The 72,089-nt window shown below is 33.5% G+C and overlaps 7 long non-coding RNA genes across 7 annotated transcripts; 4 read left to right on the top strand and 3 right to left on the bottom strand.

Annotated features, from left to right (window-relative positions):
* The first annotated feature begins 22,297 nt into the window (after window positions 1–22,297).
* LOC125059342 lies at window positions 22,298–23,454 on the top strand. Its single transcript, XR_007118645.1, has 2 exons — window positions 22,298–22,576; window positions 23,221–23,454. It is a non-coding gene; the product is annotated as an uncharacterized LOC125059342 (long non-coding RNA).
* A 5,432-nt stretch (window positions 23,455–28,886) lies between these two features.
* LOC125059216 lies at window positions 28,887–30,666 on the bottom strand. The gene is made up of 2 exons (XR_007118617.1): window positions 30,381–30,666; window positions 28,887–29,122 (listed from the first exon to the last, which is right to left on the bottom strand). It is a non-coding gene; the product is annotated as an uncharacterized LOC125059216 (long non-coding RNA).
* Window positions 30,667–38,915: 8,249 nt separating this feature from the next.
* On the top strand, window positions 38,916–40,177 carry LOC125059410. Its single transcript, XR_007118659.1, has 2 exons — window positions 38,916–39,737; window positions 39,937–40,177. It is a non-coding gene; the product is annotated as an uncharacterized LOC125059410 (long non-coding RNA).
* Window positions 40,178–49,266: 9,089 nt separating this feature from the next.
* On the top strand, window positions 49,267–50,350 carry LOC125059392. Its single transcript, XR_007118652.1, has 2 exons — window positions 49,267–49,810; window positions 50,111–50,350. It is a non-coding gene; the product is annotated as an uncharacterized LOC125059392 (long non-coding RNA).
* Window positions 50,351–51,518: 1,168 nt separating this feature from the next.
* Window positions 51,519–52,521, bottom strand: LOC125059393. The gene is made up of 2 exons (XR_007118653.1): window positions 52,004–52,521; window positions 51,519–51,768 (listed from the first exon to the last, which is right to left on the bottom strand). It is a non-coding gene; the product is annotated as an uncharacterized LOC125059393 (long non-coding RNA).
* Window positions 52,522–53,646: 1,125 nt separating this feature from the next.
* Window positions 53,647–54,642, bottom strand: LOC125059391. The gene is made up of 2 exons (XR_007118651.1): window positions 54,426–54,642; window positions 53,647–53,898 (listed from the first exon to the last, which is right to left on the bottom strand). It is a non-coding gene; the product is annotated as an uncharacterized LOC125059391 (long non-coding RNA).
* A 7,254-nt stretch (window positions 54,643–61,896) lies between these two features.
* Window positions 61,897–62,953, top strand: LOC125059262. Its single transcript, XR_007118627.1, has 2 exons — window positions 61,897–62,016; window positions 62,662–62,953. It is a non-coding gene; the product is annotated as an uncharacterized LOC125059262 (long non-coding RNA).
* The last annotated feature ends 9,136 nt before the right edge of the window (window positions 62,954–72,089 follow it).

The raw sequence follows: 72,089 nt of genomic DNA, 5'->3' as shown, positions 1-72,089 counted from the left end.
TTCCCACGAGAATGTAAGTGCGTGCTCCTATTTCACCATGCCTTCTGCTGATAGAGGACAAGTCTTTGTTTTTAATTTATGTTATTATTATTAATTACTTAATATGTCATGTGGAACATGGTGTAATGGTTGCAGCTCCCTACAAACATTGTGTAAAAAAAAACATGGCGATTAAAAAGAGTGGTGGAGAGTTTATTGCCAGTTCTTCTCTTCCGTTCTACACCCTTGATTTGAGAACTGGCACTAAATGTAAAATTAGAAGCAATAATATGTATTTCTTTACTGACGAGTCATAAGTATACAATGTGTTACCTATACGACTTAAATGATTTTTGAATTTGAATTTTGCATAAAAAGCTTAGAATATATCTGTATCGAATAGTGAAAGAAATCAGCTTGAAGTAAATGAAAAATAAATTTACGAGAAAGTACTATTTTAAGTCCTACCAAATGCAGTCAACTTGTAACTGAGACGTAATCTCGATCCAGCCAAACAGAATTTGTAAAACTTCAGCCTCTAAGCGTATTGAAACCACACTCGTGTTAACGGATTTAGCTTGCGAATGCTTTTCCAATTCGATCTTGTATCTGCACCAACATCGAATGAGGTTACTTAATGTTTATTTCATATGTAATGTATGTAAGAATATTTTTTTTTGTTTATGATGCTCTCTTTCGCTTACATATATTTAGTATATATATGATATACTTAAATAATTATGTAGACAATGGCATCCAATATTTGTATCCAGAATAAGTTGTCTGGTCCGAAAACTGTAAAACTTAGACGTTCTATCATGTGATAAAATAACGTTGAAAAGATGTCATGTCATTAGCAAACTAGTGAATTTATTGATTTACGTATTGTATGGACTCAATCTCACTTTTAGCACTCTCACGTGCCATCCCAATCCAGCTATAAGCTTTACTTCTTCTTCCCAAATCCTTAGTTCTTCATCTAATGCGCTGGCCACCCCTGTAATTATAGTCAAACCAAACAGATAAAATCTATCAGTTATATAAAGGTAAAAACCCCATTATGATACGTAACACAAACACAATATGTTGTTTGATTAATGTGACCATAATGTCCCTAACTTACTTATATTTTAAAATGGTGGGTGTACAATTTCACACGTGGATCGTATACCTCGTTAGCTATTGTTAGAAGGTATCAATAGCCAATGTATATGAGACAATGGTCGTTTTTGTGAGTCAGGATACCATTAATCAGGCCAAGGGCTGACCCGTGCTAATTGACGCGAGCTGATGGGCCAATAACGACGCCAGATGCATACTAGAGTATCGATCGGTGCTTTATTGGTTTATACTTACTAGGAGAATTGAACTTGTTACAATAATTTTGATTCTCGTTTTGCGTCTTTGTTAATGACGATGACAATCAAACGTTTGAAACGCTATTACACTAATTTACATTTGAGAAAAAATAACATATTTCTCTTTTAAATATAACAAAGTTAAATGGGATTAAAACTTTAGTAATTAATAGAAGTATTCGAAAAGGTCCGTTCACTTATATTAAATTAACTGTAAAATCGACACATTACGATATTTTTATGATTGGTATTATTTAACTATAAAATGACTAGAAATAAATCAACAAGGATTGTGTCTTTATAAAATTTGGCTACTTGATTAATAAAAGTTAGAACACATAAAATAAAATAAATATATATATAAGTAATATGAATAATTATAAATATTAACGTAACTTAACTACGAGCTGTAATAGATATGGTAGAGAATGTGCGCAGTATAAAAAAATATTGAGATACCCAAGATACGGTTTTGTCGGTAAGAAAAATTAATACCTATATTTTTTTTCTTCAAAGTATATAAATTTATTAGTGTCTAGTATTTGAATGAATGAATTAATATTTTTACACTAAACTGGTTTTTAATAGAACTTAGATGAGTGTTCCACATCGTTATCAAACAATTTAAATTATACAAACAAAAGAGTGAGAGAAGAGAAAGAGAGCACTATAGAGAAGACGGTGTAATTAGCCTGATGAGTTTTTATTTTGTTCATTGTGTTAGTCAGTATTAATCAGGAAAGGTCTATAATGCACGGGCTCTTAGATCACATCTTATAACAAGACAAGACTTGACCGCTTTAAATTTTTTAAAAGTGTTAAGTAAACTTCACTCCACGGTTTATCTTTGTTCGAGGCATAACAAGCGGAAAAGCTTCAAGATTACCGGGAACTTAGCAAAATCGTGGGAAAACTAGAAGCTATTATTTAAGTATGAGAAAAAATATAAGAAAGGGTAGTTGGGTATTAGTGAAAGGTTTTTCTTTATCGGGAAAGTGTTTTATGCGGTATTTTCTTACAGTTTAAGCCGAAAGAGTTTGGAAACTTTTATGTATTTATGATTATGATTGCCCGGGCTTATCAATGCTTTTGCGAAAAAAAAAATTACAAAATAAATAATTTTGTGGTTCTACAACACATAACCCATCCTGCAAAAATATTAACGAAACCCTAACTATTGTACCATTTACATCATCATCATTATAAAATTGAATTACAATGATGCTAAATAACCTGCATCATGAGCTCACCTCACACACCCCCTTACTTACACACCATCACACAACACAAACGAAATATGTGTTACTTAGTTAAATGTATTTAATATTTTTTATAATTTGTTTCCTTTCTAAGTTTCTTTAACTTGTATGTATATACGTGTTACATCTCTGGCTTTATCTATAATATAATGTTTATATTTATTTTAAGCTGTTGGAGTACGAAATATATAATCGCTAGTCTCAATTGTGTTTCTTTGTGGTAGTTGCTAATTTTTTTTAGCACAATTACAAATCTGCACTAGCACTAATACACTAACTCGATAAAAGCCTCCACATTCATAATATATACATTACTAGCTGACCCGGTAAACGTTTGTTTTGCCATGTATATTATTTCTAGGAGACATTTTTTTAGTTCAATAAAAATAACTATCTACTATAATTAAAATAGGGGTTGATCGTAGAGGGGTGAAAATTAGGGGTTGTATGTATTTTTGTATGCTGACATATAAAAAAATAAAAACAAAAAAAAGTGTTTATCAAAGACAGACCTCCTTTTTTCAAATAAACTCAAAACTAACATATCTCATTTATCTTTCGTAATTGGTATGTTCTATTAAAAAATAATAATACAAATATGTCATATAATTATTGTATACCATTGTAATTTACTAGTAATATCCTCGCCATATTTAACGCGTATCTGGAACACATAAATAAATCGGATAGTTTGTTCGCGGCAGTATATTCCGGAGGGTATATTATATGGTCAGTTTTTGCTAGGGGTCGTGTCTTGTCCGCAATTTATTTTATTTTACGAGAGCAACCCACGATAAGTGTCGGACCACGTGACTAAACTCACTGATATTTTAACACCTAGTAGTTGACTGTAAAATTTAATTCGCTATCATAGAATCTAAAATCCCTCAAACACCAGACTTATTCAGTTTTATCTAATAAGTAAAATTTCATAATCGTAAACGTACAAGAAAAAACAGAACGTACCGGACGATTAAACTGCAATATTAAAGTTTCTCTAGGATTATGAAATAATACGCCATATATTGACGCATGTATTACATTATTTTAATTAAAAAAATATCATTAAAGTATTCCAATCCTTCATTGCACTTGGAATAAATCTACAAATTGAAATTTTATAATTATTTCATGATCATTAAGCTACTACCTACTATACTACGACTATTTATAATAAAAAAAGAAATCGTTTTGAAATATTTATTTAACAGTTATGGTATTCTATTATGCTAGATATTAAATGTAAATTGACAATTGTCAATGTATATAGTATTTATAGAGATTATTAATTGTACTAATTGGGTTCTTACTCTATGACAAATATTTAAAGCGGCATTTATGTGAGGTATATTAAATATTGTAAAGGTGACTTCGTCAATTGAGTGATGATTTGAAGTACTTTTTAATTAATGTTGGTAAATAGTTATGGTACTCGTATATTTGATATATGTCACTTATTTTTTTCGATGTTATTTTCGTTGCCTTTACAAGTTAAACTTTATTTCATTTTAAAATTCATTAATAAATAATAATATTATTATTGTTAAACTTATAAAAGATTCTGTTCCGGCGTATCAATCGAGCTGTTTTGTTATTATTACTGTCGGCCCTCGGTCCTTGTTGAGGTATGCCCTTTGGCTAATAAGTTTAGCTAAGACAGTCACATCAAATCAGAATAAGAAAATGGAAAAAATATATCAATTATAGCGGATTTAAAATGTAGTACGACTTAATTATTTATTTTCTATAATTTACTCTACATAACAGTTTACAAACTTACACAAATATTCAGAGATCTAAATTGTATAAGAACTTTGGCGCCAAATGTGATGTAAACTAAGTCACTAAGGCTGAATTTAGTGTCACGCCGACCGCACGCGCACCGTCGGCGCTGATGGTCGAGATATATGAACTTCTAGAAAGCGTTTTTGAATGACGCGTAGCTATCAGCGCGCACGGTGGTCAGCGCCGATGGCTATGCGGCCGTACGCGTCGCGCGTCGGCGCCGAGTAGCTGTCAGCGCTGACGATCGCTAGAGCGCCTCTGCCTTTAAAATTCAGCCTATGACTTTAAAAATCAACTAACCGTAATTAAAATGTTGGTTTTAGTAATATAGTTAGCTAACATAGCTTTTCACTAACGTAGATTATAAAAAAATACACAGAACGCTTACAAATTATTGTGTGTAACATTACTACCCTTTACGTTACAATTACTTCTTCAAGCAATAACAAGGAAACCTAAATATTTTTAGCGTAGTCACTGTTTGTGGTGTACAAATAAAATAGACTGGATCTCAAATAGCTCATTTGGAAATAACCGTTTCTATCTTTATACTATTTCTCAAGGGCTCGATACCTAAGAGAGTATTTGTGGGTATCGTGTGGGCGATTATGGCAAATGGAAAAAGTTGACGTCTTTTATAATAGCGTCGTAACAAAGTTTTTGCGTGTGTTGGCCTTATCTTTTAAATAATGCTTCATTGGAGTTTTGTTATGTTACCCACAATAGGAAGTGACAACATTTTGATAAATTCTTTGTATTGGACTTTTACCATATTTTTAGTTAGGTTTTATTAGGTTACAAGACTGTTTATAATATTTAAATTTATGTTATGTTACTGCATATTGTGTAAAAAAATCATTCTGTGTCTGCCCAATAGAAGGTCGTTTCGAAAATATCCTTTGCTCATTTGGTCATGCTTAGGGTATGTGATTTGTAGCAAAATTGTAATTAATAAGACATAGTATCGTCACTAAACATGATCAACCTTGGCAGTATCAGGCGCTTATTTTATAAAAAAAAATCATTGGCACTACAACCTCTTTAGGTCTTGGCCTCAGATTTCTGAATCTGTTTCATGATCATATTTAAATCTAATAGGCAAGTAGGTGATCAGCCTCCAGTGCCTGACACACGCCGTCGACTTTTTGGGTCTAAGACATGTCGGTTTCCTCACGATGTTTTCCTTCACCGTTCGAGCAAATGTTAAATGCGCACATAGAAAGAAAGTCCATTGGTGCACAGCTGGGGATCGAACCTACGACCTCAGGTATGAGAGTCGCACGCTGAAGCCACTAGGCCAACACTGCTCTGCTTATTTTAATACTTATTTATTTAAATTGTGTACAAAATATAACAAATACGTACAGGAAGTTTTCTAATAATAGAACAATATTTTTCCGTCACTCAACCCGTGTACATTTTGATATCACCCGGGACTAAGAGGGTTGATTACGTATTCATAAGCTTCGTCATTAACAAAATATAGCACCTGTTGTCACTTTCATGTCCTTCGTGATATTATTAGAATTTAAACAGGCAACCATCGCACTGACAGGCGTCTAAAGTAAGGTTCAGAAATTACTTAGTGCTAAGTGTGACTATTGTACGGCAAAAATTGGATTTTGACATATTGTAACTATTCAATATCATAGCTCACGCTACCTCTCGTTTCTAAACCCCACTCCTAAAGTCTGAGTTTGCAAATACACTTTTACTATAGATTCCCCGTGTTAACTTAAGACCCGTGCACTATTTATTTTGTACGTGATTCTTGGCGTTGCGGAGTTATTTTGAAACTATAATTATATGGTTTAAAAAAAAACAATTCCGTCATACATACTCCTTGCTTAACTTCCGTTCACAGAAGCTTTCAACAATGAATAATTTCTCCGATGTTCGCAATATTTTTCACTCTTTATTAGCGTGATTTTAAATATATGGCTCGATAAGCTTTTTAAAAACAGTCCAGTTTTTGAGTAAGGCGGGTTCCAACAATTAAACTTTTCTTTTAAATAAGCTTTATTACAAACAAGGGATCTCCAATAGAAAATTTGAATTAACGTTCTTAAAATAAATTAATAATAAAATGTAATTTTATCGTTAGTGCGGATCTTACCTAACACCTAGGTACCCTAATATGTACTTATGTTTGATATTGGTACATCCAAAAGTCAATGTCAACAATTTGGTTGGCTTCACGCACAAACAATTTTGCAGTTACGGATCGGAGAAGCCTGTATGCATTTGGTCGCATTATAATGTTACAGCGGTTTTGCCGTATGCATTGAGTCGCTATACTGCGAGTTTAGCTCGCGCTAGAAACCTATGACCATACTTCAAATCCACATATGTAGATTTGGAAAACATTTGTGCATCTGCTAAACGTACGATAACGCTAAGATAGTTTCTGATCTCATATTATAATATAAATAAAATATGTGTTGTAACAATTTTTCTTAAGATATTAACCATCCACCGCAAACGAGAGTACGGGAAGCCCAAAAAGGGCAGTCATCGCAGCACACGGTCACCCATTTCAGTGCGTGTGTTACCGTCCTTTTAGGGAGAAAGATGCTCTCTTTTTAAACTACTGGAGGTCGTATCTCCCAGAAAAGACCTCCACCGGTAGTCTATTCCCCAGTTCGCTAGCAAAACAAATTGTCTTGTGAAGCGGACTATGGGAGAGTTCAAGAAGCCATCATGGTGATTGAGGACAATGTTGTTTATCAAAAAACCGTCAAGTTCTGTCGCACCAGACGAAACTTAATCGAAAATATAGCTGGGATTTCACTACATAAAAAATAAGTATCTTGAGATAACGTATCAGGAAGGAAATAATGTTAAACATAAGGTTAAGAGTCATCTTTTTGGAATTTACTGTTACATACAAAAAGTTGTTAAAACAAATAGGTAGTAGTGTTTAATCATACGGGTTACTACCATTTACGTAACCTATTTAATACCTCCGACGACTATATAGTCGCGGAATTATCTAAAAAACATTTATAAAAAGAAAGAAAAAGATAACGTCAGTCCGGTAAATCAAATAGCTGAGTTTCATAATAATTTATGGTACAAAACTTTTACCCCATACGAAAGCAACATTTGTGTCAAATAAAAATGTAAGCATTATAAAAGTGATTCCTGTTCAAATACGCGTATTTTCCTGTTTTGTAATAACACATCCCCGCCATATCTTGTTTACTATTGAACTTTTCCCCTACGAGGCGGTAATCACACGGAAATGGCAATACCAAATGGAAATTGCTGATTTTTTCATAATATAATAACCCTTACAGGTGGCGTAATGCGACACGACGAAACCACACAAATAGGGACTTTACGTAAACCATAATGACACTTTAGACTTTTTTGTATTGTAAAATTTTATGCTCTAACATGGAAAACGACTATAGTACAACGTTTATGATACTATCAATTTCTAACAGCTGTACCCAGCGTCTTCTATTAAATATTTAATGTTAGTTTAATAATAAACTTAAAGGATGACGCAACTCAGCCACAAATTTTAATTCCCGATCAGTTAACGACTTGTTTTAAGAATCGTTGGATTGATGTATGTCTTAAATTGAATACACTAAGTTTTTATGACTCTCTTCGTGCCTTGTTAGGTACTATAGTTCCAATAAGAACTACGTTAAGTTCGGGGATCCCCGACGAAATAATAATGGTTAATAGGAACGCAAGGCAAGACATGAAAAATACAATTAAATTTGCCCAACACTATTTTATATACAAGAAGATGTTTTAACAGCAATTTTACTTTCATATATGTTTATGTAACATAGAAAACAACGAGGGTAATCTAATGAGCATATAAAAACTTTGGAGTATTTGGAGTACAGGTGTGTTGCTAAGCATAGAATATAACAACATCCAAGTAATTTTTGACGTATCAAGTATCATTTAGAAACTTGAAATTTTACGTTGATATATTTTAATTTTTAAATTACAACAATAAAAAAAAGGTGGTAAATGTAGCTGTAACTTTTATAGTTAAAACATAAAACTTCATAATGTCATGATATTTATAGGTTGTTTAGGGAAATTCTAAGCACAAAAAAACGATTCTTATTTGAACGCTATTGCATATAGTTTGTTATTTTCGTCTGACATCTTTTGCTGCACCAGCAATTATGTTGTATTACTTATTTTATTCATTTTGCGATATTGAGGCATCTTCATGATAAAGCACGTGCAAGCAATCCCAATTTGTCAACAATACATCGGATTTCTTGGAAAGTTTGGTACGTATGATGCAGACAGTCGAATTTATTACGGGCTAGGACAATAAAGCGATAGTAGAACGTAAACAGCTCCGGAGTTTTAACTAACTAACTTAAAAAGTAATTTTTATTATTTAACTGTCGGTATTGAGCGTGGGTGTAATGCTATTGGGTGGGTGGGTGTATGTAGTAGAGTGTATCATTGTATGGAAGACAAGCTAAACCAACCAAAGCCGTTTGATATTGACGCTTTAGGGAGTTTGTTGTTAAATCGAGGGACTTTATTAGGAGTTTACACAGTAGTACCCAACCTTGATATTTTGTCTTAGATCATGTCTAGCCCGTCTTAAGATAGGTGAGGATTGGACTTCAGCCCCATATGCGAGAAGAGAGCTTTAAGGTGAGGTGGCCAAGATTTTAGGATCGAAATAAATTGAAATGGAAAAAAATGCTTCGGGACAATATTTAAGGTACTTGTACAAGACGCGGCGTTTGTGACAGCATTGTCTATTATTTTAGCGTTTTTTAAACATACCTCTTACGCTTACAAAATAGGAAATACATTTTATATTAAACCACAATATCAAATTCCAAGTTCCCCACGTTATCATTAATTTATATCCGAGTTTCATCACAAACTAATGTACTTTAATAAACGAGAAACTAGAACTTAAAGCATTTCTCCTTTACTTAATAAGTTAAAATTGAAACTTGCAATTCAACGTGCAAATATGGCAAACCACTTATTCAGTCACACATCTTGAAATATGCTTTAGTACTTACTGCATAAAAATATATTGTAGAAATATTTTTTTGTTTTTCTATTAATTGTGTTATGTGTAAAAAACCCACAACCTTTTAAGATTACTGTATCTGTTCGTTTATCAATCAATCTATAATTCATAATCAATCTATAATTTAAAATGTAGAGCCTTTCCCTCGCAATATATTTATAAAAATATTATGTATGTATATAAAAATAGTGTTAAGTTTACTAGAATAGAACATACGCATTCGGAACAAACGCAGGCTGCAATTTCCCCGTACTTAGACTATCTAAAGTTAGTCATTCTTTTGTGGGAAAAGGGATACTCTTCTTTAATAAAATCCCAGAGACTCTTTTATCTCTGCCTTTTAATAAATTTAAGAAATATATTAAAGAAAAGCTGTGTAAAAAGGCTTACTATAAAGTTAACGATTATCTAATTGAGGTCCTGGGACTAGCGCTAGACAGGCTACCTCTAATTAATTTGCAATATTTATTTTAAAATAAGTGTTGTTTGATGATTTGCTATTTTAAAAGAGTACCGAGAGTTTTTTTCTCTCGGCCTCTGTCCTCTGTCTTCTTTGTCGATGAGTAGGGATGCCTACAAATTCAAATTTAATGACGTGGAATAAGTGATACCTGTATCTTATGTTCCATAATAATCATATTTTATTTTAACATTTGTTATGGCTAATAGACACGTGGATCAGCCTTCTGTCCCTGTCACACGCCGTCGGCTTTTTTGGATTAAAATATTTTCCTTCACTAAACAAACGAGTGACCTACGACCTCAGGTAACTCACGTAAGTCGAACGCTGAAGCCACTAGGTCAACACTGCGCGTGTATCATGGTGATAAACTTATATCTAAAGTCTCTGTACTTAATGAGTGTCTAGTTGAAATATAATTGTTTAATAAGTTCAATATTGCATAGCACACACGCCTTATTCTAGTACTCGTATGTGTGAGTCGTCGTGCCTGAAATATTGAGCTATATAACATCAATTAATTGGTCTTAGAATAAAGAAATCTACTTACCGTTTATAATATTAGTAGGCTGGTAAACGTATTTCATATTATTATAGTTTGTTTTCTGAATGAATTCTATTGAAATCGTGAAGGTATTCAGACCAATCTTTTCATCGTATATTGAAAGAAAGCTTGCCTTGAGGTCTGGGAGGCCCTTTCATGTGAAAACGCGAACTATTTAACAGAAAGTGTGTGAAGTTCACTTTGCTTTACTCGTATGTATTAGGTAGATATTAGTATGGCTTTCGGTTAAAAGTTATCGTAATATTTTCAAGATGTTGCTAAGTGGACTAGTGGACCAAGCGTGTTCTAGCGAACATAAAGGCAATAGGTTTGAAATCTAGGTGGAAAAATTTCAATAGAAACTCTAAATTTGGAAATAGTGTTTAAACAGTAAAGTAAAGCGGTCAGATTTGCTGCTGTGCCTGGTCTCGCGTATTACTTTCGGACTCAGAAACGGACTCTATCCCATATATGGAAGTCATGGATTGCACTATTATTGTTTCTCTCAATAGCCACCAAGACTAATATGAAGAACTTCATAGTAAAACTTAATGAAAAGACGCTCCACTGAACAAAATGGCTAGACACGGCAAAATTTTTCGAACCGCCGATTCAATTATAGAAAGGGAATCCTGTTTCACACTCTTAGGTTCCTTTTCCATATTTTGTTATTATTATTTACGTAAACTTATTAATTACATATATAATAAGCATTAAATTTATGAACCCCGTTCACACCTATCGAGGCCACACATTGGGTCTTGTTTGTGTAACTTATTTGTTTCTTTAACGTGTCTTGTTGGTGTGGCAATAAATAAATAACAAAGGATTTGTTCCACATAACATAGATTCAAGCTACAATTGAATAGGTCACAATTATTGAATTGAATTTTGACGCATCATCAAAATTCAATAACGTAACATACAAATACATATATTATTTATTTTTCCGAAGTTAGAACTCCACAATTGCTAAACTTTTAATTTCCGATTGTATTTTTAGTGTAAATTTCACTAATGACAAAAGAAGGTAATTTTACGATTTACTATAAGTAACTATTTGAAACATAATAAACAATTTCTGAAGGAGTGAATTTAGTTCAGTTCTATTAAATTGACAAATAACAGATGTCAAATGTCATGTATTAAATACCATAAATTTAACCTCCAATGCGTGACTAAAACTCAACATGTTTTTGTAGAACAATATGTATGCTTGTGATATCCCATCGTCTCATATTCTTCATAGATATAAACCAAATCCATTCAAAGAAAGCAATATCACAGCATACAAAGCAAAAAGAAATTGGATAAAATACAAATGAGTTTCGCAAGAGCTTTACTTGATATAACTTTACTGATTAAAGCGTATAAAAACTCAGTCATTGCCCCGGTTATCTTGTTAGTGATACAATGCTCGCAACTAACAAGAGGAAATTTTTCACTCCACCACAGAGGATACTGTGGTTAGGGTTGCCATTTGCCACTTATATCTCAGTTCTTTTGGCAATAATGTATCAATAAAGATTTTTAAATAAAAAATGTTTTTTGATTTTTAAATAAAAGATTTTTTACATATCAGCATTTCGAGGGCTTTTCATCAGTTGTAAAAAAAAGAAACACCGCAATAGACATAGACATAGACACAGACATAGAATTTATTACATACGAAAACACACACACATAAACACACAAAATAACAATACTCAAAGAAAAAATAAAATAAGACATAATTATTATCAAAAACAATAAAAATTAAAAATTCCCTTTTGCCATTCGGTTCGCTTCAAGTGTGCAATGTGTGTGTACTGTGGTTGTAATTGGCCCAATAGAAGTTTTTTTTAATTGTTGCGTAAATCTAAGACAATGGAATGAATTAATTTAACAATAATTTTGAAAAAGGTGCTGTAAAAAGTATGTGTTTCGCATTTCCAAATAATATATTGTATGCGTTATGTAACTCAATAATGTCCTAAAAGAGGTGGAAACAAAAGTGCACAAAGTAAAACGTTCAAAAAATATTTTTATTCATGCGAAACAGTAATTATAAAAACAAACAACGGATCGTGACAACCCTAAATACGGTATATATAGGTCAGGAGGTAGGTTTTAACTTTATTGTATGAATTATCACACGTATGGAATGTATAAAGTCCATTAAGCTGATGGTAATTTCAGAGAGCACTCTATAATAAATCGATTAGAACTAAGATAAGTATCTTTGAATTTTCATTACTTTTCATAATAATTATTTGAAGGAAATTTTATTTCGAATTAATTTTAACGAATTCTTAAAAGCAACTTCTAAAATATATCTTGTGAAAGTCTTGTCTAAGTTTAAAGATATTACTAATAACCTTTTTAAATTATTTCTGTAACGAAATGCGTAACGAAATTTCGTTATAATATGTCACTAAACGGCAATTACTCCGAGTCTCTAGTTCTTCAGTTTTTTATATTAATTAAAACAGTATACAAAAATTTAAACAAATCTAAGAGATAATTTAAGATAGTAACGCTCGCTTTTCGAAAACCATGATGCAAGTGCAAAACTATTGCCATAAAAAAACATGATTCATTTCATTTTCCCGTCTTATGTTTTTCTCTTTGCTTCACTCTATTTATAAGATGGAAAACATGAAGTATTGCGTTATTTACGAGTACGATCTCCACCGTTGCACCAGTGCTGCAGAAACGGCTCGAAAGATTAATTATGTGTATAGCGGCGGTGTCGTAAAAGAAAACATAGTGCGTGTTTGGTTCCAACGTTTTCGTTCTGGTAATTTCGATCTACAGAACAAGCCCCGTGGATTGCCGGAGACCAAAGTTGATAACGAAGATTTGAAGGCTATTGTGAAAGCTAAACTATAGCAAACTACGTCTGAATGAGCTGCAGGCTGCGGTGTTAGTGGTAAAACTGTATTAATACACTTGAAGCAAATTGGGAAGGTGAAAAAGCTTAAAAGGCAGGTGGCTGAAAACCTCACTAATTGAAGCAAATCGACAAACGCGCGTCGACTGCTGCGTTACATTTCTCAACCGGCACAATAATAAAGGGATTTTAAATCGAATGAATTGTGGATCCTGTACGATAATCGGAAGCGCTAATCGCAATAGCTGAACCCAGCCGAACCTGCCAAGTCGTGTCCCAAGCGGAAATTTACTCCGAAAAAGTTACTTGTGAGCATTTTGTAAACTAGTGCCGGGGTCGATCACTATAAGTTAATTAAATCTGGCCAGACTATTACGGTAGATGTCTATTATCAGCAACTGCAAATGATGATGGAAAAGTTAGCTGCTAAACAACCAAGGCTGGTCTATCGCTCTAGGCCACTGCTGCTTCACGACAACGCTAGAGCACACACTGCACAACAGACTGCTACCAAATTTGAGGAGCTTCTATTGGAATGTCTAAGACATCCATCGAACTCCCCGAACCTTGCTCCAACAGATTAAAATTTTTTCAAAATTTGGATAACTTCTTGCAAGGTAAAAAATTCAACTCTGATGGGGCAGTCGAAACCTCCTTCAACGATTTTATTGATTCCCGTCCGAATGTTTTATTTAGTAAAGGGATCAATGAACTATCCATAAGATGGCAATAGTACATACTTTGATTAATTAAATATATTCTATTTGAAAAAAATCTACTTTTTGTTCCTCCCATACAAAACGCCTATTTCATATGTAAGGATCTAATATTAAGAAAATGGAGGGTACTTGCGTTCATTTGACAATTTACTCATCACAAAGCAATTCATAAATATTTTTTATGAAATAAATAATAACCAATAAGTTTTACAAAAGGCCATTTGGGGTTTGGTAATGATGCAATATTTTGAGCGCAATTTTCAAATTACGCTCTGCATCAATTGGCATATTACGCTTAAATAGATGATCTTCTTTTTACATGCTTAATTATATAATCGAGTCGAGATTTACATAGACTATAGGTCTCGAATACAGAAACTGAGATACGTGCACAAACTCGGATTTCTTAATCCTATACAGCTACGCTCACAGTCATACTCAGAGTGTTCAAGAGTTAACGGTTACTTAAGCCATTCAATGAATAATTAAGTCTACTTTGACGAAGCGAATCAGGACGGATAGGAATACATAAGAAAAATTGCGATAATTCCGTAAATTTATACAAGAATCGGATTTCTTAATCCTCTACAGCCTTAGCTACGCTGACAGTCATACTCAGAGTGTTCAAGAGTTAACGGTTACTTAAGCCATTAAATGAATAATTAAGTCTACTTTGACGAAGCGAATCAGGATAGTAATACAAAAGAAAAATGATAATTCCGTAAATTTATACAAGAAAAGTCCTCAAAACCACAAATATAAATTTTCAGCTAATTTAAAGTGATCGTGGAGGTCAACGTCCTAAGACCCTTGAATGGCTTGAAAAATATTGTTAAAACTTCATTAATTCACGAGAAATGTAAACAAACCCAAGTTCGAAGGTTGAAAATATATTTTTGGTAAAATTTACTTTCAATACTAATAAAGCTTACGTTTTTGAGCTCTTTATTTCTAAAGGTGTAAAATAAATTGTATTTTAATAGAAGGTAATAATTTAAGAGGTAAATATGAAAATAAAGTTTAATATTCTTTATATAATAACTTTATTCATTACAATTTGATATAAAAGAAGAGTTTTATTACCTAGTAAAATAAGTATACGGGAAAACATTTCTCATTAAGGCTCGATTTTAGATCCCCAATATACATTTATGATGTATTCAGCGTTGATGTACAACACTAAGCTTACAATAAAATCATGGAGAGAGAGATTTATTATATATAATAAAATCCTTTGTGATGTACAATACGTTATATCCTACAACAATTTACATAATATGTATTTTTTTATTTTAATTTAAAAAGCCTTTATTCAAACAAAAAAATTTACATAATTTTATACTTAAACTATTATCACTAGTGAGTCGGTGACACCGACAACCCATCTGTTTGCCCAACTTTGGCAATTGCCTCCTCCATTTCTTTCCACTCTGCTCTGTTCTGAGCTTTCCTAGTCCATATTTTCCCAGTCACGGATTTTATTTCGTCTTCCCACCTTCGAAACTGTCTACCTGGTTTTCTTTTCTTATTTCTTGGGTACCAATATATGATCTTTTTGTTTCACTTTTCTCTACCTCTTATTATATGCCCAGCCCTATAAATATGTATAAAGACCTCTTATTTTTCCTTCATAATGCGTGAAGTAAAAATTCTTTAATTTAAATTCAAGTTGGCTTTCAGAGACGATAATCTTGAAAGAGTGTAATTTGCGCTTGCGGTCCCTTTGAAGCTACAATTGAAAACCAATATAATTTATTGATGTGTTTTTTTTGTTTCTTTGATCTTTTTACAGATGTACAATTTATGCAAATCTTTTACTGAATTAAGAATGAGCGGGTACTAGTGATGGAGATAAAATTCGACATTTAATCTATGACAGGAGTTTTTATTAAGGCTCATTACTTAATTACTTAATGTGTCTATTTCTTGTGTATTGGTGTATTACGTTAATTTAATACAATAACGGTACCTTGCACAGTTGATAACGTTGAAACGTTTCAGTTTTGACTTTTAAGTTAAATACGTTTTTTTTTAAATTGTATACTAAACAGTAATCACGGTAACTTCTGTGTTTTCATTGTAATTCACCGAATAACGCTTAAGGATTCACAACAAAACTATGAATTGAGTCCAAGGGGGAGGCGCTGGCGGTTAGTTTGGACATAGCGAAAGCCTTCGATCGGGTGTGGCACAGAGCACTGCCCTCGTAGCTTTCAGCCTATGGGCTCCCCGAGAAATTATGCAACTGGATTTCCAGCTTTTTCGCTGATTGAAGCATCAAGGTCGTCTTCGACGGAGCATGCTCCGACCTGAAACTGGCCGGGCAGGTATTTCTCGGGCTGTTGTCGATGACTACCGGAACAAACTTGTATCTGAAGTCGAAACTCTTCTACGTGGAGTCTCGGACTGGGGTAGACTAAATCCAGTCCAATTTAACCCCAAGAAGACACAAGTATGCGCGTTTTCCGCTAAAAAAACTCCCTTTGTCGCTACTCCACTCTTTGAAGACACTCTCCTTAAAGCCTCAGCTAGCATCGGAATACTGGGCGTTGACATATTGAATAACGTTCAGTTTCGCGGTCATCTGGAAGGAAAGGCTAAATTAGCCTCCAAAAAGCTTGGTGTGCTCAGCAAAGCGAGATGGTACTTCACTTCGGGCCACCGCTTGCAATTCTATAAAGCGCAAATTCGGTCCCTGATGGAATACTGTTCTCAACTCTGGGCGGGAGCTCCCCAGTACTAGCTCCTTCCACTTGACCGTATTCAACGAAGAGCGGTTCGAATCGTCGACGACCAGTCACTTTCCGTGCGGCTTGATCCCTTGGCGTTTCGTCCCGACCGCACATCTCTATGTGGGATCGCTCTGCATCTTCTACCGCATTCACCATGAAGAGTGTTCAGAGGAGTTGTGGCAACGCACTTGCGAACCTTCTGGCAGTGTGAGTGTCCATGGACGGCGATATCACCTAACATCAGGTGAGCCTCCTGTCTGTTTGCCTCCTATTACATAAAAAAACTATTTGCCTGTGTGGCATATAATTGCGCATTCAGGCATATGCAATTAAAGCGATTGATAACTAATTGTTTAAAAACAAATATGTATTTATAAAAGGAAATCCCGTAACGAGTTATGCATCAGTACACCATTTATGTTCAGTAACTGATTATAATGTCCAGTGATTGATGTGACCAATGTATCAATTCAAATTTCGAATAAAATATATTTTATGAAAATTTACTGTAATTATTATTTGAAGTAATTAAAATTATTTGAAAACAGAACAAATAATTCATGATTGAGTAAACGTAAATAATTTGTTTGTCTTTAATTATAATTGTTAAAGCGATTTAAAAATATAATACTTTTACATGGATTACGCAAGTATTGAACACAAATTTACATTATACGATATTTATTTACACTAGCTGTGGTCTGCGAGTGACTGAATAAAGTTTAAATGTAAGAATCCGATTTTATTGTTATTTTTATTTACGCCATCTATTATTATCGTTGGTATTTATTGACTTATTGTGTATAACAATTAGATTTTTTCTCAATATGTAATTTTTTCAAAGTTAAAGTGTACTCCTCCATCAAAGGCCGGCAACGCACCCACTAAAATTGGGTGTCCATGAGCTGCGATGACTGCCCTTGTTGGGCGTTTCGTAGACTCGTTTGCCCCATATTATATAAAAAATAAGTACAATATTATTAAGGACTGATAGATAAGCGCCAAGGCCACATGATGACCGACTCTCTTCCTATAGACAACTGTCACCCACGGTAGGGTGGCACGCGGGATTGAAAGAGTATTTTGCTCTCTTTGAAATTGAGAAAGACTCTTAGTCGTGTAGTTAGATACACAAGCAGCTGATTTCACATGAAATAATAAAAAAACGTGCGTGCGTACAAAGTACACAAAAAGTGAAACTTCTTTGGCAAACTAATTTTTATGTCTTGTTCATACAATTCTAAAACTTTAGATTTCCGAGACCTAGAGGGAGGGAAAAGGGAAGATAATATGTAGGAATTTAATTGACATTAAAATATTAAAAGTGTCGAAAATTAATACAAATTATAAATTTAATTTTTTTAAATTTATTTCTTCGATAATAAAAACACGTGGAATTTTAATTTTAAAAATAGAATTTCTATAAGGTAATTCGCCCTTCTCTCTCAATCGGTCTCAATCGCTCTCTTTCTTTTCTTCGACAAAAACGCTGCACATCTTCGTGACGCTAATATTATTATTATTGCGTTTCATCCGTAAAAAAATTACCCTCATGCTCCTAAAGAAGTTTCACTTAAAAATAAAAGTAGCTAATTTGTTGTAAGAATTGTAATTGTACAGCACATGAAAACAAACATACAGTAAGTAGTAACCGCTAAAGCGAAACACGAAGATATCCTCAACCTGAAACTGACCATAACCAAAGCGTAACGCACAAAATTATAAGCGAAATACAGTATCAGTGAAATATTTAGTTGGCAATTCGCTAATGAAGTGGCTACTATGGTGAACCGATAGCGCTTGAATGTGGTCGCTATTTGGCATTGAATATTGATTTAACTTTTGTGTTTCGTGGTTAATGTAGTCATTAGAATTCAAGGAGCTTATTAGGGAATGCGTTTTGTGCACTGATGAAACAAAGACTTTAGACTTTTTACAATGTATAAATACGTAGATATGATAAATGTTGAAACGGGAAATGTTTATATTCTGAAAAAGTTTGGAAAATCCAAAAGTGCACGCCTCATAGCGGTCATTCACATTTAAAAAAATAAATTCTAAAACAAAAACTCAAGCTTTTTAAAACAAATTAACAAAAAAAATAAAAAAAAATGAAAAAAAACAATAATATAATAAAAAATATATAGTGGCACCATAACTCTAAGGTGAGGAAAAAAAAATTATACTAAAATAAATGTATAAATAGATACCAAATACACAGTCGTATTTTAGTTTTTTACAAATTATAATTAAACGACAGTACTTAGAACGCTAATATTAACTAGGAATCAGCCCAGGGTATAACTTTATATAATAAGAAAAAAAGTATTCTGGTACGATAAATTTTTCGACCAATTTCTCTGCCACATATATGGATCCATAAACACAGACTGACGGACGTTTAAGAATGATTGATTTTAATGTTATTATTTACTATGTTAAACAAAATAATTGTTCATAAAAAATACCATATGTGCTTGATAGATTATTTAACTCGATTTTAGTACACTCATATTATCCTGTAAGTGTTATATTAGTGAAAAAATAGTCATTCAAGTTTCTTAAGACTGGGTTTTTTGACATGTCGAGAGTAGAGCACTGCGAGGCGTGCAAAAGTAAGAATCAGGATTAAGTAAAACTGTCAGACTTTGGGTCTAATACTCGTAACTCCAAGTTCTATTAACTTTAAGCCATTTTACATTCGAGTTATTAAATTACTACGTATATATTTAGGCCTCAGTTTTTATTGGAACGAAGTTCCTTATCGCGCGTTGTGAAAGGGGGCTAGACGGAAAAAATTCTTACGAAAAGTTGTCACGACACTTTTTTGCTATTTGCTATTGTAATACACCGATTCTCGTCCGATCACCGAAGTTAAGCAACGTCGGGCGAGGTCAGTACTTGGATGGGTGACCGCCTGGGAACACCTCGTGATGTTGGCTTTTTTTTTGTCGTAAGATTGGTGTCGAGAAAATCTATCATAATTTTATGATACCAATTAACATATAAATTAATCGAAAGGAATTTCGTTCCATCTGGGTGTCCCTTGACACCTCTAAAGTTTTTTTTATTTTATAGAGTTTACTGCCACAGTTTCCTAAAGGCGTCCGCAGAGTAATAAATTACTTGTGCAGGAACGCGTGTTTAGTGCATGTAAAGTTTTAAAGTATTCGCTTTGAAATGTCGGTAAAATTTCTGTGGTAAAGATAGTATCTTATTTGTTACCATGGTAAATTTGATTTGCAGTGGAAAAATGGTAACTAACGTATGTTTAGTCAACGTGTTAAAACTTCGTTGATATTTAAATTGATGTCTCGAAAAATTGCTGAATTTTGAATCTGTTATGCTGCTTAGATTTTTGGCGTTAGGTTATCTGAGTTGAGAAGGGATTTACTAAAGCGAGCCAAGTTAATTTGAATTTATGCTGTCATTTTATGTTCTGAAGACGTACTTTATCATTGTTCACGTAATTTTGTATGATTTAGGAGGCACTTAAACGGTTTTAGTGTGTGCGTCGTGAAATATTTTAAGCTTGTTTTGTAATATCGCTTTTTATAAGCAAACTTACCTGTTGACACTAAGCTTACAAACCGGTCTAATGATTCGTCGGAAATCGTTAGCTCTTCCCTTTGAAAAAGATATTTCATTTCGAAACGAAACGCGCCCCGAAATAAGGTTTCTGATATATAAAATATAAACATATAATGATTATTGAGCCGGCTAATAGTGAACCAAACCAAGCTAGTACGTGCACTCGAAAGCACTGATCCGTATAACAATGGCACTTCAATTAACATCGACTACCCTCGAACATTAGGCATGAATTTAGAAACGGTACGCTTGAATTATTACTTAAATGAACTGTATGAAGATTTAAGTTCAGGTTAGTTCTCTTATTGATTAAACTATATCCTCAAATATTCATTAAATCCTTTGCTAGCTTATGTAATACACGCGAAAAATTTCTATCACTGTCTAAGGTGAGAATGAATGCGACAATTTGTATTTAGGGATAGCGTAGCAGCTGCATGGAGGTAAGAAGTTATAAAATATTGTAAGATCTAATACAAATACAAAAAAGGGTTGGGTCAAACGGGTCTTGGCGGTAATATATAAAGTTGTTGACCTCACTCTACTCTTTTACTTAAATTTTATTGTAGAGTTAAGTTCGGTGGCAATTCTTGGAGTGATGTCCAAATAAATTAAAAACTTTGTTCGAAGCTAAGTGTCAACATACTTTAATGTTTTATTTTTGGAAATGGAATTTCGCTGTTGCCCTGGTGGGCTTTGTCAGCTCAGCTCCGGTTGGCGAGCGTAGCACGGCCGGGCTTTTCTTGCGACTAGCGCAAGGGCGACTTCTGCGAGACGCGGCACGCGCCTGAAATGCAGTATCTGGTTCAGAACAAGAGCGTATAGCTAACACAAAATTAGGGGGTAGGGGGTTGCAACTACTGGACTAATTTATTGTGCTTAAAACTCAGTGACACATAAGTAATGTATTGATTTTGGCATTTACATTCCTGGGACGATAATGTTACCTTATTATTTATTAATGGTTATACAGCCCCTTGTGGGCCTTAGCCTCGTCAATTACACTTCGCCATCGCAATCTATCTATCCCTATTGTTTCGAGGTCCTTGACAACTCCATTCCACCAACGCAGCCTCGGTCTACCGGGTTTTCTCTTGCCACCGGGTTATAATTTATAGATAAATATAAAACAAAAAATATTAATTACAACTAAAACTGACATTGTAGAATTTATAGAATACAAGTGGAAGACATTTGATATGAATCGCTCTTAATTATATATGTTAACTAAGGTTAAATTTAGCCTTAATTAGGTAAATAATAAATTAACCAGTAAAAATATACAACTAGTCACAACAAATATCCAAAAATAAAAATAAATTGTGTAATTCTTTGTCTAATAAATAAGTAGTAAGGTATGAAGAATTTCTCGTAATATACAGTCGGTTTGCGTCCATTGTTAAAAAAAGATATATTTCCAATCGAGGCATACTTGGGACACCAGACGTTTGTATGGTGGATAAAATAGGGTCTAATAGGGTTCATTGAGTTCTATCGTGTTTTAATTTTTAACTTTATTAGATACGTCTGCTTTTATTAAGTCATTTTTTAAACTGTTTCTAGTAGATACATAAAAAAATTAATGAGTTTGTTCATATTTCTTCACGAAGCTTATATACAAAAGAACACATAATATATTGTTAAATATCTTGTATAAAGAGGCGTAGTGATAAAGATACGGAAGGGAATGCTTCGGTTCTTTGGCCGCGTAAACCAAATGAATGAGAAGCGGTTAGCAAGTAAGATATATAAGGCAAACCGTGAATGGTGAAATCGGGTTGTCTGACACACCTGCACCACATCCAGGAAGTTCTAAACAAGGGACAAGTTAAAATTTCCCATGACCGGCGAGGATGTGGTGAATGTCATGAAAGTAGTTACGTTAGAGAAGTATGTATAGCAAGTGGAGATCCGTGGTCTTTGACCTTTCGGGAAAAAGGCTATATATAAATAAATATATCATGGTTTTAAAGTCTCGTAAAGAACGCATTCGCCTTAGGTAATTACGAGTTACGTACCGTATACGAAACAAAACGTGTGTCAATGTAACAGATAAAATGTTCAGTACCTAAGTGACTCATCTTATTTACTCAACACTGGAAGTCCCTACATACGCTATATAAATATCCGAGTTCATAACAATATATTTTATTGGTCATAAATAAAGCCAGTATGAAATACTTAGCAATTATCTTTATTGCTGTGTTGTTTGTGTCAGTTGCCGTATCTGAATCAGGTTAGTTTAATAATGATAATTATTTAAAATAAAAGAAATGTTTGTAGGTTTTTAAATCGTGTTAAGTGTATTTATCTCAAAATGTATTTTCATATTTGATTTAAGAAAACAGTTATCACCCTTGTGTTAACGATGTATAATATTATCTCTGGACAAAATATAATTATTCTATCCAGAGATAATTAATACAATTCCTGCCTAGTTAAGGGAATTCACCGAGTATAGGACCACTGTACCTACGTGATCTGAAATATTATTTAATAAATTAATATAAAAAATAAATACACAAATTAAAAAAGCCATACCTTTATCGGCTTTAGATCTGCATTTGATATAATTATATTTTTTGGCCAGTTCATTACCATGAGCAGTGTTGGCTAAGTGGTTTCAGCGTGCGACTCTCATCCCTGAGGTCGTAGGATCGATTGTGAGGAAATCGGCATGCCTTAATTCCAAAAAAGACGACATGCCGTCGTCAGGCACTTAAGGATGATCACCTACTGAAAAAAATATTTTTCTTTATCTGACACTCAATGCTGCCAAAAATCTCGTTCAATTTTTGGGTCTATGGGATTTACTCAAATTTACGGGCCAAGTTTATCTTTTTCTCTAACGATATATTTGATCTATTATATTTTTTTCAGATTGGCCACCAACAGATTCAATACCGGGACATCTACGCTTTAAAAGATCTTTCTGCAAAACGAATAAACAATGCCATGACTTATGCACAAAAGTACTTGCGTATAAAAAGGGAACCTGTCATCTCATTTGCTTTTGTTCATAATGTTTGTAGGTTCGTAGAGAAATAAAAAAAAGTGCGAAAGTTTTATTAGTTTTAACTGTATATTTAATTATAATAAAAAGTAACACTTTTATTTGTATTTTTTAAATGTTCTTAGACCGCTAATAATTGTTTCATTATTTCTATTTGCTTTATATCACGAAATATTGGCATCGCATAAATAAAAAGGAAAAAATGCGTAAATTATCTTTATTATTTGTTCCACAGATACTCTTACTGATATCAATACGAATGTTTCATTATTTCTTGACTTCTGACTGATAGTGGAATTTATCTTAAAGTACATTTTACATTGGTGTAAATTTAAAAATAATTCATTCTTAATGGATACCATAATTCACCACTATCTTCCATATATAACATTTTGTTTCCAATAAATAGTAGACCTTTTTTTAAATAACAAGTGAAGGACATCCATTATTTACGACAATTCTTTAAACTATTTTATTTCCATGAATGCAATTTTTGTCCAAGTTTGGACAAACTAAACCAGTTTCAATGTGGATTGGGTGGTTATAAAACGCAATACTGAGAATAATCCCTCAGGGGCCAACTCCTGTTTCTTACCGCTAACAAATTCAGGTAGTTAACAATATCCAGTTGCTATTCAAAACTAGAATTACCAGTTGTTACCAGAAGAAACCAGTTGCTCTAAAAGAAAAATAATAAAAAATAATTATTTACCATAATAATTATTAATCAATGTTTGTTATGAAGAATACATGTATGTATATGAAAAAATAATTAAAGATTTATAATTTTTTATATGTAGTAATTAACTATATAGTTGAAAAATTAAAAATAGTGCGTGGAGTCCTTCCGAGCGGAAGAAGTGAAACGTAATGTGGAAATGAAAATAGGAAATATAATATTTTCGTGAAATCATATTGTTTCTTTAAGACGCATTAGTGCTTTCATACCCCATCCATGGTAGCGTTAAACGTTTAACACAAACTTGGAAGTGGTATTAGAAGTTTCACTTCAAAAAGATAGCATCTACTTCTAATGATCGAAGACGGTCGAAATTCGGTCTAATTGATATCATTGTCATATAAGACGCGTCATATGTATTATGTAGTGTCAGTAATTATATTAACGTTATATTATGTTGTGGCAGCTGGCGCATGCTTTGACGAATTCGAGATTATAAAGGTTTTGACTAGTAATGAGAAATATTATTATTGTTAGTAATAAGTTAACAAATCTAACCTACCCATAATATTATTTTCTTACAAATTCCAGTGAGTTTGTTGAAATAATTTTTTTTTTCGAACATTATTGTAATGATGAACTCATTATGAAAGTTAAAATCAGATTTTATTTAAACTATTTGTAAAAAGTTTTCTATGTAATATTAGATAAAATAATTTCAAGTTCTGTCCCTAAAAGCCGGAGTATTGGCAGAAGCAAATTTCCTATTTGGTACTCAAGCTCTTTGAAACATATAATAAAAGATAAATTAAAAGCTCACAAGCGTTGGAAAACTTATAGGAATCCAAGAGTTTATGATGAATTTTCGTTGTTACGCGCTAGGCAAAAACTTGTATCTAAGAAGTGCTTTGATATGTATGAGAAGAGTATCCAAAATAATTTGAGTAAGGATCCCAAAGCGCTGTGGTCATATTTGAGAAACAAACGCCAATGTAGCCCAGGCTACCCTAACACAATGATTCTCGGAGATGAAGTCTACTATACAGAAGCAGACGCTTGTGAAGGGTTCAACAGGTTTTTTGAAAGTGTTTTTCAACACCCAGATGATAGTTACAATCTTCAACACCTACCTGAATCCGATTATACATGCCACCAAGTAGTACTGACCGAGGATGAAGTCTGTAGGGAGTTGAAATCTTTAAATATTAATAAAGGTTCAGGGAGTGATGGAATACCTTCAATTTTTCTCCAAAAATGCTATAGACAACTCTCTAAACCCTTGACAAATATATTTAATCAGTCGCTTAATGTATTCTGTAGTTTCCCATCCAAATGGAAAGAAGCCCACATTGTTCCGATCCACAAAAAAGGGTCTAGAAATAAAATAGAACATTATCGACCAATTTCAATTCTAAATTCGTTTGGTAAATTATTTGAAAAATTAGTTAACAAAACGTTGAGTCCTCTTATCCTAAGACAATTACCACATCAGCAACATGGTTTTACAAAAAATCGTTCAACTGTCAGCAACCTCACCGTTTTCACCGAGTACATATTAAAGGGAATGGACGAAGGAGAACAAATTGATGCGATCTATACGGATTTTGAAAAAGCTTTCGATCGAGTTGATCATGTCATTCTCCTACATAAGCTATTAGCGCTAGGAATCCGTGGGGATCTATACAGATGGATCAAATCCTATGTAACTAATAGAAGGCAGGCGGTAGTAATGGGTGGACATAGGAGCACATTTATAAATGTGACATCCGGTGTACCTCAGGGCTCTATACTGGGTCCGCTGTTGTTTAATGCTTATCTTTATGATATACAGAATTGTTTCAAGTATTCAGAATATCTTATGTTTGCAGATGACAAAAAAATATTTCTAAAAATTAAATCTATAGAGAACTGTGTTCAACTTCAACAGGATCTTAGTAGATTGGAAATTTACTACAAAAGAAATAAACTATCCTTAAATATTGGAAAATGTAGTAAAATTACTTTTACTCGCAAACATAAGAAAATACAATTTTGTTATAAGATAAGAGATACAACAATTAAACAGGTGAATTTGGTTAGAGACTTGGGGATACTACTAGATGATAAGATGTCTTTCTCAGAACATATTGATAATATAACAGAAAAAGCATATAAACAACTTGGATTCGTCAAACGAGTATGCAAATCTTTCAAGAATATAAAATGTATAAAATGCCTGTACTTTGCTTTTGTTAGGAGTACACTGGAATATGCATGCACTGTTTGGTCCCCAACCTACAAGAAATACATTGAAGCAATAGAAAACATTCAAATAAAGTTTCTTAAGTTTTTAAGTTTTAAGGATTTCCGAAAGTTCAGTAGCTATATAGATTCCTGCAAGTACTTTGGTATTGAATCATTAGAATGTCGACGTAAACAATATGACCTTATATTTTTACACGCTATTTGCAACGGTTTAATTGACTGTCCTGACTTATTGCCGCTTTTACTTTTTCACGCCCCTTCTTCACACAATACAAGGCAAACGCAACTATTTAAAATTCCTCGGTTTAATTCAAACTATTTGCGTAACTCAGTCATGCATCGTATACCTTCAGATTATAATAGGAATTACCAGCAAATAGAAATATTTAATGTATCTAAAAAATGCTTAAGAAATGATATAAAAAATCTAGTATCTTTTATTAGATAGAATGGCTTTGTTATTCCTTCTTTATAATAAATATGTTGTAATGAACTGTGAATCGTAGAATTTAGAATTTACATACATACATACATATATTCTTTGTAATTTTTTTTGTATTTTTTGTATTTGTATAGGTGTAACTGTGTTTTGTGTATGTTTAAATGTGTATTCCATTTTTGGCTCTTGTGTATAGTGTAATTTTTTGAATATTGTATACCTAGTACTTGTAAGTAGCTGTAGGAATACCATTAAGCAAATAAATAAATAAATAAATAAATAAAGCTTGTAATTATGTAATAAATTTTCCATTCTCCTAACCTGGCGAATTTGGTGCCGCCTATGAATGCCGTGTTACAGATTAACTTTAAGTTAATTTATGATTTTTCTGAAAGTAATAAAATTAATACAAAGTAAATATATATATGTATATATATATTTTTTTGATTGGACAATTCACACCAATTGACCTAGTCCCATGCTAAGCTGGTGAAGCTTGTGTTATGGGTACTAGGCAAAGGATAATAAAGGACATACATATTATAGATAGATAGACATATAAATACATATTTAAACACCCAAGACCTAAGCACAACACCAAATGCTCATCACATCGATGTTTGTCTCAGCCGGGGATCGAACCTAACCGAACCACTAGACCAATGGGCCGTAAATATTATGTTCAATACTTTATAAAGAAATTAACACAAAAAGAAATAAGCAATATACAATGTCAATCATTTTTCATTACTCACATTGTTTTACTGCTACTGTTGACACGGTTTTCGTATTTTTTTAAAATAGTTATTCTAATATTCGAGACGGAGACAAATACATCAGATAATAAAAGCATGGAGATCGGTCCAGCCGTTTTCGAGTAGTGTTCGACAAAAACCGGACTTTGTTTTATATATTAAAACTTATCTAGGTACTCTCATGATATTATGGAAGATATTGCCGAACCTGAAAAGAAAAAACTTTACATTATATTACTAATAAATTCGTTAAATACTTTAAAAATGCAGCGTTGGGCGACGATGGCCGACTCATCTCTGAGGCCAATTGACTTTTAATGTCCGAATTTAATACACGCTCGTACGCAAGGAAAATATCGTCAGGAAAATCATACTTTAGTCCCAGAAACGACGGCGTGAGCCAGAAGGCTAATCACCTACTTGTCTATTAGAAAACCAGACGATAACGTTACAAAAATCTGAGGCCCAGACCCAGAATGTGATGTAGCGCCATTGGTATTTTTTAACTTTAATATTATTAAATACTAGCTGGCCTGGCGAACATCGTACCGCCTAACAGTCGATTCTTTATTTTTTTTAAATACTTATTCTGCTATTCGGGACACCGGTCTAGCTAGTAAGATAAAAAAAAGAAAGTTGATAATACAACAAATACATTATGTCAAAAAATAAAAATTTACCTTCCCGGAACCCCTCTACTAACACTTGAACTTTATTATATGGTATTAAAGTTCAAATTGCCTTTAAATATTATTACGAATATTTTGTATGAGAATATAGAAAAGTGTTGTTTTTAGACTTTTTCACACATTTTTTTTTAATTTTTCTCTCCGTAAGAAACATCCTCGTACTTCAAGGAATATTATAAAAAAAGAATCAGACAAATCGGTCAAGCCGTTTTCATGTTATGCCGTGACAACGGAAAACGGGTTTCATTTTTATACATATAGACATCACAAACTAATCTGATATGATAATGTGTTGTATAGTGGAATTTTATTCTTTCCTACTCGCATCTTTATAACATCGTTTTTCATTAATTATTATGCTTTAATGAATGAGAATAGACCGCCAAAACTTTTTCTCTAAGCTCATCCAACAAAAGCGCGGGTATTCTTGTCAGATTGTTTGAAATAGTACAAGTAAAACAAAACAAAGGGCCACCTGCTATGAATGTGAAGAAAGCAACAATACAGCTCATAATCGCTCTTAATGATAGATCGTGTGAAGGCAGCCGTGCCTTTGTCTGGGATGAAAAAATACCTTTCATTGTAATGATGATATCGAGCGGAAGATGATGAAACTATTTTGCAACTGTAGAGCAATGCTTTAACCGTAAACATGTATGTAGTTGCCATTGAAACATACTTCAATTCTCAATTAGGATGTAAATTATAAAAAAGCGTGTAATAGGCCTAAAAATTTATTATACAATAATTAACATAAGACTTATGATTTAAAATCTAAATTAATGAGTTAGCGTCTGCAGATGCACAATAGTTGCGCGTTGCAGCTGCCCGTGCGCCATCCCAGACTCCTGCACACAGATTGACACAACGCGGCCGTGCAGATTCGTTGACGAGCGCCGTTCAACATCTCCATTGGTTCCATGGCATCTGCTGCCAGTTCTGGTATCTCTACATCCTGGCTTTCTATAGAGCAAAAATATATATGAAACATCCTTAAATTATACAGATTGATTGATGATGAAGATGTTGTTTTTTTATAAATAACTAGCTGACCCGGCTAACTTCGTTCCGCCTTAATAATAATATCGTTGTTACTTTAGTTAAACTTATTTTAGGATTTCATTAAGGTGATAACTTTTTTTGCAAATAGAGAAATGTTTTATTGCTTGCCATTGCAAAAGGAGAATGGCAGTTTTACACATTAGGCCTCTTCTCTCTATCGCCAATATTGCGATACTGCATGTTAAAGCACTTTCTGCTTTACAACATTTTTTGATGAGGTAACACATGTTTTCGATCAAGATCAAAGCCTGGTTATGCATCTCCTCATTTACCTCAAGTTCGGAATTTCTTGAAGTGACACGAATTCGACGTAAAATGATGCGTAGTTTTGTCAACAATTAATGTCACCACATGCCGTGTGCATTCGTAAAATTAATTAATTTATTTATTGTTATTCGATAACTTATCCGATATTTTATTACTTATTCTGCTATTCGGAGTGGAGAAAAATCCATCAAAAAAGACATAACTAACATCGGTCCAGCCGATCTCGAGTTATAAGTGTTGTAACAAACACGACTTTCTTTTATATATATAGATATAGGAATAAAATAATTAATGTATTTATTACTAGCTGGCCTGGCGAACATCGTACCGCAGTCGATTCTTTATTTTTTTTAAATACTTATTCTGCTATTCGGGACACCGGTCTAGCTAGTTTTTTTTTTTTTTTTTTGTATCTGCTTCATCTGGTCTAGCAAGTAAGATAAAAAAAGAAAGTTGATAAGACAGCAAATACATTATGTCAAAAAATAAAAATTTACCTTCCCGGAACCTCTCCACTAACATTTGAACTTTATGGTATGGTATTAAAGTTCAAATTGACTTTTAAGTAGGTATTATTACGAATATTTTGTATGGGAATATAGAAAAGTGTTGTTTTTAGACTTTTTCACTCATTTTTTTTTAATTTTTCTCTCTGTAAGAACCATCCTCGTACTTCAAGGAATATTATAAAAAAAAATCAGACAAATCGGTCAAACCGTTTTCATGTTATGTCGTGACAACGGAAAACGGGTTTCATTTTTATATATATAGATTATATTCGGACTTTTAAAACTCTATAAAATGCCGCGTTGACAGTATTAGACAGATTGTTTTATAATATTGTCAATAATAAAGTATTTTACTTTATAAAATACAATGTAAATTTACTTACCAATAGGGGAAGCCTGTGTGATGCAGACGAGAGCGGCAAAGATTGCAACGAGTAAAAGCTTCATGTTTATTTATGAGTTTATTTTAATCAGTCTAGACAACTTGTAAAGAATATGATTGTTAGCTTACAAGCGTCGTATTTATATGTAATTTAAGTAGGTTTACTGAAATCTAATCAACGATGTCCTACTTGTATTCTTCAATCCATTCGTTAATCGGTATTATCTTCAGGGAAGAACCTAATAAGGTTGCAGTAACAGTTTTTGTTTCTTATCTTTGTTGATATTCTGTAGACTATACCGTTATTTATATGAACCACCGGATAAATTTAAATGGTAATCTCGATCAGAATTTTCAGTTCATGTCTTGTGGTCAAATCGTTGGGGATGTCATCGAATGATTAGGTCTTATTCAATCAAGTATGTTTTGGTTTTATAGACTAGACAGGCAGATTGCTTGCTATACGCTAAAGTAAGAAAACTTTTAGCGATGAATGCTATATAAAATTATATATTTTCTGAGTAGTGGATCAAAGTGATGGTCTAGTGACTTGGGCGTGGGAGGCTCATCCCGTAGGCTGTGCTTTCGTATCCCGGTGGCCCTAACCTAACACATGCTCGTACTGAGAAAATAAACATCGTATGGAATCCGGAATAAATCACATACAGACATGAAAGAGTTGGTTGCCCATAAAATAAAAATAATAAATATGTCCAAGAGCCATGTAATTACTATTAGTGTTCCGAAACATAACAAAATAAATGAAAAAATGCCCATTATTGTAAATATAGATTTCTTAGCAAACATGCAAATAAAAGTGGCACAAAATTAAGTATTTGTGACATAGATTTTATTTTATCTTCGAAACCAAATGAGTCAGTTTCGGGGATTTACAAGTACCTTATCGAATTAATGTTTACAAAATGTATTTTTGCTACAATCTTATCATATCATCTGTAATAAAAGAGTTAATTATAGCTTATGTAAAGAATTTAATATTGTAAACAAATACGGTACAAAGTAAACAAAAAAAAATTAAAATTAAGCTTGCGTTTCTAATCTAAGAGTCAAAGTATGTTTGTGTATTAGCGAAGACAATTAACGTATTTTATTTTATAAGTTAGATTAGAGCAAGAGCAGTGTTGGCCTAGTGGCGTCTGCGTGCGACTCTCATACCTGAGGTCGTAGGTTCGATCCCCGACTGTCCACCAATGAACTGTCTCTGTGCATTTAACATTCACTCAAACGGTGAAGGAAAACATCGTATGGAAACCGGCTTGCCTTAGGCCCAAATAGTCGAAGGAGTCGAATTGCCTATTAGATTGACAAATTGTCATGAAAGATATATAGAAATTTGAGGCCCAGATCTAAAACGGTTGTGACTTGTGACGCCACTGGTCGTTGTTGTTATTTTGTAAGTTTATAAATATGAACTAGCCATGTATGTCAAGTAATCCATTCTCTTTTTCAAAATAAAACAGCATGTATTTATCATTAACAAACAAACAAAACAGAACCCGAAACTATGAGGTAGGAGCCTTTGTGTCCCGTCTGTGCATGTTTTATGTACAATTTGCACTTTCTGGTATGGAGAAGGAAAAAATTATAATTAAGTGTGTGTGTGTAAAGTGTGTGAGTGTGTGTAAAGTGTGTGAGTGTGTGTTACACCTTCTTGCCTGTATAAAATATAGTAGTAGTCCGAGTCCAAGAGAGTCTCTCGGATTATTTAGAGATAAACTTTTATATCCTTCTATATTTCAACTGAAATTCAGGATTTTGTAATGCCCTTTTCCAAAGCAATAATAAAGTATACCAATAACATATTATGAAGTCAATGTAGAGACAAAAGAAAGTATGTCGTATAACAGGGATTTTACCTGCAGATAATTGTTGATTAAATATGATCGATTAATTGCACATTACAAGTAGGACATCATTGATTAGATATCATTTAACTGTCTATCAAATTTACATATAAATAGGATACATGTGAGCGAGTAAACTCATTCTAAAAGTGATTAAGTTAAAACTAAATTAACTCAATAATAAACATGAAGGTTTTAGTTCTTGCTCTATTTTTCGCCCTCGTGTGCATCACACTGGCTTCACCTATAGGTATGTTTTTTTTAAATTTCTTGAAACGTCTAAGGGTGAGATTCAAAAAACTTGACTATGATTACAGTATGTCCAACCATCATACATTTTAGACGTATAGGAGTAAAAATCTGCGCTCAAACTCATATCATACTCTTGTGAGTCTTACACGAATATATAATTTTTAAAGTTAATCTCTTTCAGCTGAAGATTTAGACAATCCACAAGTTTCTACTGATGCCATGGAACCAATGGAGATGTTAAACGGCGCTCGTCAACGCATCTGCACCGCTGCGTTGTGTCAATCTGTGTGCAGAAGTCTGGGATGGCGGACGGGCAGCTGCAACGCGCAGCTATTGTGCATATGTAGACGTTAACCGTTGTATTTCTTAATTTAACTTTACGCTAATTTTAAGGTATCAATAAATTATTAGGCCTATTTCTTTATTTTATTTACATTGATGTACCAAGCACTGATTATATATATTTTTTCGAAATATTGCACCTTGTACAATAAAAATATATTGATCAACCACAATCATTTTCAATAATTTTCACAAAGTGTTAGGAGAAATATATATAAAATTATATTTCCATAATAACTACTAAAATTCCACTTCGCTTCGCCAATGTCCCTCTTTAATATATTGGTAGGTAATTAACACTGAATGATGAGGTTTTTCTAGCTTCGCTACATCCTCGGATGTGCACCTATGGACTTTCTGTCTATGTCCGCATATAACACTCGCTCGTAAGGTGAAGGATATCATCGTGAGGAAACCGATATGCCTTAGATAAAAAAAAGGGTGCGTGTACTTATACTCGTATACGCGCGTAAGAAGTTATACTTCTTTGGCTTTCTTTATTTTTTTTAAATATTAAATAATAAATATTTAACGTTAATAATTTAATAATATTTAATATTTTATTCAATTATTAATTAATATTAATAATAATTATTTATTATTTTATTCATTCAATTTAATAACTAGGTATGTTTCATAACCTTTCAACTAATTAACAATAGGTCTTTGTGAAAAAGCATTGCTAAATTTCTTTGAAAAAATAATTAAATCTCCTTTATTTGTTTAAAAGGTCACAAATAAAGGTCATTATGGTCATTCAAAATTCTTGGTATAGCTGCTAACTTCACGCATATTCTATTTATTTTTACTTATAGATTGTCTTATTCGCATCTCGCTCGCGCAGGCTCGGCGCCCTTTCTGTTAATTTTGTGTCACGGTGCGCGCGCATCGTAAAATTTCACTCTCATCAATTTTTCATAACGCGCCTAAAGAAGTATAACTTCAAAAAGTCAAACTATGACAATTGACAATGTATGATATCTAAGATTACTGCTTTGGAAAAGGGCATTAGAAAATCCTATTGATTTTGTTTTATATTGTTTACTTTTTAGATGTTCAAAAGTGTCGTATTAATATCTTAAAATTTCATAGTAAAGTTCCTTTAAGTGATTAATATAATCACAAAACATGTCTTCAGCGGTAAAGATACTCCAAAGTGCTTTTGCCGTTTCCAAAATTGTATGTATCGCGCAAATTTCCTAGAATTAGCACACTAAGTACCTAACTACGATAAATGTATTTTTGTAATAAATTCAATAGTTTCAAGTTCACTCACGTTATTAAACCTTAAGGCCGATTTACATTATCTTAGTGTTTAGGAGAGTGCTTTAGTACAACTTGAAAGGCAAGTTCTTTAGCGTAGCGTTTACTAAAGCAAGTAGCGTTTACATGTTTCAACTAAAGTACTATCCTAAAGCACTCTCCTAAACACTAAGATAATGTAAATCGGCCCTTATGTAATAACCATCCTATGATTTTGTGATCTTACATTTCTAGATGTAAAGTGCAAAGCATGATGCGGTGCGGGGCGCGTGACAAGCTTTGAACTAAAGCTGTCGGTGACATCAAAGAATTTTGTGCATTGTTCAAAATTTAATATATTATGTTGCATTTACGACTATTATTTTGTGAATGGAAATTATTATTTTATCACGGGAAGGGTATGGCCCGCGCGGGGTTTTTTTCTACTATGACGATATTTCCCATCTTTTCGCCCAAAAGCGTAACACAAAAGGGCAACGTCTCTTGTAAAAATTGGCAATCTATTTTATTTTTACTATATACAATTTGTTGTTTGTTGTAAACTAAAAAACATTATTGTTAACAACCGGCTTAACAGATTGAATTAAAATTTTGCAAATTGTATTAAATCGTTGAGCCCTAAAAATTATCATGGCAACAAAATTGGTATAAAATGAATGATTACATTTATAAGAAGCGCAACAATAAATACTATCTTACGGCTACGGATTATGGCTGAATTTAGTCTCACGCTCACTGTCAGCGCTCATAGATCAGCGCGTAGTTCGTCAGCGCTGACGCTCAGCGTGGTTCGTTTTAGTATCGTACTGACCGCCTTACTCGATCTGTACCACTTCGCAATTTGCTATGTCTGTACACGCTGACGACGTCCGTTCGACACTACAACGCTCACTAAAAGCATAGGCGCTCTAGCGATCGTCAGCGCTGACAGCTACGCGGCGCCGACGCGCGATGCGTACGGCCGCGCAGCCATCGGCGCTGACCACCGTGCGCGCTGATAGCTACGCGTCATTCAAAAACGCTTCCTAGAAGTTCATATATCTCGACCATCAGCGCCGACGGTGCGCGTGCGGTCGGCGTGACACTAAATTCAGCCTATGTGTATTGTAGTGAATAACCATAGCTTTATTCGCTTGTTATTATTAAAAAGCAATAAAGCAATGTTGATGAAACACTTGATCACGCCACACGATGTTTGTCTTCACCGTACCAGCATGTGTTAATTTCCCACACAACGATAATTTCGTTCCTATCGCTCAAGAGGGTAGAGTTTTGCACATGGACAAATACATGGTTATACACACACACCCCAACAAAAAAAAAATGTACATGCTGGAAGAGCGAGGACCCATTGATTAGTTTCTGGGAAGCCTTGACTAAATATACTATTTAGAGTAGATAAGTTTGAAAATACATATATCTTGCTATTTCGTGATATACATAAGTGTACATCCGGGGTTCGAACGCTCGACTACAGGACTAAACGCACTAGGCATTGCTAGACTTAGCTCGTAGTAAATAATAATAACCTGTTTATGTTCACCCACTGAAGACCTGTACGCGATAAAACATGTGGCAGACAGACAGATAATTAGCGCTGTTACGTAACACTAACAATTACATATATATACGATTTGATTAAATTAGTCCGAAATTAAGATTAATTAAGGAAAATTGAATAAAAAAATAATTATAAATATTCTATTTGCTTTATACGTTTATGTCTGCATATTAAATAAAATAACTATACATATTCAAAATAAATAAATAAAATTTTTAAGATGTGCAGCGTTTTGTCGAATAAAAGGGAGAGAGCGATTGAGAGAGTGAGAAGGGCGAATTATCACCTTATAGAAATTCTATTTTTAAAATTTAAATTTCATAACGAGAATTTATTAGTATTTTATATTTTACGCAAAATAATTTATTGAAATCTCAAATGACGCTGTAAGCTGTAAATTAAAATGCCACGTGTTTTTATTATCGAAGAAATAAATTTAAAAAATTAAATTTATTATTTGTATTAATTTTCGAAACCTTTAAAATTTTAATGACAATTAAATTCCTAAATATCTTCCTTTTTCCCTCCCTCTAAGTCTCGGAAATCTAAAGTTTTAGATTTGTATGAATATGAACAAGAGTTAAAAATTTGTTTGCCAAAGAAGTTTCACTTCTTGTGTACTTTGTACGGACGCACTTTTTTTTTATCACGTATACATTGTTATATCTATCAGTAAAATATATATATAAGTGTATAAGCGTATTTAGATAAAGAATATTGAATCCAGTAATTTTGGCTACACGTTAAACTATTTTATTATAAAATTTTTGGTCCAATCTTAAAAATCGATGACGATTCATCTATCTCTTTCTGTCACAAAGTGTATAGACATAATTTATTCAGTTTCACGAACTCTCAAACTCCATATACAAAATATATAGGTTCAAGCATAATATCCTATTGAATAACGTTTATTACGTAAACAAAATAATAATTTCAATTATTTAAAATGTTGACAATATTTTGCAAAACTTAGTAAAGCGAATCTCGTCACTAATTTACGAAACCAATAATAGGTGGCGCGAATTCAGAAATAGCTTTCCCTTTCTAAAAACCCTATAAATATCTTAAAAAACTAAATAATCTTCTAACCAACGTCAAGATAACTATAAATAACTACTAATACCCAACAATACTAAACTCTAAACTTTATAGAACTGGAGATATTCAATGATAACGGTGGAGTGCTAAAACGCGGTGACACTGTTTTCTCGGTTGCATAACAATATATACAAATGGTTTGTTAACTAAATTGGGAGTCCGTTTCTGCACAGGGTACGGAACGTTGGGTCCAGTTCCGGTAGTAATTTGTGTAATTACTCTCTACGCCTCAGTAGAGTTCCGGAAATACACGCCATCGGGGTGGTGGTGGAGCCCCGATAGCCGACAGACACGTATGATCCTCGCTAAAGTTAAAAAGTTCTTGGATAATAGATATGTTATAACAAGGAGTAATGCTATAACATATATATAAAACTTAGAGGACCGCTCTTCACGCCAACACCAACTATGTAGAAGATTTGACTTCCACTTTTGCTTATTTTACTTTTAAAACAGTATCAATTCATTTAATAAAGTTATTTTTCGATAGCTAATATGTTTTACCATACTATACTACCAGTACACAAAATTGTACCAGTCTACTATATGTACCAGTACATAAAGCGAATTAAGGAACTTATTTTATACGAAAGTATTGTGTTGGTACCTTACCTATTCCTTAGTATTATCCTTTTTAAGAGTTGAAGAATTTTTGTTACAAATATTTTAAAAATTATATCTTACTTAGTTATAAGATACTAAGCTAAGAAATATGAATATCATCACTTGAAAATAAATTATATAATTTTTTTTTTACAATTTATTTAATCTTCATCAAATTCATTAAAAAAAATTAGACAAAACAGTGTATGTCATTTTAAATAAATATACCTATATATAATATATAGTAATAAATAATTTTTGTACTATAGTTTTCCAAGTACATAAATTATTTTATTTAACATCCATAGTAACATAGATGATGTTTTGTGCATGTTTAATTTTGTTTATATTATTAGATATTTAAAATTGCATGAACAAGAATTGACCACCAAAAGCTTTTCTCTAAATGGTTGCTTTCTATACAGAGATAAGAGAGATTATGAGCATATTTTTGCTCATAATCGCTCTTAGTGGCTGGAATGAAAAAAATAACTTTAATTGATATCGAGCTGAACATGATGAAATTATTTGCACAATGAAATGGTATGGCAATGCTTTAACCGCATAGTTGTAGTCACAGGATATATGCATTTCATAATATGTCCATATTTATGATACTTTAAATAAAAATTTAATTTTTGGTTGCCTTTGACGTGGAAACGCTTAATATCACGTATTTTTTATTTATTTTATATGTAATTTAAGTCGATTTACTGAAATCTAATCAAAAAATCATGTGCTACTTGGATTCTTCAATACAACTGATAATAATCGGTATTATTATAATATTTAGGGAAGAACCTAATAAAGTTGTAACAGTGTTTGTTTCCTTTCTCTGTTAATAGTAGACTATAAGGTAAAATACAGTTTGTTTATGAAGTTTTCGTCAGCACTGTTAAGGCACCACGTAAATTTTAATGGTTTCTGTTCACGTCTAATGAGACCACGAGATCAAATCCTTGGGAATAATAAGTAATTATTACATGGCATGTAATTAGTTATTATTTAATAAATTATTAAAATCAGCAATACAAATTACAGAGTATAAGTAATAGAGCTGTTAATTGAGGTGAATGCCAAATGTCCAATACTATTTTTTTGGGAATAAGTATAAATATATTGTCAATAAATCATATAAGTGTTGGTCTAGTGGCTTAAGCGTCGGCTTTCAAATCCCGGCTAACACTTGCTTGTACGGTGAAAATAAAAATCGTGTAGAAACCGGCATAGGCTACATATAGGAATGAAAGGAGGTATCTATGGAAGAAAAATGATTACAGTATAAACAGATGAACATTTTCTATATTATGAGACATTTATGCTTAAACTTAAGAAAATAAATCTCATTATTGTATATTTATAAATATGTCTCTGTACAAATAAATGCATACAAAAATTGCACAAAATTAGGAACTTATGACATAGATTATTTTATCTTCGAAAACAAATTATTCAGTTTCGGTGATACACATATCTTATCATATTAATGTTAATAAAATCAATTTTTGCTACATATCATAATATTTGATAAAAGATTTTAGTAAGTATATATTATGTATATTCTTACAGATAAATAATGTAAACAAGTATGGTATTAGTACAAAGTCTTATGAAAATATAGAAAGAAAATTCATGTTAGATTTGAAACGTCACGTTTGAAAAGTCTTGGGTGATACATTCCTGATTCCCTTTAGCAAAATTAACTATAGCCTGTGTTTATTAACAAAGAAACAAACATTGATAATTAATGTTACTTTTGTAGGGTTCCTACACTATGAGTGAGTACCTTTCAAGGCACTTCTAAACAGCTCTTAACAGGTTGACCTTGTTTTTAACGTAATTAATTATAAAAATTCATACATTCTTAGCTATAGATGAACTTAATTCGAGTTCTAATCAAATAAAAAGAAATCCAGTGTTTTGAGGGCCCCTTGGCAAAGGTTCGATTCCGGGGTGAAATGGCGGGTACTGTGAAATTTCACTGTTAGGGCAACAAATAAAATTGGTTACTCCTAGTACTTACTACCTTGTCGATACAGACTGGGCCCCTTATATGAAGTATAAATAACATAGTATGACGTCACTGTAAAAACAAAAGAAAGTATATCGTATAACAGGGATTTTACCTGCAGATAATTGATGATTAAATATGATCGATTAATTGTATTGCACATTACAAGTAGGACATCATTGATTAGATATCATTTAACTGTCTATCAAATTTACATATAAATAGGATACATGTGAGCGAGTAAACTTATTCTATTAAAAGTGTTTAGACAAAACTAAATTAACTCAATATTAAACATGAAGGTTTTAGCCGTTGCTCTATTTTTGGCCCTCGTGTGCATCACACTGGCTTCACCTACAGGTATGTTTTTTTTTTAATTTCTTGAGGCGTCTAAGGGTGAGATTCCAAAAACTTGACGATGATTACAGTATGTCCAACCATCATACACTTTAGACGTATAGGAGTAAGAGTTTGCGCTCATACTATATTACATAAAACTCATATCATACTCTTGTGAGTCTCACACGAATATATAATGTTTAAAGTTAATCTCTTTCAGCTGAAGATTTAGACAATCCACAACTGTCTGTAGAAGGCATGGAATCAATGGAGATGTTAAATGGCGCTCGTCAACGCATCTGCACCGCTGCGTTGTGTCAATCTGTGTGCAGAAGTCTGGGATGGCGGACGGGCAGCTGCAACGCCCAACTATTGTGCATCTGTCGACGTTAACCGTTGTTATTCTTAATTTAACTTTAGTTTACTGCAAATTTTAAGGTATCAATAAATAATTAGGCCTATTTCTTTATTTTATTTCCATTTTGTTAAAAATAAAACCTTTAGTTAGAATTTATTCACATTTCTTCTCATCCGTACTACGCCCTTGATTTGATAACTGGCAGTGAATGTAAATTTAAAACCATTAATAATAAAAAAAAAAACTTATTCAAAAAGTCACTGGCTTACCAAACCACGTAGAAATAAAGAACTAAGTAAATAAATGAAAATGATGAGAGCCAAGACTAATAAGGTATTCGTGTGTGCCACATACGCTTCACCCTTAGGTAACGCATATAATTTTATTTTTGTAATATTTATTACTTTGCAGTAATTATAGCCGGAGTCCATTCGTTTGTTGAGAATAATTTCTATCAATAAGGGGTTACTTAATTTACATATCTGAGAATAACTATCTGCAGATGAGATGAAAACGGATAAATGGCGATCGTGTGTCGGCAATTTTTGTGTATAATAGAGACAAACACAGTTTTATCAGTTCCACGAACTCTCAAACTCTGTATAAAATTATTCAAGTATATTATCATATAGTTATCAAATTAATATATTTATGTTTATTACGAAACGTATTTGAAAAAAGAATAGTTTCAAAAAATTGCCAAAATAATCGCAACACTAGTTTACAAAACCAAGACTAGGTGGCGCGGATTCAGAAATAGCTTCACCTTTTTAAAAAACCCTATAAATATCAATAAAACCTAAATATTTTTGAATACAACGCCGAGGTAACTAAAAACAACGACTAATGCCTATCAATACCAAACTTTATACTTTATAGAACTGGCGATATTCAACGATAACGGCGGAGTGTTAAAACGCGGTGACATTGTTTTTCGGTTGCATAAGTATATATTAATTGCCTCATACGATTTCAATGGGAGTCCGTTTCTACACAGGAAACGGTACGTGGGCTAGATCCGTTAAATCTGGCCCTCTGCGCCTCTGATGTTTTTCCGGAGATAAACGCGTCGTCGGGGTGGCGGTGACCCGACTGACCGCGATCGCTGCAGACACGAGATAGCCTCACCCTGAAGGGTTGATCACAGAAGTATGTTCGTACAGAACTCGAGGACGTTCCTCACACCCACTGTGTAGAAGATTTGACTCCCTCTTTTGCTTATCTATTTAAAAATAATAGGAAATTCTTTTAATAAAGTTTTAATAGATAATAATTGTTCAATAAGTGTTTTTATCACAAAGTAATTTAAGCAAATTAGATTTCATACGAAAGTATTAGCATAGTAGAGTCATCCTTTAAGAAAGTTGAAATTATCCTACCTTTACATTACATTTAATATAATGACATACCAATTAGCTTTTACCAAAGACAATTAAAGTAGACTGTAACTCTCGGGAAACTGTAAAAAAATTACGTTTAATGCCACAAACTGTATCAAAATATGAAATGTTTTCCAATAATAAAATTTTATTTATTTTTAAAAATTATAATTTTATTTTTAAAAAACAGCCGCGAGATCGCTATAAAAATCATTCTTACTCACTGAATGCGAGGAAGGCGAGGTAGACTAGATAATCTTTGAATAGCGACGTTAGAATTCCAGCGGCAACGTCTCAAAATATGTTATAAAGTTATGGGATGTTGACCATAAGATTTATACAACCATTTAAACGCTAGAGAGACTCAAACAATGATTTAAATTGGTACTTATTGTATATATTTAACTATGCTGCTCAATATTAACTTTTATATGTGATTTTTACTATTATGAGATCTTGGGTTGAGACATTAAGACAACATTTTAAACAAACAATTTTACCTTCATATGTAGATAGACATCTAATTAATAAAAACTATCAACTGGTTTACAAACTTAATATTATATGTACTGTATGTATGTAGAATTGGGGATAAACTTGATTTATGCTAAACAATTCTTTAATTCCTTAAAAAGATAGTTCTCATTATTAGTAACGAAATATTAAAGTAATAATAATATCAACGAATTGAGAAGCGAAGTACCCAAACAAAAAAATGTGGCAATTTCTAAGCTCTACGCGTATTAGTAAGCGCTGCATAATAATAGAGTGTTTAACAATAGTATTACAATACAGCGCTAGATCGCATTAAGGATATTTTTTTTGGAACCATTGATCATTGAAGCTTAGGTTCCCTAGAAAAGCGGTGCCGTTATCCAACGGCCGTAATGTAACGTTGACGTGACGTCACCCATACGTTGTCTATAAACAACATCGGAATAGGTTTTTTTAGAGAACGTTGAGTGTCACCGTAACGTCAAATAGTGGTGCTGTCATTTGCATGACAGCCGTCATAGCGGTGATAAACATTTATTCAACGTTTTTCGCGTGTAGCGGTGCCCATATTTAATGAATACCATGAGTGGAAACGTGACTTGGACGAGCGAAAATGATGTGTTTTTGCATTATGTTAAAAAGTAAAGACGGCCGTTATTAACAACCGTAAAATGACGGCCGTTAGTTAACGGCACTGTTTCTAGGAAACCTAAGCTGATGCCCAATATATTAACGCGCTTACGACGTATCAACTTCTTGACGACTCTATTTCTTCGTAGTCTTCATTACTGAAAGGTTGTTCCTGTCTTGGAAGGCTCTAACCGATATGTCGACTTGCTGCCTCCACCCCGCTCTATCCTCAGCTTATCTCAGGACATTAGGGATGTTGAGAACCATAATTGGAAGCATAAAATTCAGAACAACTGGTAGGAGAACGACTTCGCCTGCTATCACTCCTCCCTATCACTACCAGTTTTTAAGACTATCCGGTTCTCTCCTGGAAATATAGCAAAAATAGCTAAGCACCTATTTGTAAATGACAGTTGACAATCTTGTGGTGTAAAGTTGGTGGAGATTGGATATTTTTGCTGTCCATGGTATTCGCAACATTCTTCTCCGGTATCACATTTCGAATGCCTCTGGAAATAAATATCGGCTAAAAATCATACTTTATCAAACTGTTTTATGCGTAGCGCATCTTTATAGTGCAATTCCAAATGTCATATTTTCTTAACTAATTATTGATTTTAGTTAGTTAAGTGTTATAATTTAATTTAATTTTATATGTTTTATGTGTTTATTTACAAGAAATTTGGTTCTTTTGATAAACAAGTAGGCATGCGAGATAAAGGAGTTGTGGCCGACTGGCAAAAAACATATTTTGTGGTTATAGAAATTAATAGTCGGTCAAAGTATGTAGGTGTATCAATTTTTTCATGCAAAATATTTTTTATATCCTACAGCTAGTAATAGTTAGTTACTTTCTCTCATATATATCATATACGGAAGAGAAGTAGAAGATATACATTTATTCAAATTATTGTATGTTCTTGTCCCATTAAAATTATAAACTGATGAAATAACAAATTATTTGTTTTATTATTTATCTATTTAAGTTTTTAGTATTATATACATATGTCTTATTAATTATTTACTATGAATACTATAATAGACAATTGAAGTGAAATTAGTTTTTGTCTTTATAAAGTTATATTTATATTCAAAAATATGTGGGTTCAAAAGTACGGGGAAGGCGCTATTCAGACGCATGGTCGACATTTCTTGACACTTTACTATGATTACGCCTGACTCTATGTTACCCTGTAATTCAAGACTTTGTTATTTAAATTTACCTAAGTATAGTTCCTTCTAATAGTAGCGTGTGTGCCTGTTACGGCTAATACTACAAACAAAAGCTGATTTGTTTAAATTTTAAAATTTGGATCCGTAATATGAAATTTACTCCGAATTGTAAAGACGTGAAAAAGGATTCAGCAAAACTTCGCAATACTTGAATATTGAATTTTTTTGTTAGATTAAATGATATCATGGATTTCTGCTTATCAGTGACGCGATCCCACTAATTTAATTGTTTTTGATAATAACCTAGTTCTTAAGACACTTATACAAATATGAGTGTTATTTTTTTTTAAAAAGACAATTCACACCAATTGACCTAGTCCCATGCTAAGCTGGTGAAGCTTGTGTTATGGGTACTAGGCAACGGATATACATACATATTATAGATAGATAGACATATAAATACATATTTAAACACCTAAGCACAACACCAAATGCTCATCACATCGATGTTCGTCTCAGCCGGGGATCGAACCCGGGACCCATGGATTCGCAGTCAGCGGTACTAACCACTAGACCAATGAGTCGCCACTCATTATCATTATCAGTATTACTTGAACATATACTTATTTTTATTAAAATGCAAATAGTCATAGCCTGATATATATCTACTAGCTGACGCGCGGTGAGCCGGGCCGCGAACTTGTGGTGTTGGAGGTTAGGGGCCACTTATGAATTAGGGGAAAAGGTCACATCCCCTAAAGGAAGGATAATAGAGGAAATCCCAATACATATTGAAATGCAATCAAATACTGAGTCAAACGCTTTCCGCGAGTTGGGAGTGTAGAACTATATTACCTGGAAATTTCGTATCGAAATCGTTTTAGATGGTGTAATGCATAAGATGTGCGATGGTAAGCGACATAGATGAGTGGCTGTTGACTGGACAGCTGGATGACCTATATTACGACGACTGGTGGTTACTTAGTCATAGACATGTATATATGCAAGCCAAACGGAACGATATTAATGAAAAATACATGGTCCAAAAGGACGCCTTATTTGTTCTTTCCCAATCAATATACCTACGAATCGATGACGGTCCATCCATCACTTTTTATCACAATAATAGAGACAACACAGTTTCACGAACACTGAAACTCATATTGTTAATAAAATAATATATTTACGTTATAACGAAAAATTAAAAGTATTTAAAAAATAATAATTTCAAATGTTGGCAATATTTTGCAAAAACAAGTATATCTAATCTCAATACTAGTTTACAAAACCAAGACTAGGTGGCGCAGATTCAAAAATAGCTACCCCCTTTTTAAAAACCCCATAAATATCAATAAAACCTAAATACTTTTGTATACAACGCCGAGATAACTATCAATAACTACTTATACCTAACAATTCCAAACTCTATATTTTATAGAACTGGCGAAATTTAACAAAAACAGTGGAGTGCTAAAACGCGGTGACAATGTTTTCTCGGTTGCATAACTATATATACGTATGCTTGTGTATGGCCAATGGGAGTCCGTTTCTACACAGGATACGGTACGTGGGCTAGATCCGTTAAATCTGGCCCTCTGCGCCTCTGACGTATTTCCAGAGATGTACGCGCGTTGTCGGGGTGCCGGGGACCCGACCTACCGCGAATGCAGACACGCGATGGCCTCACCCTGAAGGGTTGATCACACAGAAGTTAGTTCGTACAGAACTTGAGGACGCTCCTCACACCCACTGTGTAGAAGATTTGACTCCCTCTTTTGTAATAATAATAATAATAAATCATTTATTTGCAAGAAAGTGGTACATTTATAACGATCAATTTAAAAATTCACACAATCAGCCACACAAAAATAGGCATGCAAATGACACATTAATTTTCATTAAGTCATATAATAAGAACATCAGTCATAATAATAAGTCAAGCTATTTATAATTAATTGTTGTCAAACTTATAGGCCAAATATTCGCCCGAGCTATAAAAGCACCTTGACTTTAAAAACCTTATCAGTGATAAGGGGAAGGTATAACTGAGTTTTCACCTTCCCCTTGAAAGCATTACATGGCAGCGATCTATAACTTCTAATTCTAATGTTAATTTAAAAATTTTTTTTTTATTTAATAATAAATTTTTCAAAAAGGGTTTTGCTATTATTTTTTTTTATTATATATATTTTTTTGATCAGCCCTCTGTGCTTGACACACCATTTAATTTTTATCTTAGGCATTATATCGGTTTCCTCACGATATTATCCTTCACCTTTCAAGCGAGTGTCAAATGCAGACATAGGCAGAAAGTCCATAGGAGCACATCCGGGAATCGAACCTACCATACCTTAGCTAGATAGCACATTGATATTACTACGTCAACATGGGCTCTTTGTATCTATATGAGATAGACAGATATATGTTTGCTATAGACCATTATGTAAAAAGTGTATTGTACACGACTATTTATAATTAATCATTGAACAGGTTACACTACTAAGTAACGTATGGCTAATTACTGATTTGTATTGTTCGAATAAAACACACAATCAACTTTTACTAAGCATGAATAGAATCTATTATTAAGGGTTAAATAGTATTTAACGATTAGACCTATGTTAAACTTTATTAAAATTTTACTTATTTTGTCACTGTCATTAAAATATGCTCGTTTTGCTATTAAAAAAATATGTTAGGAGCAGTTAGAGTACCCGGAAGTTAGCAAAGCGATTGTTGCTGGCGCATTCGGTATTCACAATAGTGAGACCCACGTTACCCTCCCGCACTAAGCAGTCACGTCGTGAAAAGGTTTGCGCAATGCATTTTGCCAAGTTTAAAAAAAACCCGTAATGTGGCAAGAGTTGTAAAATGCACAGCTAACATTTGTTGGGTCTTTACCTGTTAAAGTACCATGCAGGTACTTTACAATAAATGCAGTTACTTACAGGTAGGACTTTACAATACTAATCTTATCAAGTCTATGTACCGTTAATGCACCTCTGTTAGAAGAACACTCAAGATACTCGGTGCTTTCTTTATTTCGACTGTGTTTATAAATAATAATCATACATAGTTATGAATTAGAGCAAAGCATCGCCAAATGAATTTAAAGAAAATATGACAACGACTTATACATTTGATTATTAAACAACGTTAACGTTTCTGATTAGCTTAAATTATTAACCAACTTTATCTAAATAATTTTTAGTTTTGTTCACGATTATTCCATAAAAAGGGAGAATTAAACTTTTAGGCTTACACAAATAACATCGGAAACAGGTAGAATAAAAGATGAAATAGGCCTAAATTAAAGAAAACACTTTTTTACCGGATTGAAGTTATGTAAATATATAATTTTAAATTTAACCGACGTTTCGCGTGCGTGGTCACGGTGACTGAAGACAAAAGGTGTTAAATGTCAAAAAGTATCACAGCTGTAGAAAAGTTGTATTATCTGTATTTATTTCCCCGGAGTTGGTATCGACTAAAATATGGAGGGTTTTGGCAAAAATGGCTCACAGTGTCCTTTATTGTCGTGTAGTAAGTCCACCTCAAAAAGTGTTTTCTTTAAATGTGTAAAGGTTTTGTCAATAAAAGACAATACTTTAGGCCTAAATTTTTATTTGAATGTTAAAAATACAATAAAATCAAATGTTATAATATAAAATTAAAATAGTAGTACATAGTTGTATCAACGTCTGCAGACGCACTGACGTGACCCATTGCAGCTGCCTGTGCGCCATCCCAGTCTCCTGCACAAATTGTAACACGACGAGGGCGTGCAGCTCCGTTGAGCGCTATTTAACATCTCCATTGGTTCCACTCCGATAGAAGACAGTTCTGGAGATTCTATTTCTCCAGCTGAAAGAAAGTGACCATATATTTATTATTTTCTTATGTCACACGTTGAGTTAGAATTATTTTGCATTACAGTTGCGCCCGTAGCATATATTAAGGACGCGCGTTGGCCGTGTCAAAAATCAAAATGGTTTATAACAATCTAATATATAAAATTTTCGTGTCACAATGTTCGTTTCCATACTCCTCTGAAACGACTCAACCGATTCTTATGAAATGTTTTATGAATATTCAGTAAGTATGAGAATCGGCTACTATCTATCAAACCCCCTAAGCGATAAGGCGTGTCCACCCCAAATATTTTATTTTATTTTTTAGACATTTTTTTTGTTTTTAAGATTTTTTATTATTGTAGATAGTTTATTTTATTGAACTGTAAAAATGTTTCCCAAAAATAATATAGGTACATGGCAAAACAACGTTTGCCGGGTCAGCTAGTATTAATATAATACTGTTCCTTGTAGAGTACAAGGAACAGTACGTACTTTATTAAAATCATAGAAAAGTAAATGATAACTATTTATTAGAATTTCATATTTTAATAAATATTTTTATTTAGATTAGATTGAATGTTGCGATGCGTTGCCTAATGCCTTGCGATTCTGTAACTCACTTTTCTGATAAACATTCTGGTATTCTGATAAACAATAAACTACAAGCTCCCACCGTTTCAGAATGCCAAATTATAAAATGACTGCTTCACGACTGATTTGAGAGCGACCGCCGATGCGAAAACCGCTGTGTGAGTTCGAAAAGTTAGTTACAGAATCGCAGGGCTGAAGCTCGACTTTTTTGAACATAGCATAGTTTTGAGACTTGGGAGTTTAATAAGAAATATTTCTAATGACTACTATAACTATATAAACTTACCGATAGGTGAAGCCTGTGTAATGCACACGAGGGCGGTGAAAAAAGCGCAAAGAACCAGAAACTTCATGTTTATAAGTGAGGGTATTGTCTGTTCTGAATACTGGTTTAGAACATGCTTTCTGGCTCTGAAGCATCGTATTTATATGCACATTTTGTAGGCAGTTTAATGGAATCTTATCAAAGTACTACATGCATTGTTCAATTTAACTATCGATAATATTTTATCATTATTAAAGGGAATATCTATACCTATGCTTTTTTATCTGCAGTTGTGTATAGTCTAGCCTTAGTACTTATTTATGGTAATTATTATGTACAAATTTGAGTCGGAAAACAATCTAATTGCCAATTACTACTACTATATTAATTAGAAATTATTACTATTAATTGTCACATAATGCCTGTTGTAACATCGATGCGACCTACCTACACTTTTGTAATAAATATGGTACATATTGTTAGAAACTAATACTTTTACTTTATATAATGTATTTTCAAAAAAAATTCATAACACGATGTACATAACTAGCTTACTCTACATTTTCTCGCTAAGTGAATGTAATTCTTTGAGAAATAAAGTATCTTTTTGAACCGAATTACAACGATATTACCCTACGTTTACATAACGTACTTTTCCCGTAACATAGGTTTTTATTTGGGGCACTGGTGGCGAATGCAATGAAAAACCGCCAATCATTTGTTTCTTTAACTTGAGATGGACGGTTCAGGCCACGGTTCTGAACCAATGATATTTTCTTTATATGTATGAAATGATTACTTGCTCTAACAGAGTAGTAAAACGTCGCGAAAAGATCCCTTTTCCAAGGCTTGAATCAAAAATAAATCTAACTCTATCTTTTACACTTTTAGAGTTTAGTATTTTAGGTAGCAAGACAAAACGACTACTTAAAAATGCCCAAACTACATTTTAGTAGAAGGGTAATCATAAATTAGGAATCAGTGACGCATTAAAATAAAATTATTGTCAAAAGTTAATTTCTAAACTAAGTTATTTCTTCAATAAAGGCTTCTTATATTTGCATAATAATTTTAGGTCGTATAAGGTTCTTCCCAGTAAACGATACCAGTTATTTGAACCATACTATCAGTGAATTGCACCAAGTAGGTCATCTTCGATTAGATTTGACGAGACTACCTACAAATTTTACATATAAATACTCTCACATAAACTATATAGTAAACAATTAGAAACAAGTGTTCATTCAAACTACTTATTAAAATATATATAAAAAAATAAACTAAAATGAAGGTTTTAATGCTTGCTTTTTTTGTCGCCCTCGTGTGTGTCACACATGCTACATCCATTGGTAAGGCATAATATGTTTAATAAGTATAACTGGGCAGTAATGCCAAATATTAGCAGTAGGTTTTCGTTCGTTTGTTGAGAACATTCAGACATTCTGTAAAAATAAAAAGAAGTAATTATAGTTTCTATGAATATAATATATTAAGGGGTGTAAATAAATATTTTTTTATTTATTTATTCAGAAGATTCACAGCACAATACAGAAATAGATGTATATATATATAACATTATGGGCCAATTAAAAATCTTCACATATAGTTTTTTGAGATCCGAGAAGTACTGATATTTATTTGTGTTTCAGCCGAAGAATCAGACATTCCACAACTGTCGACTGAGGCCATGGAACCTATGGAGATGTTAAACGGCGCTCGTCAACGCATCTGCACCGCTGCGTTGTGTCAATCTGTGTGCAGAAGTCTGGGATGGCGGACGGGCAGCTGCAACGCCCAACTATTGTGCATCTGTAGACGTTAACCGTTGTAATTCTTAATTTAACTTTAGTTTACTGTTATTTTTAGGTATTAATAAATTATTAGGCCTATTTTGCCTTTTAAATTCACCAACCATAATATTTTGTGAAAATCGTTCTTGTGATACAAGTAAATGTATCTTATCAGACCAAGAAGATGAAAGAAATCTCATATTTGTATTAATTAAATACAAAATTTGTAAAATAAAATATTAAATACAAAGCCATGTCCGTGAGTTGAATACGGTATTTTTATTCTATGCTACAGAGGCTAAAAATCAATTAAATTTTAACCTACTTGAGTTTAATTACAAGGTTTAATTAAAATTTAAAAATAGGTACAGTGAAGTTAATAATTCTTGAAATTTGATAACTGTATTTATTTCGTTTATATTGTATTTTCAAATGAATAACAGTATTTAAGGTAATAATAACATACAACATACATGCAATCAAAGCAAACTTGAACCTGATATGTCCAAGAATATAAATTCACCGGTGACTGTTCTCCAGGTCTGGTTGAACGTGTCAACTGTCAAAATGGTCAATCTTTTCACAATGTACTAATTATGATAATTGTGCTAGCATACAAAACACTGTTTAATCAAAGTCGTCGTAAACCAAAGAAATTATATGTTCAAGGGGTCCCCAAGGCAAATTCTACCGCCCAGCAATTGCGCAATTGCTTCGTTGCCTCTTATGTACAGAGAACTTGATGTTACAGAGACTATGCGGGCTATATTTTAAGGCTAGAATGTCGATGGTAATAATTAAGCCTCATTTATTTTAGGAAACTTACTTCCATTTTAATTACAAAAGATACAACGATACAATTTTTATACAAAAATTTTTTTTTCAAGGACCTCTTCTAGAGTATAAGCCTCCTCCAACTGGCTTCATCTCTTATCATCTATCTTAAGAATTTCTCTCCCAATCTTCCCCACCAACTTCCAAGCTCGTCAGCCTACCGTGCAAGAGTAGCCCTTTTCACCTTGTTTGTCCATCTGCCATTGTTCATGAGGCCCGTCCATTTCCACTTAAGTTTCATCCAATGGGATAGAGTACCAATAACTTTTGTTTTCGTTTTTATTTCTGTACTTCTTATCTTGTTCTATAGTTTTACATTTTCTACCCTACCTTCCATTCCTTATTTTTAACTCAATAGTATTTTATCTAAATAACTATACTTAAAAAGTTAAAACTTAAATTTAGACATTGGTTGCAGATAGAATGAAAGTAGAATTAGGGCTAGTTTTTTATTTACAGCTTGAAAAATAGTACAATAGCTTATAATACAAAATTAAAATAGTTTTTGGAGTATTAACGTCTGCAAATGCACCTTCCTTGCGCGTTGCAGTTTCCGATTAGCCATCCCATCCTCCTGCACAAGTACTGACACACGGACGAGCAGATCCCTTGACGAGCGCCGTTTAACAACTCCATTGGTTCCATGGCATCTGCTGCTAGTACTGGAATCCCTACCTCCTCTCCTGGAACACATAAGAAACAGGAAACATGAGTAAAATCTTGTGTTTATTTAGAACATATTTATATACACAAAACACAACAATAAAATATACAGAAGAAACTTAACTTTTTACGTTAACATTAATCTAACGAATCGACGACGTATCACAGTGATCAACTCTGTTAGTATTTTAATTGTCTTTATTACTTTTTTATTTCCATTCGAGAAACCCGTTAGTAATTACAAGAAAAACTTACCGATTGGTGAGGCCTGTGTGATGTACACGAGGGCAGTAAAGAGAGCAACGGCGAAAACCTTCATGTTTACAGTGAGTTTATTTCAATTGCTCCTGAAGATTTATTTTGACTTGGTTCTAACTCGTGTCGTATTTATATGTACATTTTGTAGGCATGAGACATGAAAACTAATCAAAGCACTACATGCATTGTGCAATGCAATCGATAGTATCTACTCACTGTTGCTACTGGGAAGAACCTAATAACAATAACATAGTCAGTAAATTAGTCATTTGGGGCTAGTGTGCCCATTATCAGTCGATATAAATCATTTCTTAAGCCATCGTATCAAATAGGTATCTTAAAAAATGGTTACAAAATTATGTATGTTTATATTGCTGCAGATAAGGTGTAAGTAATAAGGTAAGTAATTCTAATAGCGGCATGTTTTCGTACCTCGTTACTCGTATTACAAGTTGGCGACAACAGCGCTACGGATATTGAAAGAATTAAATCAATAATGCGTTTTCGCGGTACATGACATCCTACCATTATCAGGATTCTTTGTTAGCGAGTGCCATTGACAGCCAATTATTGAGACAATATTTGAAATCTGTATTGGTTTGGACAGAGTAGCGGGGCAACTTTCAATTCAACATGCTCTTAGATCTAAATCATATGTTGTATGTAGTAGTTGAAATAAAATATGTGATTTAATTTTATAGACACTATTTAAGCTGTTTTGTATGCGAAATGTCGATATTATGGACACTTCCAACAGAAATCATCATTTCTATTATAAAATAAACAGTAACACGCTGGTCCAATGGTGGTGAAGACAATATTTTTCAGTCACTATCGATGTAGGGCGTTCCGTGCGGTGTTGTCGTTAATTGAAGTTGTTCCTAGCTTGAACTCATCACACCAACAGCACGCGCACCCGTTGAATATGGAGTACGAAGTCCTAATGTCGCTCTCAAGTCTTCCATTAACAGCTTGGTAGAAAAAAATTTCAAGCCTTCTTCAAATTTATTTATTTTTATGAACACGTTCTAACAAGACGCAAACAAAAAAAATAGAGTGCTTTATTTACTAATATCATATCTATGTCTGGGCTATTCCTGCAATTAGTGCTTATATGTTTTTTGGAATATCGCGATTCCTTATCGCGCGTTGTGAAAGGGAGCTAGACGGAAAAAATTCTTACGAAAAGTTGTCACGACACTTTTTTGCTATTTGCTATTGTAATACACCGGTTCTCGTCCGATCACCAAAGTTAAGCAACGCCGGGCGAGGTAAGTACTTGGATGGGTGACCGCCTGGAAACACCTCGTGATGTTGGCTTTTTTTTTCTTTTCGTAGGGACAAGAAATTAAAATTCTTTTTGGAATCTCTTCACTAAATTAGTCGTAGTGAACTAAGTTTGAAAATGATGACGCAGTAGTCGCCATGGTTTACGGTTTTTAAAAGGTAATTTTAGTCTTATTAAAAAAAATATACAAACAATATAAAACTAAAAGGTGACTACGCCTAAAAATCAATTAAACTTTAATATTAGATAATTTTCATTGTCACTTTATATTGAACACTCCTGGTATATCCCATTAAATAATACTTGAAAGTATAGATAATCACCGAAGAATAGGATAGAAAGAAAGTAGAAATAGGCCTTATTTTTTATATATAGCTTAAAAATAATACAATAGCTTATAATACAAAATGAAAGTAGTTTTAGGACTAAGTTCTGCGTCTGCAGACGCAGAAACGTTGCGCGTTGCAGCTTCCGTATTTCCATCCCAGGCTCCTGCATAAGTTCTGACACATCACGGGCGTGCAGATCCGTTGACGAGCACCGTTTAACAACTCCATTGGTTGCATGGCATCTACTGCCAGTTCTGGAACCTCTACCTCCTCTCCTGGAATACAGAATTAGTAGTTAGTAAGGAAATGATAGTACAAGCTAGTCTTTATTTAGAACACACAAAGCACTACAATAAAATATGCACATGAACCGTAACTTCTAACCTGAGAAGTTACCCCTAATGAATTGATGCCTACCACCACAGTGATTAACACTGTTAATGTAAGAAAGTCTTCATAAAGAAACTGGATAGGGCCGTACTGCGTAGGATATACCATAAATACTTCTTGTTACCTGTTTTATTTTAATTAGCCCTGATAATAAAAATGGGATGGTTGCATTTTTCAAAAAAAAAAATTTAAATTTTATTTGTTTGATAGACATTTTGTATGCATATAGAGAAGGAGGTAAATGGAAATCACAATTGAATTGATCAAGTTACATTAATTTGTACGCATTAATACAATTATGTCAATTTTAAATGGAACGCCTCAGAGCGAGGTAACGCCGCATGAGTCATGTTTTTTCGTGCGTGCAGCCGGCTCCATCGAATTATAAGACGTTGTCACGCCAAAAACTTACCGATTGGTGAAGCCTGTGTGATGCACACGAGGGCGGCAATGAGAGCTATGGCTAAAACCTTCATGTTTGTAATGAGTTTATTTTAATCGCTCCTGAAGATTTATTTTGACTTGGTTCTAGCTCGTGTCGTATTTATATGCAAAGTTTGTAGGCAGTTACGTGAAATCTTATCAAAGATGTCCTACTTGCATTGTGCAATGCAATTGATAATATCTAATCACTGCTCTGCTGGGAAGAACCTAATAACAATAACATGGCCACACCCCTAATAAATTAGTCATTTGGGGCTAGTGTACCCTCTTATCAGTCGATATATAAAACGTTTCTTAATCTGTCGTATGAAATAGGCATCTAAAATAACATAATAAAGTCCTGACGTCATCAGGTTTCCTTGATAGCGAATGCCATTGCGACGCAATTACTAACTTGCTGGTAAGTGACGATGGTTTCCTTCACCACAGTAGCAGCCGGAACTCGAACGCTCGACTCCGTGGTTGAGTGTCTAGAGAGGCGTACACTGTACAGTCACTAGGCTAACAATGCTCAAAGTTGTTAACTACCTTTTACTAAAAATGTTGGCTAAACATATTGCCAACATTTTTAGTGATGGTTTTTTCTTAAAACGAGAAAGAAATTGTTAATTTCTCAAGAGACGCCCGCACAAATCAAGTTGTTTTAGGTCTGAAAAGGGATTGTTTCAATTGTGTATTCTTTATGGGTATGTGACGGGTAGTAGAGAGTTTAGATTGAAAGGCTTAACCAAAAATTGTGTAGTCACATTTCTGCGTTTTCTTTTAGTTCGAAACAATTATTTATTATCGAATCATACACCTGGTTACTATCTGTGGAGTACCAGATGTAGAAGTATTAAAAGTATTTTTTTATCATAAGGTAACATTGTAATTAATGGCTAATTTATAGTTAGTTGCTAGGTCTTAAGAAAATTGTACTTTAAAATTAAAAAAAAAACGCTATGCAATAGTGTCAATAAACACTAAACTAAATCTTGTACTACTGTAGGTTCATTATGAAAATTGTACCCTGATGTATTAAAATAAATAATCATCTTTCCTTATATATAAATAAATTGTGCTAGTAGAAAATGTTTTCATTATCAAATGATTTAAATTTCTTTAAATTACAATTAAAATTCTTCATTTGCATCTTGCAAATTGTTAACTGTTCTGAATTGCAGACGTCTTCTGAAAATTCAGAGAAATAGTGGTTTCTCATTGTCCTCATTTTCGCTATTAATAAAATTTACTTTTACTATGTTAATTTTACTTTTCTTTTTTCATAGACATAACCAAATATTAATAAAATCTGTTAAAATTAATCTATTCATCGTATCATAAATAATTTAACACCTTAATCAATCAAATAACATTAATATACACGGTGAAATTTAAACCTCGTGCTTTGGGATAAGATACATTTTAACTAAAGATGTATTTCTGTAAAGAGACTTAACTGTGATTTAACTAAAAAAGCTATTCTTCAGGAATAGACGGAGTAAGTCATTAGAATGGTCTCTGACAAAATATGTGTTGATTTTATTCAAAGGGATGTTAGACCAGTGCCGATAATTTTTGAAACCTAAAAAAATTACAGTAGAATGAAACCCATTAGAAAAGCAGGGGAATATGATCAAAATGAAAGGAAAAATAAATTACGGTCGATCTGAAGTCGGGAAGGGGTCGGGGGGGGGGGGGAGTTTTAAGGGTAAAAAACGGTTTATCTCGATTTCCGGCAAAACTAAAAGTCCTATCGAAGAAAGTTAAATGACAAAGTTGTAGGTAATAAAAAGATCTAAAACTTTTGTATTCACACATTTTTCACATAACCTCAAAATTTATGTGAAAAATTCAAAAAACCAAGTTTTTGGTTTTTTATTTTTATCTTTAACAAAAATATTTTTTTTTTAACGAAATTTGGTCAAAACTTACCTTTCTATGTCCCAAATACACTGTAATTTATTTGATTAAAAATATTTATTTGTTCACCTTATTTTGAATTAATATCGAAAAAACACCCTAATTTTCAATCGAAAATTCTGACGTCAAAATTTCAGCTTTTTTCAAAAAGTTGGTGTGCTTTCAGTTTGTTGAAATCTCTACTTTCCTATGGTAAAAAAAAATATATATATTACCATAGTAAATCTTCTCAGAAAATGCAAAAAATCGTATGCAGAAACGCCCAGACCCGTCATCGCCTTCCCTACTTCTCTATGAATCTTCTTTAAATTATAATCAGATGCCTATTTATTACTATTTTAAGATAACTTATATATACCTGAGTGACCTAAAAAAAAAATTTAGCCTTTAGATGGGCTAAAATTTTCGTATTTCATAGAGAAGTAAGGAAGGGGATGACAGGTCTGGGCGTTACTGCATACGATTTTTTGCATTTTCTGAGAAGATTTATTATGGTAATATATATGGTAAGGTTTCATCCTACTGTAATTTTTTTCACTTTTTATTTATTTTAAAGGCTATCTGCACTGGTCTATGTTCAATGATTTCTGACAAATATTTCCAAGATTTCAAGAAACTTTTCTGTCAAATTTTTTTCTAATTTACAACGGAATAGAAAACTTGAGTCAGCAGATAGAGAAAAAAATATGTAAGGTACTGAAGGAATTTGTTATGATATTAGCTATTTAAAAAAATGTTGGACATTTCATGTTGACATGTTAAAAACTGTTATTATTCAAAGAAATCATATTATTCTCAGTTTAACGTGTACATTTAAAACTCTAGATAACACGTCAAAAATAGACCTTTTTTTGTTAAAAAGCTGTCGTCATGATTTGAAGCTTTTCAAAGTTATCAGTTCTGTTAGCTGTGGACGTTAGGTTAACATTTTTATTTTTTGTTTTAATATAATTTGGAGAGTAATACTTCTAGTTTATGATCATCCTTAATTTAAACCACTAGAGTATGGTATAATGCCACATTGGACATAAGGGTTCTTGAAGATATGGAATTGATTATATTACAAGTGCATGTTAGACAAGCCACTCCTATTTATGATAGCCAAGAGTTTTGTACCTACCTACAGGTAAATAAATATTTTATACATAAATTTATGAGCTGTCTAAAATAAAACATTGTGTTTCTTCCAAATGTACAATTTATATCCTCACAATATAATAAAATTAAATCTTGAATTGGAATAATACAGATTATATTGTACTCTTTTTTTAATTAATATGTATAAAGTAAATGTATTTTGTTACTAAAATTACTTTGAACTAGTTTCTCTCCGTAAGTAATTTACGTAGCTTAACTTATGCGCAGAGGAGTTTGGTAGACGACTCACGATGATCATGCATACTGTAATTACGTACAGTAATTCCATAAATACAGTTAACCTGATCAAAATCGTTATTTAATAATTATATTAAATAGTCAAAGATAAGGGTATTAATCCAAACAATTAAATGTTCTACTTTTTTGATAGAAATGGTAATGTAGGTGGCTAAAATAAGTTGAATTGTATTTAACGTTTAGTTTCAGAGTTTTAAGTCGGTAACTACATTTTTTGGAGATCAACTGAAGCCTCCATGGACTACTATAGCAAATTGCGTATAGCACTCACGTAGTCGGTTGAGTAACCGTGAAACAAAATAGTTTTGGGTTGGAGCTGGGAAGGGCCTAAAAACTTAACATACATAAAAATGTAATGTGATATTATATCAGCTTGGAAATCATGGTATGTCAGGAGTACGCAGGATGAATTCGTGCTCAGTACTCCCCGCAGCACCAACAATACGTACAATCTTATAGCTATCGAAATGTAAAACGTGTAATAAACTATACTAATTATAGAGAATGTCGATACTTTCAATATTAAAATTACAGACATTATAAAATACTTTGAAATTTTTATTTAAAAAAAAATTGCGTATGGCACATAGTTAGCATTGTCAATAAAAAAAGTATGTCAGGTAGACTTATTTAAAAACAAAAAATTAAAAATTACGCTTTTTTCAAATCCAGGATTATTACCTGGACAGGTAGGATGCGCAATAATGAACGCAACCGCTCCCGCCAGCCAGATAGCCCAGACTCTAACCGAAAGTGCAAGAAGGACGACATATCACAAAATCAGCTGACCTGAAATTCTTTCTCGAAAATGTTGCTAGCTCCCGTACTATAGTGTCAAATACTATAGCTGTTATAGCTATAGTATTGACTTGACGAATCTATCGTTAACTTGCTAAGACCGCAGTAGCTAAATATTATATAACATAGCATGTCTGTATAAAAGTTAATTACGAATAACATAGCTATAAATCACAATCAGCGCTGTCACGCAACGCATTTTTGGTTAAAGAGGAACTCTTATCTGTGCTTTTATCATTTTTCAATTTAAAAATTTACGTAATATTGATGGAAGATTTTTTATTATTGTCTTGGGTTTTGGAATTTTTTTGACAATTTAAATTTTAGTCTGACTGTGTTGTGACGCTCGTTCGAGGCATGAGGCAGACACAATTTTGCGTCGTTCATTGATGTGTTATTCTATCTTTGACGAGAAAATGTTGTGAAAATAGCAATCACTTAGCCTCAAAAATGTAAAGCGCAACAATCAAATTGCCAACATCTTTAGTCCACTCTCGTTCTTGATAAAAGAACGCCCAAGACAAATTTATTTTTGTTTCCATTGCACAATAAAGAGAAGTATTGATTTCGTGTAAGCTGTTTATAATACATCGTACATAATGTGCGTCTACCCTTTTAATAAGGCTTTATAAAGAACTACTAAGGAGAAAAAGGTCTGTTTTATACAACGAACAAGCCATTCATTAAAATTCTAAGATATTTCTCGTATAAAATTCAATTTAATGAACACAGCTTTCCCATTTCCACTTAAAGCACACTCATGAAGTTCGATAGCAATGGAAAAACTTAATTTCGTTGGAATGAATAAAAAGCAAATTCTATCAGATCCAGAAACGTATGCCGCCGGCGCTAGTTTAAATAACTTTACAAATGTACTCTATTTACTAACCTCTCGAACCGCGAACCAGTTATATGCATTGCCATAGAATATCACGCAGATGTGTATTGTGTAATAACCATAATAAGAAATTGTTATATATTTTTTGCCTAAATGTTGTTAATGCGTAATGAAAGGAGTCGATTTCAGAGGTCTTCGCACGAACTTAACAATATTTTCGCTAAGTGTTCGTATATGACAATTTTTCCAGCTCGTAAGTATTCACTTACTGATAATTCTAAAGCTTCTGGTGAAAACCTACTAAAGAAACATCGAAACTGTAACTCGATGCTATGAGAGTTAACTGTAAAGTACCGTCTGCATTGAATAATTACACCGAAATTAAGACAAGGAAACTTTGTAAATTATAATCTTATACGAAACGTCATCGCCTTAGAAGAATATAGCATGCTGGCGGAGAAAGACTCTTAATCAAACCATGCACTTGGTTCTAAACAAGAATATTTATTATCTGATTTAATAATATTTAGAACTTGGATTGAGTTTCCGAAGGAAAAACGTTAGCTTGGCAACCGAAGAACTGTTCAAAAGATAAAGTTTAATATGGTTCTTATTTATTTAATAGATAACAATAATAATTCCCTATAAGCAATCCATACTGCTAAGTACCTGTTCCACATAAGACAAAGTATGCAATTCAGGTGTCGGTAAAAATAATTCCATATATTATTTCCAAATATTCTTTGACTAAAATTTCTTTTGTGAGTGTAAGAAGTTTCCACAAAGAAGCAAATATGGAATTGGTGCATCCTTGCAACATATGCTTGCTTATTTTACGACCAAGTGTTTTAAATATTTATAAACTTAAAAGCGCAATGCTTTCATAAAAATATTGCCGCTTAATCTGCTAAACTGATCTTGAATATTAAGTAGGTATTGCTACAGGATTTGACAAACCTAAGAAGTATGTATTCATGAATTGGTAGATTCAAACAAATCATTAATAATTAGCGATTTTCGTTAACCGGCAAAACAATATTTGTTTCATGTTTTAAGGCACAACTTTAAGAATATGCGATTGCGTCAGCTCATTCTCGAGGCATGAGATTGAAAGATAAAATTTTGCTTATCTATAATATGCAAAAACTCCATAATCCCGATAGTACTAGACTCAGATTTTAAAAGAAAAAAAAATAATATTATGCTGATTGCTACTTAATTGCAATAACTGTTGCGAAGTGTGCGACTTCAATCCAATGTGCACCAATGAACTTTCTGTCTATTTGCGCATCTAACACAGCTTCGTACAGTGAAGGAACACATCTTAAGGTAACTTGCATAATATCTTAAAACCAGAAATATCGATAACATGTGTTAGACAGAAGGCTTGTCTGAAAATTGTATCGCCACTGGATTATTATTATTGTAAATACTCCTAAATGGCTCATTATTATTACTACGAGAGGAAGGTTAAATAAATTTCTATACAGAACCATTATAAAGCCTCAAAAACTCTTGTGTTTATAATATTAGTAGATATCGACCGTGGTTCCAAAAGCCTTGCGGTTTTCATTAACAACTTTCCTCAAATGTTTATGTTCGCTAAGCTTCTTTCAAAGGCTGGAATCGTATAACTTTTACAATTTTACGCGTTTCGCGGAGTTTGTGGTATTGGTTTGGTTTTGTTACAATCAAATATATCAAAATGTAGGTAAAACTTATTAGAAATAAGATAACGAGGATCGAAATATAATTAATCGTGAATTGTTACGCTATGTTGATATAATGACACGGCGTATGACTCCAGGACCTGGGTAAAGGATAATAATTGTTTCCGGTTGTGCACTAATAGTGGACTGCCCGCTAGCTTTAAAATATGCTGTAATATAGAGTTAACAACACATATAACAGAACATATGTACATTGATATGTGAAACATATTAAGAATATTAACTACTGAAAGTTAAAAAATATCGGTTGTCTGTAAAGTCGGTTTACTGACGATAGTTGAACGTGACAACGTCATAAGAAAATACTGATGGAATGGTTGCATTCTTCAAAAGAAAATTTTAATTTTATTTGTTAGATAGATATTTTGTATGGATATAGAGAAGGAAGTAAATGGAAATCACAATTGAATTGATCAAGTTACATTTATTTGTACGCATAAATACAATTATGTCAATTTTTGTGCAAGCGAGAGCGCGGAACGAGTGCTCTCGCTTGCACTTCAAGCCTTAATGGAACGCCTCAGAGCGAGGTAACGCCGCATGAGTCATGTTTTTTCATGCATGCAGCCGGCTCCATCGAATTATAAGACGTTGTCACGTCAAAAAAATCACGGGGATTTTTTCAAGTCAATTAAATATGCACAAGTAATATCTAATAATAGTAATATATTAATCTAATAATAATGTTTTCGGGAAAGAACATTATAAAAAGTTTAAAAGATTAAAGATAACAATTACAGACGATGAGATATAATTGCATATAAATAGCCACGATTTTGGAAAAATGGTATCGATTGAAAAATTTATGCAAGAAATAAACATCAAAATGAAATACTTTGCAATTTTCGCCCTTGTTTTTCTTGCATTTGCCGCCTTTGTGCAAAGTGCTCCAGCGGGTAAGTCGAACTTATTTCTTATGAAAGGTGTAGATATTATTAACTTTTCATTAGTCATCAAGATGACAAGAACCTTTCCATCCTACAGGAATGGCACATTTCCGATTTAGAATTAAGCATTTTCCAAAATACCGTGTTAAGATCCTTTTAAGTTCCTTGTTTCGGTGCGGTTTATATAAACTTGATAAAAAATAGGTTTTGTTAAACATTAATTTACCTATAGCAATTCAGTCACTATAATTTATTCAGTAACAAGTCAATACAATGTACGAAATTAAAAAAAAAACTGTTTTATTGTTTCTATTTTTTTAGAAAAGTAGGTAAAAATATCTGTTGGTGTATGTTTTCTATCGATCTATGGTATAGATAGGTTTGATTGCAATTTTTACCTACACTGTAAGAGTTAATGGTGCATACAAAAAGAAATATCTATATACTATTTTGACACGACCGTTATTTGAACGCTGCACCTCAAGGATTTAACCACTTAAGCACTAGGCTAACTGCTCAATATTAGTGGACAAACATAGTTATTTTATATTTTAAATGATATATTAATGAATCTACTTAGATATTTCATGGATTTTAGCTGTGTACCCTATTAATCTAAAGTCTATTTACTTAAATTGCAACCTTTATTTTCAGACGTAGAAGTTTCATCAGATGGTGTATCTGAAGCGATTGAACTGTGGTCATCAAGCAGCGCTCGCGCAGGGGAATCACGCCGTCGTATTTGTACCGCACAGCTTTGTCGCTCGGTCTGCAGTTCGCTGGGATACCGTTGGTCCCGTTGCAATGCTCAAAGATACTGCATCTGCAGTCGTTGATCTATGACGCTAAAAGATCAATTCAGCATTATTTTTCTGCTTTATATTTTCGACTTTCTCTCTAAAATAATTATATATTAATGTATTAAATAAATTATTATTATTTTTAACTATTCTTTGTTTTATTTGGTACATAGTTATAATCGATTAGAAGTCAAAATTGATTACCATACTTTAAAACTGACCATAATTTGAAGTCTGTGTAAACGGTTGAGGTCTGGGCTAGATGGGTGCCAGTCATTTATCTCATATAAAGTGTAAAAAAAACTATTGCTATAATATTAAAAAACAAAAATTGACCGGATTTAATTTTATTCTAATGATAACCCCCCTCTTCCTTATTCGCTTTCATTTGTCGCGATGCGTCGCCATAAATATCCCATTGTAAATGAGATTTACCTCGTGTACCTCTTAAAAATTATATATTCTTCGTCTTATTTTTCATTAATATGGTGAAAATTCACCTAGATGATGACGTTCCAGAAATAAGCCTTTCTGCCTTACTGTCTACTATGTGGAACCATCCATCCCATCGAAGAATTTCCGCTAAGTAGAAACAACAACATTTGTAATCAAAATGAAAGAATTAGCCATAATAATTACAAAATTGGTGTCACGTCGTCCGACATTATTACTTAATATTTAAACACAGTCAGTGCGCACGTCCGGCGCAGGCGCCGATCAGAGAGCAACTCTACTCAACTACTCAAGTCTCAACGATCGATTCCACGCACTACTGATCAATTGACTTTGACACATTGACATTTTAAAACCTATAAGATGTCTATGATATTCCGTGGTGCTGCCATTCCAATAATGCAAATGACATCGTGTTCTTTTATAACATAATCTCTAACATATATATTTGATAGGATTTGACTAAACGTACGTACCTACGTTAGTGTATCAGATTAAACAGCACAATTTTTTTTTATAAAAGCATTGAGCTTGAAAGTTTATAAATCTGTACAAAACTTGGTTAGACATGACAAACTTTTTTTATTTTTTTTAGCTTTTTTCAAAATTTGTAAAAATGCAACATCAATGTTCTCTACTTGTTAACCGTGGATATTTTATTATTTCTCTGTGAAACTGTTCCGTATCCTAGATACATCAAACTTTATATTTTATATAACTTATACGTAGGTAACACTAAAAATGTTTAGAACTGGCTAGTTAAAAACATTTCTAATGAAAACTTTTTTTGAATTTCAATTTTAGAACTCTTTGGTAACCTAATGTATAGTATGTTGCATTCATTTGTCATTTGTTTTTGCGAATTTGCGGCAAATATAAAACTCTTGTTACACGTGAAAATGAACCTAACGCGAGAAAATTTTTGTTCAATGATTTATTATGACTTTCGTTGTGGGCTTACTCAACAACAAAGCTATGATAGGCTGCGACTAGCATTTCTTAATTAAGCCCCATCTCGTGCCACTATTTACAATTAGTTTTACGAGTTTAAGCGTGGACGTAGATATCTCAATTATGATCCGCGTGAGGAACGTCCCTTAACAGCGACTACTCAAGATAACATCAGTGCTGAGCGACGCAATATAGAGGAAGATAAGAGAGTGACCTATCATCAGATACAGGCAAGTCTAGGCATTGGTATGAGTGAAGTTCAAAAAATATTAGGGGCTGTCTCCACAAGCGAGTAAATCGCAACGATACAATCGTCCTGCCACGCATTTCTATACAATCTCATAGAACGTGTCTCCACACGGCGATCTTAACGCGGCGATGCGACGGGTTGAGTGCGCGCGAAACGGCATTACATCTCTGCGAGCCTGTCGCTACTGGTGGCGCGCACGTAGCGCACTCGCCACGGAACGTGGCGCTCTCGCAGAGAGCCCGCGACGCGCGTGACAATAAATCAATAAATACAATACATCCATAGTAAATAATTATTTTATTGACTGATTTATACACTACTTATTTCGGTCTCGTCTAGCACCACTGAACTCTAAACGAACACTGAACAAAATAAGAGCACAACGTGTCGTCAAAAAAACGCGGCCATTCCGTTACGAGTCGTTGCGGATACGCTGTGATTCCGTTACGAATCGCGACGATACGCTGGCGGAATAATCGCTCGTTCGTGGAGATTACCCGACGATACAAGCGCGGACTAGTCGCGATTCTCTCGCTTGTGGAGACGGCCCCTTACACGGTCATTTAGGCGTCAGGAAGCTTTGTACCAGATGGAGTCCCTATACTTTAACCGACGACCAGAAACACCTTTGCATGGACTGGTGTCGCCAAATGTTAGATAAGTTCAATGGCGGTGACTCAAATGCTGTATATGACATCGTCACAGGCGATGAAAGCTGGATATATTGCTACGAACCCAAAACTAAAGATAAAATTCAAGGTATTCGCTTTAATTGTAAGCAGTACGTTGAGTTCACAATTTTTCGACAGTTTACAATCTCGCGAGATAGATTACAATCTAACGGTTTTTACAATTTTACGTTGACAGATACAACAACACTTCGTCTGTCGAAGACAAGAAAAGATCGGGACTAGACCACTGCCAGTCTTCAGTTCTGACGAAGTCCGAAACGTTCGTTTCCAACCAAGACTGCGTAGACCGAACTTTAATATCGCAAAATATTGTACAGTGTATAGGCGCCAAAATGTGAAAACTCAACTCATCATATAAAAATGACAGATTCCCAAATTCAAATGTAATATTTTGTTTATTTTTAATTGTAACAGTATTTATGGCCAGACTAAGTATATAAATGGTATGTATGGAATGTATATTTATAATATGGTATTAAATAAATTTCTATACAGAACCAGTTAAAAGCCTCTAAGAGCCTATTAGTAGATATCCAGCGTATTTCCAAAAGCCTTGCGATTTTCATTAACAACTTTCCTCAAATGTTTGTGATTGCTATGTTTCTTTAAAATCATCTTAATTTTACAAATTTATACGTTCCGGGGATTTTGAGGTATTGCTGTGGTTTTGTTCGAATTAAATATATTAAAATGTAGGTAAAACTTATTAGAATTTAGATAAACAGGTAAAAATATAATTAATCGTATAGAAATATTATATATTTGTATAACGCTTTGATAGTGGCACGGCGTATAATTATTTCCGTATGATTCACACTAATAGTGGACTGCGCACTAGCTTTGAAAATCAATGCGAAACCAGCTGAAATAAAGAGTTAACAACACATATTATATAATAGAAAATATTGACATTTTTGACAATCATATAAAGACATTAGCGTGTATACTTTCAGTAAAAAATATATTTAATTAAAAAATTGACGGGGATTTTTTCAATGAAAGTTAAGCAATGCACAAATCATATCATTATCTTAATCTAATAATTATGTTTACGGGAAGTAACTGTTAAGATTATAAAAAGTTTAAAGATAACAAATGCAACCGATGAATGCATATAAATAGACACGAATTAGGAGAAATGGTATCAATTGAAAAATTTATTCAAGGAATAAACATCAAAATGAAATACTTTGCAATTTTCGCCCTTGTCTTTCTTGCATTTGCCGCCTTTGTGCAAAGTGCTCCAGCGGGTAAGTAAAATTTATTCTTCATTTATTTATCATATTATATTTACAATATATTATATTATTCCTTACCTATTTACTTTTCAATAGTCATTAAGTTTTTATACAAACCTAGCCATTTGTTGCGACATCCTACGGGAATGGGAAATTTCCGAATTATATTGAAGCATTTTTCAAAGTACTGTGCTTAGATCCATGAAGTTATTCTGGCTGAATTGAGAATTATGTGTTTTCGGCGCGTTCTATTTGCAATTGACCATCAAAAGTTTTAGTTAAATATTAATCTACCTATAGTAATCCAGTCAGTATACATTATTTATAAAAAGTTAACGCAAGCTTTAATGGTGTGCACATAAAAATAAAATATCTATAGTTTGTGGCACAAACTTGATTTGAAGGCAAATTTAAATAAACTATTAAATTGATGGCATTTATAGCTGTGTACCCTGATTATCTAAAGTCAATTTACTTTAATTGTTGTTTCTTTTCAGACGTGGAAGTTCCATCGGATGGCGTATCTGAAGCGATTGAACTGTGGTCATCAAGCAGCGCTCGCGCAGGGGAATCACGCCGTCGTGTTTGTACCGCACAGCTTTGTCGCGCGGTCTGCAGCTCGTTGGGATACCGCTGGTCCCGCTGCAATGCTCAAAGATACTGCATCTGCAGTCGTTGATCTATGACGCAATAAGATCAATTCAGCATTATTTTTCTACTTTATATTTTCATATTTTCGACTTTCTTTCTAAATAATATATATTGTAATAAATTATTTATTGACTATCCTTTGTTTTATTTGGTACGAGGTTATATATGTTCGATTAGAAGTCGAAATTGATTACCAGATGCAGAAGATTTTTTTTCATTTCTGTAATAGTAAACAAAGTCAAAACTCAAAGTAATTATTTAAATTATTACTTTTATTTATACTTAAATGTGCTATTTATTTTCATTACGTTGCTCTTTGCCGGGCTTTTTAATTACTTAAAATTTAATTATAAAAAAATTACGTTCAACACTATTATTATTATATATTATTTTTTATTGTGGAATGTATTTGAATGTAGGTATACGACATTGGAGTCAATTTAAATTAATTACATTAAAACATACGTATAGAACTAGAATAATTGAATTAAAAATATAAAATTTAGTTTGTGTGTGAAAAAAAAAGAAATACAATACAATATCACCGACAATGTAGCAATTTGAGATTTACATGATACGATTCAATATTAAATTCGTTATTGAAGTTACTGGGTAAGCCTCTCAAAATTGAACAATGGCGGTATTCTGTAACTTTAACATTAGGTTTTTACACTGCCTGATGCCAAGTTTGCTACATCATCTCATCGAATGTTAAATAATGATTTAAATTGGGTATAAAAACGTTGAAATCGCTGAATAACAGCTCTCATATATATACTTATATATATACTTATAAGAAGGAATGATAATCATGAAGCCGTCAAGTTTATTACGTTCAAAAAGTAACAAAACATTGATGATATTATCGTCACGTTAGTTTATATATTGTTATAGTTTTTACTATAAAAACTATTTTTACAATTGTCTTTACGAGCAATCTTGGACCCAAGCTTCCCTACCCATCCGTTATGGTGGTTTAGGGATTCGCAAAATTTCCAGTGTCGCTTTGCCAGCCTTTCTATCTTCTGTCCATAGTTCAGAAAATCTCATAAGTAAAATTTTAAGGGCTTCCCCTTCAAACTTTGAGATTGCTGGCTTGGAAGAAGCTAGAAACACTTTCTTGATTGCATGCCCAGGTCAAAATTTTCCATTATCTCTAAATTCACAGAGGAGCTGGGATGACATACACTGCAAACTGACTTTTGACGATCTTTTGAGTTGTAGTACAGGTTCGGCGCGTGCTAGGCTTTTGGCCGTGGGTACGCATGAGGCCGGCTACTGGCTTCACGCTTACCCATCGTCAAATACAGGAACTTTTCTTGAGCCTGACACGCTTCGAATCGCAACCTGTCTACGGCTTGGGGTTCCGGTCTGCGCTCCTCATATATGTCCCTGTGGCAGTGATGTCGACAAGTTAGGACATCACGGCCTGTCATGCCAAAAAAGTGCAGGCCGCTTCTCGAGACATGCCGCACTTAACGATATCATACGCCGTTCCCTTGCCACCGTCAACGTGCCAAGTCTTCTTGAGCCAAGTGGTATTGCAAGAGACGATGGCAAGAGACCGGACGGTATGAGTTTGATTCCATGGAAGATGGGTCGGGTACTGGTATGGGATGCAACCTGTTCGAAATACATAATTTTAATTTTATTTAATTTGATGAGGGTGATCTCAAATATATTTACACGGCCGATCGACACATCATTTTTAGTTAGTCTTTGTTGAGCTTGTCGGGTTACGTGTTCTCGTGTGTCTAGCATTTTTATTTGGATATATACTTTTGTTAAATATAGATGATTATAGACACGTCCACTATTTGAAATTGTATAGTGAGTGTTTAGTGCGTGTTGAGAACTATTGAGGCAAGGTATCAATAATTATCATCAGTCTAACCTCTTTTTGTGCCCATACTAACACTTATCCAAATCCTTACGGCTGATATTATTGTGTGCCTATTTTCCTGTGAGGAGACATTGACGAGGTATGTACTCAGGACTTATTATATTAGTATGAATTGTGTATCGACGGCCACCGAACCGTTCTTTGTGGTACATAATTTTTTGGTAGCAGAGCGTGGTTCCATTTTAGTAAATAATTGTTCGGTAGTATAAGTCCTGGGTTCATAACTTTTAATGTATTAATTTTTTTTTGTTTGTAGGGATTATAGTATTTTTTAAATAGTGTTTTAACTCGTTTTTTGTAATTAGTTATATTCGCCGTTTCTTTTTTATTATTTTTTTCTTAAATTTTTTGTGCTATTGTTTGTACTCATATACTTTTATAATGGCGGTCTCGCACAAGGCACAAATAGCTGGTGTATTACGGTGGCTAGGATCGGCCGTTTTAAATATTTCGCGAAAAGATCGCGTTCAGGCGCTTCTATCAAGAAGTGACGCGTTAGGCCCTTTCTCCACTGCTCCGGTCCGGCGTCGGATACCGGAATGAGTCATGAGAAAAATATCGGAAAGCCGGATTGCGCTTCTCCACTATATCCGATCCGACAATAATCGATACTTGTATATTTATCATGCTACACTTGTATTAACTAAAACCCATATACTTTATTTTATTAATAAAACGTTCTAAATTCTTAATATTTTATTGCCCTGGCAAGTTTATTACTTTTTTTAAATTGTCTATCTTAAAATATTATAATCTACTTAATAAATAGTTCACTAATACTATGGTATAAAAATATAAATAAATAGCAACATAATTTGGTTTGGTCCAGGTTATCCAGATTCTTTCAAATTAAAGAAACTATAAATAAACCTGTGAATAATAATTTATAACCTCTTGGATACTTGGATATACTTGGACCGATAAAACTCCGTGTTCCGATCTAGCAAGTTATCGGATCGTTAAAAACCGGATGCCGGAGTAGTGGAGAAGTACATAAGTACTGTTGTGAGTTTCTAAATCGGAACGGTAATTAACGTTTGCCGGACCGGAGCAGTGGAGAAACGGCCTTAGAGGATAGAATGAAAGATTTATATAAATCGTATCAGGCATTACTTGAGTTGGGTTTGGAACCGGAGGTGATGGACAAGGTTTCTGCAGACATGGATCAGGCTGAGGATTTGGCTGATCAAATTAGGGAAGCCGTTGGGATTATTAAATCTTCGGTTAATCAGTCAAATAACCTTGAATCGAAGGATAGTTTAACTTTTTCAAGTGGTATTATAGGTAGGTTACCCAAACTAGATTTGCCCCATTTTAGTGGCGATTTAAGCCAATGGGTGGCGTTTATTCATTTATTTGATAGTTTAGTGCACTCAAGAGTTGATTTAACATCTGCTCAAAAGTTGGCATATTTGTTGGCTAGTCTCACCGGGGAGGCTAAAGGGTTAGTCCAACATTTAGTACTTGTGGACAATAATTATGATATAGCTAGAGATTTACTTATGCGGCGTTATCAAAACATACGTAAGCTGGCGGATAACCACGTAGATGTCATATTAAATTTACAGAGTAACGTGCAGAGCCACAACTTAAGAATTCAAGTTTTAAATCCTTTATTAGTGGCAATTAATGCCTTAAGGGGTTTAAATTTACCTGTAGATAGTTGGTCTTTTATTTTGTTGCATATAACGTTACAAAAACTAAATTTAGACATGCGCACCCGATTTGAACAGGCGTATGGTGGAGATTCATCCACTCATCTTCCCTCGTTTGATGAATTGATTTTGTTTTTAGAGGATGAGTGTCGCAGACAGGATAATGTTTCAGCGCCGTCCACAACGCCGGCCCCAATTTCTAATGGGCCGCGACAACAGCATATGCGCTTAGTACGACGCCCTGACCAGCGAGTTTATAACGTGGCAACTCAACATCCAGGCAAACGTTGTGTTTATTGTCGAGTCCCTGATCACACCGTGGTGTCATGTCAAAAGTTTTTGGCATTACGTTTTCAAGCACGACGTAATATTGCCAGACAGCGGAAGTGGTGTTATGGTTGTTTAGGTAATCACCTGGCATCACAATGCCAAGTGTCACGACCATGCAAACAATGTAATGGCAATCATCACATTATACTTTGCGGTAATGCGAATGGTTCACCCCAATCAGCTGCACCGGCACGGGAGTTTGTTGAAGCCATTCAAAATACAGGTGATCAGTGGACTGGTGGTGTGCAGGTTAGAACCCATACTTTTGGTCATACTTCCAGGCACCAAACAGAATCCGGTTACGATAATTACCATCGGAGGCGGCCACCACCCTCCAGGGTCGGGGGAAACTTAAGGTCTCATAACAGGCCTCGTGTCACCTCTGATCAGCAACAACTTCCTCAGAGAAAGGATAATTATGACTCTTGTGCATCACCTGTTATTGAACAGCAACGTCGTAATTATGTTAGGCCTTTGCCTTTTTCTGAGTGGCCTCGTTTAGGCCAGCGGGTCCCTGAACCAGAAGAATATTGACTAGGTCACGTTCCCACTAGAACTCCTACATCTCCCATTACTGTTTTGTTACCCACCGCACAGGTTTGTGTTGGTTCTCCATCAGGTGAGCAAGTAACCACGCGTGCGATTTTGGATTCTGGAGCACAGGGAAGTTTGGTGTCAATGGATTTGGTGGACAGGTTACAGTTGCGTATTTCGCCTGCTAGTGGGGGTATATTTGGTGTAGGCGGTCTTAAGGTTGCTGGTTTGCGGGGACAAGTTACACTAACTTTTTCTTCTGTTCAATGCTCTCATCCACAGATTACAACTTCTGCCATTATTTTAGATAACGTTATGGGCAGACACCCACTTGTTAAATTACCATCGGAGATATTAGATTTTACACGTAGTCTTAACTTAGCGGATTGTACATTTCATATTCCAGGTCAAATTGATTTGCTACTCGGAGCAGAAGTTTTAGGCATGCTGCGACTAAGTAAAAGCACACTTTTACAACCAGGGGGCTTAGTAGCAGTTACATCTGATTTTGGTGATGTCATTATGGGTCCTGTGTTTCCAATACAGTCTCTTACAGTTGAAGATGGTAACTTGTGTGTAGGACTCTCACTTGCTGAAGCTATTCAACGGTTTTGGGAAGTCGAAG

Source organism: Pieris napi, chromosome 19 (assembly GCF_905475465.1).
Source record: "Pieris napi chromosome 19, ilPieNapi1.2, whole genome shotgun sequence".
Taxonomy (NCBI): domain Eukaryota; kingdom Metazoa; phylum Arthropoda; class Insecta; order Lepidoptera; family Pieridae; genus Pieris; species Pieris napi.
The sequence above is the reverse complement of the archived record's forward strand: the minus strand, read 5'-3'. Positions and strand labels throughout refer to the sequence as shown.